This window comes from Protopterus annectens, chromosome 2.part2, assembly GCF_019279795.1.
Source record: "Protopterus annectens isolate FY-2018-M chromosome 2.part2, PAN1.0, whole genome shotgun sequence".
NCBI lineage: Eukaryota > Metazoa > Chordata > Ceratodontiformes > Protopteridae > Protopterus > Protopterus annectens.
The window spans coordinates 544041060-544113148 of record NC_056730.1 but is presented as its reverse complement, the minus strand read 5'-3'; the positions used below and the strand labels follow the sequence as shown (position 1 = coordinate 544113148).

The 72089-nt window shown below is 38.2% G+C and overlaps 1 protein-coding gene across 1 annotated transcript; it reads right to left on the bottom strand.

Moving 5' to 3' along the window:
- Window positions 1-28824: 28824 nt before the first annotated feature.
- LOC122795707 lies at window positions 28825-51494 on the bottom strand. Its single transcript, XM_044064009.1, has 5 exons — window positions 51350-51494; window positions 38787-38839; window positions 33271-33368; window positions 32080-32239; window positions 28825-31506 (listed from the first exon to the last, which is right to left on the bottom strand). Exons 1-5 carry the CDS (start codon window positions 51483-51485, stop codon window positions 29656-29658), a joined length of 2298 nt encoding a protein of 765 aa, XP_043919944.1. The 5' UTR covers window positions 51486-51494; the 3' UTR covers window positions 28825-29655.
- Window positions 51495-72089: the final 20595 nt, after the last annotated feature.

Sequence of the window (72089 nt, the reverse complement as noted above, 5' to 3'; positions counted from 1 at the left end):
TTTGACATCTTACAGTCACCTAGACTTTAGGTGTGGGGTGTGGTAGTTCACACATACTACCTGGACCTCGCCAAGGGTTTTGACACCATTCCCCACTCAGGTATTATTTCTTCACTCACCAGCCAGTACATACACCCATACATCACAGGTTGGTTTGCCAACAGGCTTACACACAGAACCCACATGGTAAGCCTAGCAGCCTCCAGGTCCAGCTCTTGACCAGTCACAACTGGTGTCCCACAGGATTCAGTCCTGGGACCCCTACTGTTTGCCATATACTTCTCAGAGGTATAGGCTAACACAGGTGGACTACAGCAGGCTGTGTTTGGCGATTATTGCAGATAACTGACAGTCCAGCTGTCACAGACATCCTTCAAGGGGCCTCACATAGACCAACACAGGGTGTCAGAGTGATGGCCTCCAGCTAAAGGCCACATACTGCATGGTCATTCCATTTTGGGAAACTATGCACACACATATTAACACGAGTGGCAGACACTATAATTCAGACGACATAATGGGTATGTGGGGACTGCATTACATAATGATCTCTCCTTTGACAGTCATATCTGCAAAGTAGTTAGGACATCCATCTATGTAGGCCATCTGATTACTTAAGGGTTCACATCTAAACAGACTTAGGTTATTGTGCCCTTTTACTCATCACATGTCAATCCCATCATCGAGTATGATAACCCATTTTGGATGTACCTCAGAAGACACATCCGAGAGCTGGAAAGGCCACGAACATATCTTGCAAAGTGGGATAATGTCTTCAGACATGTGTCCTATGCTACCAGACTGCATAAACTCTTGCATTACCCATTGGCATCTTGTTTACTCAGAGATGATATTTGTTGGCCAACAAAGCTGTGTCCAAGTCAGGCTTAATGGATTTGGTCCACCTATGGGAATCCATGTCACAATGAGCCACACACTATAATGAACTACACCTTGTCACAACCATAACTGGAATATGCTGGAGTGACAGATTCCTGTCACGGGTACTCCCCATGATTTAGAACTACATCCCTGATTACATTATACCGAGCCCCTCACTAACACCCCAGGGAATCCTTGCAGAGTGGGTGAGGAACAGTGGATACACCCCAGGGATCCCGCAATTGGCTCTGCTCCACAGGGGGACAGTTAGTTAATTAATGGGGTGTCAACAGCAGACACATTTTGGCTAGGCTTATGAATGGCCTCGGGCAGTTAGGACATGTACATGCCTATGTACCTATGTACCTATACATACAGTATCGACACATGCTGATGGCTTAATTTACTGTTCAGGTATTGACTTACCTTGTGCCAATGGCAGTTGTGTGTACAATAGTTGAGGGCTGCCTATGTAAGATGCACATAGTAGACCAACTATACATGACAATTTACAGGTGGTCATGTGTGTGTGCCATCCATGTTTGCTGTGTGTGCAGGTGGAGAAGGGTGTCAGTCCATAGGTGCCTACACTGTCAGTGTGTGTGCTATACATTCCCTCTTTGCCAAGGCATGGGCAAACTGGGCATGCCTCCGTCTGCATACTGAGGCTAGCACAGGGTGTTCATGGTCTGAGTCCCTCTGTTCCTATGGGGCCCTTGGCAATGGTGGTGGGCTTTGAGGGCCTTCACCATTCTGTCCCTGCTGCAGCTGTTTCCGCAGGATCATATTGTGTAGCATGGCACATACTATGAAGATGTGGGCACGCTTGCCTGGAGAGTACTGCAAGGCTCCACCAGATATGTCCAAGCAATGGAACCATGATTTCAGCATCCCAAACACATGCTCTATGATGATTCTGTTTTTTGCGTGTACCTCATTATGGCATTCTTGCATGGGTGTGTGTGCATTTCTGATGGGAGTCAGCATCCACAGTTCCAGTGCATAGCCAGCATCCCCACCAGGTGGCCATATTGTATGTCCCCCCTGGCAAATACATTATACAGCTGTGAGGCATGCCAGATGTGGGAGTCGTGATAGCTTCCAGGGCTGCCAGCGCACACATCCATGATAATGCCCTGTTCATTGCACATGAACTGGCAGTTGATGGAGGAGCATCCCTTGCGGTTTATGTAGCGCCTTTCCTGCTCACTGGGTGGTGTCTTGATGTGTATGTGCATGCAGTCTATTGCACCCAGTACCTCCGGGTAGTCTGCCACATGGTGAAAGAGATGCATATTGCTGGCTAACTCCTCCTGTGTTCAGGGGAAAGTACATGTGCTCATTGGCATGTGGTAACATGGCATCCAGGAACTAGTGGAGTACCCTGGATGCTGATGCCTGTGAGATCCCCATGATATCCCCAGTTGGCCTTTGAAAGGTACCTGTGGCTAGTATTCTCAATCTTACACATACCTTTGTGTCCATTGGGATGGGTTCCCCTCTGTTATTTCTGGCTCTGAGGCGTGTCTGGCACAGCTCAACAAGTTGCTGTATGGTGTCCCTGTCCACTCTGTAATGCTCTACTATCTCCAGATCATGTAGCCCCTGGCAGGTTACTCTGGGTCTGAACACTCTTCTCTTCCTCTGGTGCCTTAGATGGTTGTCAGCATCATCCTCCACACCACCATCAGTCTCCAACACATGCTGGTGAATCAAAGCTATGGCAGCCCCTAACATGTACATATTAAAAGTTCCACATCTGTATACACCAATGGTGAGGAGTGTCTGGGAATACACAAATGTGTGTGAGGTGCTTTCACATTTTATACTATTGTGCAATGGATGTTGCTGGTGTAATTGGGTGTGTATGTGCAATTCCAGCTGCAGGGTATCTTAATTATGGGTTTTACAGCAGGTACTGCTATTGTGGGACCTTTGGTGTTGAAATACGCTTGGCTGCTGTGATTCATCTATTGCCCTTTATTTCACTTTTTAACCTGATTCCCCTCCCATTGTCAGGCATGCATCCAGCTGCTGGCTTTCTTGGTTTGTACTTTCCCAACCCAGGATTGTGTAGCAAAATGTGTTATGTAGCTGATCTACTACAAGTTTGCTTTGTTCTGTTGTGACAGTTCTCTTTTCTTTGCAGTACGGCACCTCCCCTTTCCTGTTCTGCAGGTAGCTGCTAGCAGCCTTTTTAGGTGTTGTCAATGGCCCACTGTGGGTTCCTAGGTGTTAATTACTCATTGTACTCCAATTACCATCCTGCAGCATTTCCTTATTGTCTTCCCGTATCCTTCTTCTTTCAGCTTTGGGGCAGGCCGCGCACATCCATTTACCAGGTTTCGAACATGTTTTCATCCACGTTCGCATGCACTTTCGGTTACCATGTGTTCACTCAGCTAAGCAAAGCTATGGTTACTTCCACACCTCTATCCTGCAGCTTTGCTTAGCAACACGCAAACCGAATTAGCAATGCTCCAATGTGCTTACAGCTAAGGCGGTGCACCCCTCTCTTGATGTCATCTTTATCTCCAGGCCACACCTCAGTGTTGTACCGCTATGCTGTGAGGTACATCCTTACGCCTGCGGAGATTTTGCAATTCAGTATTACTTGCCTCATTTGCATGGCATTGAGTACTAATTCCTAGTTACTGTGCAGAACACTGTCACAGACCCTTAGCAACCCTTGTGCCATGGTTGTGATGTAGTAGGCACACCATTGACTATTATGGGAATTCATGAAATGTGTTACATTGCAGTTTTATTACATATAAATATATTTTCATTGTAATCCCGTTTGCACACTGATGCACTGAAATTTTACTTTGTGTTGGTGTGGCCATGACATTAAATGTTCTTTTTTATGTATTGTGCATGTTTTTTATGCCAATGGCTATATATTTAGCCATTGGCATATATTAACAGTATAATACGTGAGTTCGGTCCACTGTCATGGCTCCAATTTTATGTTTGAAAAAATGCAACCGTTTTTTCGGTTTACATTTCTACATGCTTACGCTATGCCTGCACCACTTCATGAATCGCTATATACCTTCATTTGCATGCTACACTGCTGCACATGGGGTAATTAGCATACATGCGCCGGGAGCTGCACAGCTGTGGCGTACGCTGGTAGTGCACGTGAAAACAGCTTGTACCTGAATCGCTCTGTGGCCATATTTGGCGTTAGATCGCTGACGCTACGGCTGCACCTGGCGCAAGCTTCATGAATCCCTGGGGGGGGTCTATATTGGATACTCAAACATTTAAAAGTTCGAATCACTAAAGAATGGACTTTAGTGATCGAACTTTTAAATGTTTGAATGCTCGAATATAAATAAAAATTAAAAAAAAAACAGAAGAAAAAATAACAAAACTAAAGGGTGTAAGCAGGGGGGCAAGCCCCCTCCACCCCCACACTCACTGCTACTTAAATATGCCAACTCCAAGATCACCCTACAGTGTAGCAAATGGGAAATTCTCTGTTTCCACACTCTAGCACACTAAACTGCTATCTTGGAGTTCATATATTTAATTAGCGGTGAGTGTGGGGCACAGGGGGACTTGCCCCCCTACTTAAACCCTTTACTTTTTCTTTTTTTTTCCAAATATTGTTTTTATAGATATTTGAACTTTTAAAAGTTCGATCACTAAAGTTCGTTCTTTAGTGATTCGAACTTTTAAACATTCGAATATCTAATATAGTATTATGGCCTCCTGTGAAGATTTGTCACCAACTATGCTGGCTGTAAGACATAATAGTATACCCACAGTGGAGGAATTTGTAGCGCTTTGTGCCATATCTTGATGTGTTTTTTTTCTCTCTATCTACCGATATACAAACACACACACACAGACACACACATGTACGTATATATATATATATATATATATATATATATATATATATATATATATATATATATATATATATATATATATATATATATATATATATATATATATATATATATATATATGTAGAGAGAGCATTGATGATTTACTCAACTGTAGGGAAAAACCAAGTTTATTCAAGAAGATTATCTTTACATTGTCTGTATCTCTGTATGGACTTTCACTGTGTATATTATCGTAACCAGTGACATTATTGGCTTAGACACATTTCAAACACTTCAGTAACACCATCAATACATAGGGCAATTAATTTGTTTCTAATTATTATTTTATGACAGAGGGTGTAGCCATTTATTGTAATTGGACTTGCCATGGTGTGTATATCCCTACCTATCAACATAATGCATGGGACTAATAGTAAGGCAAGAATAGCTTTAGTATGAGAAGACTTTATCTTTTGTACTGCTGGCAATGATGATGATTAATAAGTCAGTACAAGTCTAACTGCCCTGAAGGACCATTTTAAGTCTAGTTAATAACCCTGTGTCACAATCAAACTCTGTACCTTGTGTCTGTAAGGTGAAAACCTTAACCATTATGCATTATTTAATAACCGAATAATGATACTATAGCTAAAGGAAAAAAAGGAAGTAACACATGACAAGTATGGGAGTTTATAAGCAGGTGAGCTGAAGAATACAGTTCCTGATGTTGTCTAGTGGGTAGATGAGATAGTGTCTTCTGTACTCCAAGCAAATATGTAAGGAAGAGTAGTAGCGTGAAGCAATATGCAGCTCCACTGGTTTATGCATGTTGTTTTACAGGTCCTGACACTGTTACACCTTCCCTGGAAGGTAGACTGTCTCCTAGAGGTGCAATCTAGTGGTGACTAAGGAGGATGAGGGAAGAATAACTAGATGTTAGTAGAGATAACCAGAGGCTGAAAATGTGTCCGGATGAAGGATATAAAGAAAGAGATCTGTAATTAAACATTTTATGCCTTATTCAGGGTGATTCACTGCTTGGTAATTATGAGGCTACTGAGGGAGGAACAGATGGGGGTCAGTCACAAGGTCAGTGTTATTATGTATCTGTGTCCCAACCACATTTTCAGTGTTAAATGATTGTTTGGATTATATGAAAATGGTAATCGTTGGCAGAGCCATAACACCCTCCCCAAAAGATAAATATATTCTCAATGATGAGGACAAAAAAAGAAAGATACAGACCACTTGCTACAGATATAATAAGCAGCCTGCAACCTTTAATATATTACCGGCTAAGCAACTCGGTGCTTCAGCCATGACCACAAATGCATCATTGACATTCATTTCTGAATGTTGGCACTGCATTACTGCACCATCATCTGATAATGCTGATTGTGCTCCCTAACACATTGTACCTTCGGCAGCTGCTGCCTTAGCTCCATCCTAGCTATGACTTTGATGGTAGGACAGCAGGCAAGTTGATTGCACTGAATACACATGAATTAGTGTTATTTAAATAAGTGTATGTTTTAGGTTCTTCACATGATTTTTTTTAAATGCATCTTTTTAATAGAAGCTGAATGAGTAGGTAGTGCTCTGTAAAATTATTTGTTATCTTTTTGTCTATTGGTAGTAAAACGTAGAGCAGAAGGAGTAAACTATGGCCTATTTTGCTTCTTAGAGGTCACATAGTAGTTATCTCTGTCAAGTCTATAAGAAATTGTCTTATCCAGTTCTGTCTGAAAGTCTGTGCCTGGAACACACTCTTGAACAAACTGGAATGTCATTAGGGAACTTTATACTAAGCATAAATATGAATAGTAAAAAACTAAAAGTGGCAGATACATTACACAGCATCTTCCAAGAATTATGAAATAAGCTTCCCCATGTTAGTAGGAAAAGACACACGCACATGGATAGCTATAGATAAATGTATCAACACAGGATTACATCTGTCAAGGTTTTTGAAGGACAGAAGACTGTAAGCTTGACAGTCAGTCTTGTGAACCTATTCAATTTTAAGATGATAATGTGGTAATGGGAGATGTATGGATTCAATGAAGTGGGAGAGTGGGGCACATCCTACACTGTGTGAAAAGCAATTAGTTTACATGCATGCACAGCAGTATCCTAGTCTACTGCATAATACTCAGTGGGTATCTATAAGGGAAGATTCTAGAGAAAGTATTGACTATTCCAAGTTGAACTGAACAGTGGCCTGCAACATAAGAACAGAGTTTTTACCAAAGAGGATGACAATGCACTTTTTGGAATTGAGCTTAAGGCCATGCCTCTGACACCAGGCATCTGTCTCAGTGAGGCCCTTCTGTAGGATGTCCACATCATTTGGGGACTCGACATAAACAGAACATTTAGACATAGACAGAAGCATTAGATGCAGGACATCCAGATTCCATAACAGCTTCTTCCCACGTGCTGTCAGACTGCTGAACTACAAACCCATAGCCTAACCTGCTAAATGGGTAAACAAACATTATTTATGTGCAATATGTCATTGTTATCTACATAGCCCATTTTACACTTTATTGTGTTTATTTTTAGTATCTTTTTTATTTCTATTTCAGTATTTTTAAATTATTATTAATCTTCCTTCTGTAAACTATAATTCTTATGGTACGAGCACGAGTATCGAAATTTCATGCAGTGACATGCACTTTTTCTTCTGTGTTGATCTGTATGACAATAAAGTTTACTTTGACTATGTCTCCTAGTTTGCACTCATCTGCAAACTTCATTAGCTGGTGGCCTTCTGTGTTAGCCTGTACTTCAGAGAAGTAGATACGAAACAGAAAAGGTACCAGGACTGAACCCTGTGGTACTCCACTTGTCACTGGTTTGAAGTCAGATTTGTAGTCTGCAACTTTTACAGTGTAGGTTCTATCAGTGAGCCAGATGTCAACCCATCTCATGATGTAGGGAATTATACCTAGTTTAGTGAGTTTAGCTATAATTCCAGAATGGGGGATGGTTTCGAAAGCCTTGGCAAGGTCAAGATAGGCTGTGTGAACCACCTTACCCTCATCTACGGCTTTGGCGACTGCCTCAAAGAAGTTGATCAGGTTCAGACAGCATGATCTGCCTTTCACAAACCTGAACTGGGTCGAGTCCAGAGTTTGGAAGTTACAATTTCTTTGTTTATGAGTTCCATGATGATATGTTTTATGGCCTTGCTGACCAGGCTCGTTAGTCTAATAGGGCGATAGTTCCCAGGATCGGTGGTGGCTCCCCCTTTGTGGAGTGGGATAACTGTTGCTGTGTGCCATTCAGTGGTCACAAAGCCTGAAGTGAGACTATGATTGAACATGGTGCTTAGGTGGGGAGCCAGTTCATTCTGAAGTTCGAGTAAAATGTAGCCTGGGATGTTGTCCAGTCTCATGGATGCTGTGTTTTTGGTTTTAGAGAGTGCAGCTTTTACCTGCATAGACATGATTACAGGGACTCTGAATTCTTCCTGTATAGATATGGGGCCTTTAGGGTGTGAGAGGGGGGTAAAGTTAGCACTGAATCTATCTGCCAGGATGTTGTTAATATCATTTGGTTCTGTAATTTTCGTGCCGTTGTGCTGTAACTCATAGCAGATCTGGGTGTTGCCATTGAGATTCTTGACATAGCTATAGAATGCTTTGTGTTGCCCTTAGAATCAGTGGTGATTTTGTTTTCGTAGCTAGCTTTGGAGGATCTTATAAGGGATCTCAGCTTCTTACTAAGGCTGACCAGGGAGCTCCTCCACTCATGGGATTTTACTCTCTTATGCAACAGTTTCTTAATTCTGGTGTAGAGTTTGTTTATGGCAGGGGACCACCAGATTGGCTTGCTTTTTTAGAGGATAGAGTCTTGGTTCTGTTTGGGATAGCACGATCCATGCACTCGTGTAAGTGCTTATAGAGTGCATTTGTGTAGGACTCAGCAGTCGTAACTGTATTGTCCATCTCCATGGGTGTCATGAAGTTCGCCACTTCTGTCTTAAAAAGCATGAAGTTGGCTTTGGAGAATTTTTTTACTGTGGTTTCCTTATCATGCATACTACTGAGATGTGTTGCTATGACATTAGTAATGAGGCCATCCACATAACACACCACCTGACAATTGAGCAATGACCACCCCTTTCTATCAATGTACTAGTCAGCATCAGGTGCAGCTGAGGTATTAATTGGGATGTGGGTGCAGTCTATTGCACCAAGAACACAAAACCATTGTCTATGGCATAGAAATGTTGCATGGAAGTTTTGTACTCCATGGATGTTCTTAGAAGTGAATATATTCATCCAACTTGGTACATATTGCTGACAGTAATTGTGAGAGGATGGAAGTGGCAGCTGTCTGGGACACTTCTATGGCATATTCCTTACATCACTGAAATATTCCAGAGGCCAGTATACCTAGCCTATACCTAGCCTCAGTACATTTTGTTTTTTGTCAGTACTGGGTTATTCTGGAGACTGAGGGCACACGTGGGGGTGCACATGTCCTGCACATAGCCTGCACCAGCTCTCTGTCTAATCTGTATCTAGATATTATTTCCTGGTCAGGGAGCAGGCTTATCTGTAGCCATACCTCTCAACTATACAGATTTTCACAGAATGCCCAAGTTTTGCCTCCTATATTTTGTCCATTTTTCATAAAATTGTCATTTTCTGGCAAATTAGTGCCAATCATTAAAGGGTAAAGTTAAAAATAATGACTGACATTTGAGTTTCATACTTCATACCCTTTAGAAAATCTATGCTCATGCAAAACTTATTATCCTATCAAATTTCTAAGATTTCTTGTTGTAAGAGGTTGAGAGGCATTTCTGTAGCCTGGTCCAGCCCCCTAGGTGGCTGCCTTCTGGGACACATTTTCAGATTGTCCTCTAGTATGTCCTGCAGCACCCCAGCCTGCTGTAGTGCATTTAATTCCAGTTATATTTTTTTAATGAGGGTGGTGAATTTGGCAGGATTCCCTAGGAATATGTGGACTATATTGGCATTAAGATAAAGCACGTATGGCCTCCGCTGAATGTTTTCAGAAAGTTGTCAGGGAAGTACATTGTTGCATTTAATTTGCATTGGACATGACCATTATGTTTTGGAATCTGGCATGAGATCTGCAGAGTCCATAGTTATCCTACACTGAATAGATAATTACTTGGTCCTGTTATAGTGTACATTATGAAATCATTTCCCTCCTGATGAGCTGATGATATCTTTTGGATTCCTGTGCTTCTTCCTTAAAACTGTACACTGCAAAACCTTAACAATTTTCAAGCTAATGGAATATCTTTTCATAGTCTATGAATGCAAGTCTTTTTCTTTTTCCCGGATAGGGGTTGCCACAGTGGATCACCTGTCCGCTCATGATTGGCAGTGGAGTTTTACAGTGTCGAGCTGCTAGCCCGGCACCCAACCTTCCACAGAAGGCACACACACGCACACATAGGGCAAATTTTAGAGTGTCCAATCCACCTACAGCAAGTCTTTTTCAGATGTGGGTGGAAACTGGAGCACCCGGAGGAAACCCACGCAACCACAGGGAGGACATTCAGATTACACACAGAAGGCACCCCAGGTAAGGACTGAACCAGAGAAGCTCTTGCTGTGAGGCAGCAACGCTAATTGCTGCACCACAGCAGCCACCCTGATGTATGAATGCAAGTACTTAAGGGAAAATGGCTTAACTCAAGGGTTACATAATGCTGCATTTTATATAAACTACATTATTCATTATGATTTGCAGGATTAATTTATGTAATATAATGCATTCACATTTGTCATTTTATCTATGTACTAGTGCCTATAATCACACAAATATCTTCTTTAAACAAGGTTGTCAAAGTGTCATTGCTTATTTTTCTTGAATGTTCAGTATTACTCTTTCAAACAGTATTATTGTTTTATTACAGTGGTACACCACTAGCTCTTATGTAATGTTAATCAAAATAAATAATTATTCATGTCACCAAGATCTTATATAATGTTAATGCATCATTACGTTTTGCCTTTGGCTGGGTTATGGTTGAAAAGGAGTGTGGTGAAAGTCTGCCCACTTGGTTCCAAATAAATAAGTAAAGCTATCTTAATCTACAGTTACATCTTACCTAGAACCTGCCGCCTATCTCCTTAACTAATATTTTAAAATTTAAAGATGTGGTACTTTCCTTGCATGTACTGGAATCTTACTGGTCCTTAACTAGTACTGTTGACCAGGATTTGCTGTAGAGCTGGAAATGAGTCTGGCAAGAACAAACACTTCTAGCATTATGCTGCCATGCAGTGGTTGTGATACTCCTTTAAGCCTTGACTGAAGGAGGCTTCCTACTGGCTGCTATCCTTTCTCATAGGAGAGTACACGGTTTATATTGCAGCCTGCTTACTATTGCTCCATAACATGCTGCCTAAGTTTATCCACTCTGAACATATGTAGCCTCATATTAGGCAGTATTAGGAGAGCACTATTGCTAAAATAACTCCATTTTAATAAAAAGGACTCCATTTTATATTTCATATAGCTACTATAAAGTATATGATTGGCTGATATTAAAGTTTCTTGTTAAAATGCTATGGTAGTAGCAGTCTGCAGCACCATTAGTAGATTTGCTGGCAAGTCTTCACTAAAGAGATGGTATAGCAGAGTCAAACTGGTGCATAAATCTCAAGATCTATGCTATTTGAGGAGGTAAGAAGATAAAATTGTCCATTGTCTCCACTCCTTTTTGTTTTGGGCATCAAACTATTCACTCAAACAATTAGATGGACGTCAGGCATAAGACAAGTCGACATCAAAAAGAGGGAATACAAAACAAATTAGTTCCTAGATGATCTTATAATATTTCTGGTACAAGGTCATTTAGGCTCACAGTAGGAGGTGCTGTAAGCATTTGGCAATGTTTCTGAGTACTCTGTTATGAAGAAAATACAAACACTTCATACATTTGTGCCTATTAGAGAAGATGAAAGGGCAGGTCAGATCTGCTTGGGATAGCACTTTTCCAAGGCACATGGAAGTAAAATTTGCTTAATTTCACTAAGACACTGTCCGTATCAATTTTTTGTATGCTGCAAAATGTGTTGAAAATTGTAGTTGTTAACTCTGGAAAGTAAGAAAGAGTCTGGCAACCAGCATAACTCTTTTCCCAAAGTTAGTATATCTCATCTAGTCCTTGGTCTTAGTGTCTGCCTGCACAATGCTGCAGAAATTGGAGGGAAAATTCTAGATTATGAAGTGGAAACTCGTTAATATTTAGAAATATGCATGGTGACTGGACAGGCCAGCCAGAGTGCCCATGATAACTCAAACATTAAGTATGTGCTTGAAACGTTTCTGAACTGTAAGTTAAAAAGAGGAAGTGAAGTTGGGTGTTTTCACAAATTTGCAGAATATATTTAACATAGCTGTTGCTTGTAAGATGGGAGAGATATAGGTTCATAGGTCCATAGGTAGATACTAGGATATCTGCCCAAAGGCATTTATAAGCCTAGCAAGAATGTGTTGGTTTTCGCCACCCCCTTAGATTACTTCCCTGTGCCTCTGTCCAGCAAAGCCACTGAAGTGATCCCCAGGGTAAACTTTCTGTTTGCCATCCACTCATCTCTTGAAAAATGTTAGTGAGGAGCTCTGCCTAATGTAGATTGGAATCTTGTTCCAAAGCATGGGAAGTCTCTGGGACAGAAATCTATCCCTCCAGCACATCCTATTTATTGTTGTAGTGAGGTTTAGATCCCTAGAGCATGTGGCTCGAGGACATAAGGTTTTCTTTAGGTGGAGCATGTCCATCAATTCTGGGTTGGACATGGCCTTGTATGTCAGGCAGAGATCACCTCTGAGCAGGTGGTATGCAAGCGAGTACAGCTGGAGTTTCTTCAATTGAGCTGCATAGGGCATCTGTTTGAGGCCAGTGATCCTCTTGGTGAGGTACTTCTGTGGTCTTTCCAGCTGTTGCAGCTGTCTTGTAATGTACATCCCAAATGGGGAGTTGTACTCTATGATGGGTCTGATGATTGATGAGTAGAGGGGCACAATGACCTCTTTTGATCTGGATGCAAACTCTTTTGTGATTAGGTGGGCCACATAGAAGGATTTTCTAACCACTTTGGCAAAGTGATTATCAAAGGAGAGATTACTATCTACTTAGTTCCCCAGATTCATTATTACGTTTTCCGTATTTAGGGGACTACCACCTATGTGGTAGTTTGTAGGTACTTTGTTATTTCCAAAGGGAATAACTATGCACTTTTTGGCATTTAGCTTGAGGCCATGACTTTGACACCAGCTATCCATCTCAGTGAGACCCTTTTGAAGGATGTCTCTGTCAGCTGGTGATTCAATTACATACCCTAGTTTGCAGTCGTCTGCGAACTTGGTCAGCCATAGTCCTCCTGTGCTTATCTGTACCTCTGAGAAGTATATGCCAAACAGGAGGGGTCGTAGAACTGAGCCCTGGGGAATGCAACTTGTAACCGGTTTAGAGTCAGACCTAGCTCCCACAACTCTCACCATGTGGGTTCTGTCCGTGAGCCAATTGGCAACCTATCTTGTTACATAGGAGTTTATGTTCAGGCTGGTGAGGTTGTCTATAATACCAGAATGGGGAATGGTGTCGAAGGCTTTTGCAAGGTCTAGGTAGACTGTGTGGACCACTTTTCCCTCATCTATAGCCTTGGTAACTGTCTCAAAGAAGTCCACCAGGTTTAGCAGGCATGATCTGCCCTTAACAAAGCCGAACTGGGTAGGGTCCAGTGTTTGGAGGTTCGCAATGATTCTGTTAATGAGTTCCATGATGATGCACTCCATAGCCTTGCAGACCAAGCTAGTGAGGCTTATAGGGCGATAGTTCCCGGGGTCTGTTGTGTCTTCACCTTTGTGGAGCAGAATAACCATTGCTGTGCACCACTCTATGGGCATGTAGCCTATGGAGAGGCTGAGTTTGAACAGTGTGTTTAGGTGAGGGGTTAGTTCATCTTTGAGCTCATGTAGGACGCAGCCTGGTACACCATTCAGTCCCATTGATGTTGTGTTTTTGGCTTTGGAGTGGGCTATTTTAACCTGAGTGTCTGTGATTTCAGGGGCTCTACATTCTTCTGGTATGGTTATGGGCCCTTTTGGGGGTGAGAGGGGGGTGAAATTTGCACTGAACCTGTCTGCCAGGATGTTGGCAATATCGGTTGGTTCAGTGTATTTTGTGCCATTCTGCACTAAGTCCGAGCAGATCTGAGCATTGCCACTTAGATTCTTGACATAGCTAAAGAATGCCTTGTGGTTATCTTTGGAATCCTTGGCAAGTTTTCTTTCAAAGTTCCCCTTGGATGATTTTACGAGGGATCATAGTTTCTTGCTGATACTGATCAGGGATGGCTTCCCTTCTTGGGATTTTACTCTTTTTTTGTACTAGTTTCCTCCTTCTATTGTATACTTGTTTCTGGCAGGGGTCCACCATACTGGTTTCCTTTTCTTGGAGGAGTGAGTCTTGGTTTTGCTTGGGATAGCACGATCCATGCATTCTTGTAGGTGCCCGTAGAATGCATTAGTAAAGGATTTTGCAGCTTGGCAGCATTATCCTTTCGCACGGGAGCTTTGAAACTTTCCACCTCTGTCTTAAGTAATGTGAAGTTTGCTTTTGAAAAGTTTTTCATGGTGGTTTCCTTGTCCTACGGTGGGGGCGGAATGTGGATATCCAAAGTGATTTGTTTATGGTAAGATCTAACCAGCCAGGGTTTGACCTTCGGTTTGTAACACCGGTCACCCATGTTGGTGATGACCATGTCCAATATGTTGTCACCTCTGGTGGGAGTGTTGACCAGTTGTTCCAGGATGTTTGAGTTTATAAATTCTAGGAAATGTTGTGCAAGGGAGTTAGTACTTGAGTAGTTCTCCCAGTTAATGTTTGGGTAGTTTAAATCATCCAATATTAGGATGTTTGGTAGGACCTTTATGTTACCCAGTGTTTTCTGAAATGCAGAATGGGGGTACTGGGACATGGTGGGTGATCTGTAGCAAGCTACTATTTGAATTGCAGTTTTGCCTATTGTTAGTTGCACGTGGATAATCTCTGAAGCATCGTGCTGTGCCACTAACCTGGAGGTGTGGGTATCCTTGATAAATATGGATACTCCCCCCACCTTTTCTATTTAGGTCTGGGTTCTATAGCATGCATAGTATGAGTTGTAGCCTGGTAGTGCTGGGGTGCTCACTGAAGCCTTAAACCAGGTTTCTGTTACTGCACATATATCAATTTTCTCCATACTTAGGAGTGCCTCGAGTGTGTGCATTTTGAGGTTTAGACTTCTGGCATTGAGTAGTATTACCCTCAGATTTTGGTCACTTGTGCTATTTACGGCGGTGGGTTTGTCTTTTGAGCCTTACCTAAAATAGGCACTATGGGGGTGGCAAGAGCCTTGGCCAGTATTCGAAAGTCTAAGGGTGACAGGTGCAAGCTGTCTCTAGCGAGGCAGTGTAGCTTGTCGAGCATGTCATCCCAGGCAGACAGACACTGGATCCCCTTTGAATGACACCAGAAACTTAGCCAATTGTTGAAATTGATAATTTTGTCTTTATACCGTGGTATAATTCTTGGTGAGGGCAGGATGCTACTCAGGGTCAGGGTCATACCAGCCTGGGCTACGTGATCAGAGAGCTCTTCAATGTCTCTTTTCATGTAGTCCAGGGAGGTACGGCTTAGTTCATTCACACCAACATGGACAATGACAGAGTCATATTTGTACTTGTTCTGGAGTGACCTGAATGCTTGTGTTATGTGGTGGATCCTGGCACCCGACAGGCAGCTAGCAGTAACCTTCTCCTTATTCAGCCTAGTGAGTGGGATGTCAGTGTGTCTGACTATAGAATCACCTATTACAAGTATGTTGGGTATGTTATTTTGCCTTGAGGGCTGTGATTGCGTGGCACACTGGCTTTATGAAGTATGTGTTTCATGGTTTGTGTTTGGGGGTGGAGGTTGCTTGGATGTCTGCTTTGGAGGGCTCTGTTGCTTTTGCAGATTTTTCTTTAGAGCCTCTGAGTATGTTTTTGTGTATTTACGTGTGTTTTTTGCCGGTGCTGGTTTAATGGGTCTATGAGAGACTGGTGGTGTGATGCCAGTATTTCCCTTCTCCTCTTGACTGTCTGATCCAGTCTTGGGCTGAGAGAGCTTAGCTTCCAGTCTGGCTGTATAGTTGCATCTCTCACATGTATTCGTGTTTGGTGGTAGGAGGAGAGGGTTGTCTGTGTACTTGAGGCAGTTGTAATATTGCCTCAAAATGCCCAGATTCACCAGTTGGACTGGAGAGTACACCTGAAACTGCCCTTTGGACATGCCTGGATAGGTACAGTAAACTGTTTTACTGAATGACTGGTAAGGTTGAATAGAAAGCCTTGTCCTTCTGTAGTGCTAGGGTTTATAAGGGCTTGCTATGAGTTTTGAGCAAGTGTCGGGCTGAGAAATGAATGGCTTTAGTGCTTAAGTTGAAAGTTTGTCTAGTTCCAAGAGAAAAATTGAAGAGGAGACTTTGTGGAGCCAGGAATAGTTATACCCTAGTTAATCAGTGCTGCCCGGCGCGCAAAACCATGCAAATGCATTTTTTTTATAGCAGGGAAATGAAAGAGATAGAAATTAGCCCAAAATGGCCAATAAACTACTACTTTCTGGGCTGAAACCACTCCTCCAGGGACAGATAGGCTGCTCAAAGCTCCCCTTTCTCACAGGTGAACAGAGAAACTTCTTTCTTTCCAAGTAAGGTATGGGCAAACACAGAGATTTGTAACACAGCCCTGAATTCAGCACTAACTTGAAAACTGGACTATACTAGCTTAGAAAGGTGGGAAACAAGTATATATATATATATTTTTTTCTTTTTTTTTCAGAAAATAAAGCAGATACAATAAAAAAAAAACACTTTAAATGTGTATAAAAAGATGCTTATTGTTATATATCTCAGATCAGAGTTGTAGTCAATGCCCCTAGTAATAAAGTAGGAAAAAACACAAATACAGTAAAAGCAGATGAATAAAGTGCAAATATATATATATATATATATATATATATATATATATATATATAAAACACAATAGAAAACTAGCAATCTGATTTAAACAAGTTACCCAATTAACCAGAAAAAAACTCAAAACTGAGCCCTGTTCCAGCAGTCTTCAATCAGACAAGTTCTAACTGCAGACTCCCGCTACTAGGGTGCAGGGGAACCTTCTCCAAAAAAGATGGCCTGGATCAGTGCTCATGTTATACAAACAAAGCTAGATTCAGCAGGCCTGAATCTGTTCCTATGCTACAGCAACAAGGCACACCAATTTCAGAAATAAACAGTTCAAATAAGTAGGCACAATAAGCCTGTGACCAGAAATTCCCAGCTCAGAAGGGCAGAATCCAGCCTCTCTTCCCACAACAGTGCAGACCACAAACCTCCTTAATGTAGAATAACTGGCATGAAGCCCAAGTGCTTAAACCATAACTAATACACTTTTAGAATAGCAGACACTGAGCTTTCAATCAGCAATTCCCAGCTTAGAAGGATGTAAGTTACCTGCCCTGCCACAACAGTGCAGACCACAAACCTTCTTAATGTAAAACAATTGGTATGAAGCCCAAGTGCTTAAACCAAAAGGCTTAGAATAACAGTTGCAATTAATCAGACTACTACCAAGGCAATAAGTGCAGCAGAATAAATAAAATTGAGTACTTTTAAGAAGAGGCAAAAGCAAAATAAAGTAGGAGGAAACACAAATACAGTAAAACCAGATGGATTTTTTTTTTTTGGTAGTAAAGTGCAAGGAGAGAAGAAGGAAGAACATACGTGGGTTGGCCTTCTCATATCTTCTCTGTGTATTATGTAGAGTGAACACTGGACTCAGAATATGATTTCACTGTATTTGGTTAAGTGAGCAAATGAGATATATTCAGGAGGAGTGTTCAAATACAGACTTACAGGAGAGGCGGGCAATTCCAGAGCCACCAACACTAACACCAAAACAAGAACAGAGAGGGTGGGTGGGGACAAACAAGAAGAAGAATAATTACAGTTGTACAGATTATTGAGATATTAAATCAAATTGCAGACAAAAAATGAGAATAAACACGTATCTTTTCTCAGTATCACAGCTGGCTGTAGGTCAATTTCTCAGCAGCAGCCTGAGCAACAAGTATAACTGATTTAAAATACAGGACAGAAACCAAAGAATACAGATGCAGGAATACTTTGGCCGGATGAAACTAGTTCTGAAAACTTACTGCCACTAAGAAAACAGACAAGTCCTCCAGACAAAGGATTTCACTACAACTGAGGTCAACACTAAGAGATATACAGCTATAACACACAAGAAGAAAAATAAGTACAGTTGTACAGATTACAGAGGTATTAAATCAAAATGCAGACAAAGAATGAGAATAAACACTTATCTTTTCTCAATATCACAGCTGGCAGTAGGTCAGACAGTAACACATTTCTAGAAGTGATTATACTGGGAGTGAGTTGGAGTCAGACAGGTGATGGAGACAAAAGAACAAGGAAAAGCAGGAGGATAAAGAGAGCAGAAGATGGGGTAATACAATAGCATGTTCAAAAGGGAGTAGGAAACAAATCTTTGTAAGCTGAGAAGAAGCATTGAGAGCATACTTCCATAAGGCTAAACAAGGTTTTTATGAACTACAGCAGACTCCCTCTTATCTGGTCTCCATTTAACTGGCCTCCTCTTTAACCAGCCATCAAATTTCTGCCACAGCCGTAGCAACAGACAACAGAGAAGAACTACACTTCCGCCTCCTCCTGGCAATTTGGAACATCTCAGCTTATCATTTTAATCTTAAAATGTTAAAATATTGAAATAAAACAAACTTGCAGTTTTTACTTTATATATATATTGCAAATTCATTTTTGTTTCGGTATGTTAACAGTTTAAGATTAAAATGATAAGCCAAGACATTCCAAAGTGCAAGGTTAAAGCGACACCAGATATGAATGAATTATCCATACAGTACTCGCATGTGGAATTTAAACAAGCAGTGATAGAGACATTAAATAAGTGTGTGTGTGTGTGTGTGTGTGTGTGTGTGTGTGTGTGTGTGTGTGTGTGTGTGTGTGTGTGTGTGTGTGTGTGTGCGCGCGTGTGTGCATGTGTGTGTGTGTGTGTGTGTGTGTGTGTGTGTGTGTGTGTGTGTGTGTGTGTGTGTGTGTGTATGTGTGTGAGATTTAAACTAGTCATTCTGTTTGTAGTATGAGAGCATTGATGATTTACTCAAATGTAGGATAAAACTAATTTTGTTCAAGAAGATTAGCTTTGCATTGTCTGTAACTCTGTATGGACTGTCACTGTGTAGATTATTGTAACCAGTGACATTATTGGCTTAGACACATTACAAACACTTCAATAACACCATCAATACATAGGGCAATTAATTTGTTTATAATTATTATTTTATGACAGAGGGTGTAGCCATTTATTGTAATTGGACTTCGCATGGTGTGTATATCCCTACCTATTAACAGAATGCATAAGACTAATAGTAAGGGAAGAAGAGCTTTAGCATAAGAAGACTTTATCTTTTGTACTTCTGGCACTTGTTTGTCTTTTGGCTTTTTCCTGGTAAGGGGTCGACACAATGGAACTCCGGTCCGCTAATGATTGGCAGTAGATGTTTTTACGAAATGCCGAGGTGCCAGCTCAACACCCAACCTTCAACGAAGGCATGCCCATTTACGCACGCATGTCTTTTGAACGCTACACAACTGTGGGGAGAACATGCAGACTCCACACAGAAGGCACTCCCAAGCCATGCCGAGAATCGAACGGGAGAACCTCTTGCTGTGTGGTAACAACGCTACCGCCTTCTGGCACTGATGATGGTTAATAAGTCAGTACAAGGCTAACTACCCTGAAGGACCATTTTAAGTTAGTTAATAACCCAGTGTCAAAATCAAACTCTGTACCTTGTGCCTGTAAGGTGCAGACCTTAACCATTATGCCAAATCGAATAACAGAGTAACTTCCTAACTCTTTATAAGACATGGATACTATAGCTGAAAGAAAAAAAAGGAAGTAACACATGACAAGCATGGGAGTTTATAAGCAGGCGAGCTGAAGAATACAGTTCCTGATGTTGTCTAGTGGGTAGATGAGATAGTGTCTTCTGTACTCCAAGCAAATATGTAAGGAAGAGTAGTAGCGTGAAGCAATATGCAGCTACACTGGTTTATGCATGTTGTTTTACAGGTCCTGACACTGTTACACCTTCCCTGGAAGGTAGACTGTCTCCTAGAGGTGCAATCTAGGTGTGACTAAGGAGGATGAGGGAAGAATAACTAGATGTTAGCAGAGATAACTAGACGCTCAAACTGTGTCAGGATGAAGGATATGAAGAAAGAGATCTGTAATTAAACACTTATGCCTTATTCAGGGTGATTCACTGCTTAGTAATTATGAGCCTACTGAGGGAGGAACAGATGGGGGTCAGTCACAAGGTCAGTTTTATTATGTATCTGTGTCCCAACCACATTTTCAGTGTTAAATGATTGTTTGGATTATATGAAAATGGTAATCATTGGCAGAGCCATAACACCCTCCCCAAAAAATAAATGTATTCTCAATGATGAAGACAAAAAAGAAAGATACAGACCACTTGCTACAGATATAATAAGCAGCCTGCAACCTTTAATATATTACTGGCTAAGCAACTCAGTGCTTCGGCCATGACCACAAATGCAGTATTGATGTTCATTTCTGAATGTTGGCACTGCATTACTGCACCATCATCTGATAATGCTGATTGTGCTCCCTAACACATTGCACTTTTGGCAGCTGCTGCCTTAGCTCCGTCCTAGCTATGCCTCTGATGGTAGGACAGCAGGCAAGTTGATTGCACAGAATACACATGAATTAAAGTGTTATTTAAGTAAGTATATTTTTACGTGTTCTTCATATGCTTTTTTTAAATGTTTCTTTTAATAGAAACTGAATGAGTAGGTAGTGGTCTGCAGAATTCTTTGTTATTTGTTTGCCTATTAGTAGTAAAACTTAGAGCAGAAGGAGTAAACTATGGCCTGTTTTGCTTCTTAGAGGTCACTTAAAAGTTGTCTCTGTCAAGTCTATAAAAAATTATCTTATCCAGTTCTGTCTGAAAGTCTGTGCCTGGAACACACTCTCAAACAAACTGGTATGTCATTAGGGAACCTCATACTAAACGTAAATATCAATAATAAAAAATAAATGTGGCAGATACACTACACAGCATCTTCCAAGAATGATGAAATAAGCTTCCCCATGTTAGTAGGAGAAGACACACACACATGGCTAGCTATAGATAAATGTATCAACTCAGGATTACATCTGTCAAGGGCAGAAGACTGTAAGCGTGACAGTGAGTCTTGTGAACCTATTACATTTTAAGATGATAATGTGGTAATGGGAGATGTATGGATTCAATGAAATGGGAGAGTGGGGCACATCCTACACTGTGTGAAAAACATTTAGTTTACATGCATGCACATCCTAGTCTACTGCATGATACTCAGTAGGTATCAATAAGGGAAGATTCTAGAGAAAGTATTGACTATTCCAAGTTGAATTGAACAGTGGCCTGCAGCATACGGCCACAATTTTTACGTAAGTAAACATGGTACATAGTATTCATGGATATGTACATTCAGAATGCTTTCCCTCCTTAATTACAGGACTAAGTACAACAGATTTAGCTAGGCCTTTTACACTATTATTCTCTTTTCAAGCTCAGTAGTCATACAACATTCATGCTTCAGCATTGTACAGAAATTGCAACACATCAATCAGTTATCCAGTCAAATATCTCAAATGAGCGAAAGGGAGGTTGGCTTAATGGTTAAGGTGTTTACCTTACAGACACAACGTGCAGGGTTTGATTCTCACTTGGGGTAATTGGCTAGACTTAAAATGGCCCACAAGGGCAGTTAGTCTAGTATGAATCTATGAACCTATGAAAAGATACTTTGAAACTTGAAGAATGCAAAAAAAAAAAAAAAGAACATAAGCAAACACTCCAATCAAAACAGTACTATATAGAGGGATGCTGTTGGAAAACGAAACTTGGTTAGTCTCTGTAAAATATAGTCACCTAAAGGATGTGTAAAGCATAACATAGTTATGATACAACAGAGAAAAGGGACGGATAATATTTTTTATTACAGGCATAACTAGTGCTGAGTAAGAAGTGATCAATGCATAGGCACATTCAGTAGCTTCCAGAAAATACATAAGATTCTCCACTTGTTGCCTGCCATACCAGAACTTTTGTTTCACCACAGTACAGTGGCAGAAAATGCTGGCAGCCATGCTATTACATGGCATATAACCAGTGAAGGGTCATACAGCTCTCAACTTCTTTGATCCATAATCAAGGACAGAGCCAAAACTAATGGAGGCACAAAAGCTTGAAATAAGGAACATTTATTTACTTGACCAGGAAAACCCAACTGGGAAAGAATAAAACTCCCCTGGACTACAAGCCTAATAACAGCCTATGACTTTAAGTAGGTGAGTTGCTGACTGAGCCTACGTCTGGGAGAGCCATCTAAGTATGTCATGTTTAAATCAGTATTAATGACTTAGTTTTGAAACTTTAAAAGAAAACAGAGTCAGGGCAGGGAGATGAAGGTGCAAGACATACGTTTAAATATAGCATCTGTGACTGATTAATACAATCACAACTGAATGGATATGAAAGATGGATGCCGTTGTTTTCTGCATCGCATGTTGCAGTCATCATTCAGAAGTAGCCAGAGTGCATATTATTAACAGTCAATGAAATGGTTGCAGAATTATAACAACACAATATCATAAATGCTTTTGAAAGCATCAGAACCAGTCACACCACACGGAGCACTTCAGCAACCATTCCTTCTAATTTTAGATAATAGGTTCATAGGTTCATAGGTTGGTACTAGGCTATCGGCCCTAGGGCATATACAAGCCTAGCCATAAGAATTCCCTGGATATTTCTTCCCACAATATTTACTTCTCTGGAGCCCTGTCTAGCAGGGTGACTGACATGATCCCCTGGGTGAATTTCTTATCTCCCATCCAATCATCAAGATTCCTTTTGAAGAGGGCCAATGAGGTGCTCTGCTTGACATGTATGGGCAGTCTATTCCAGAGTATGGGGAGTCTCTGAGTTAGGAACCTATCCCTCCAGCATGTTTTGTTCATTGTGATGACAAGGTTTAGATCCCTGGAGCGTGTGGCTCTGAGGGATTGGGACTTATTTCAGTGGAGCATGTCCAACAGCTCAGGGTTTGACATGGCCTTGTATGTTAATCAGAGATCACCTCTGAGTAGATGATATGCCACAGAGTATAGCTGGAGTTTTTTTAGTCTGTCAACATATGGCATCTGCTTTAGGCCTGTGATTCTTTTAGTGAGGTATTTCTGTGGCCTTTCCAGCTGTTGCAGATGTCTTGTGAGGTACATACCAAATGGGGCATTATACTCTTTAATGGGTCTAATGAGGGATGAGTACAATGGGACTATGATCTCCTTTTTTCTGGATGAAAAGCCCTTAGTGATGAGGTGTGCCACATAGAAGGAATTCCTGACTGTTGTGGCGATGTGGTTATTGAAAGTGAGACCACTGTCCACCTGTGTCCCTAAGTCTCTCATCATACTTTCGATGTTTAGTGTACTGCCACCTATGTGGTAATTCATGGGTACATGTTTTTTTTTCCAAAGGGGATAACTATACATTTCTTGGCATTAAGCTTGAGCCCATGGCTCTGGCACCAGGCATCTGTTTCTGTAAGGCCCTTTTGTAGAATATCTGCATAATTTGGGGATTCAATAATGGCTCCCAGTTTGTAGTCATCTGTGAACTTTGTTAGCCAGAGTCCCTTAGTGTTGGCCTGTACTTCAGAGAAGTAGATGCCAAACAAGAGTGGTCCCAGGACTGAACCCTGAGGTACTCCACTTGTCACTTGTCTGGAGTTGGATTTGGAGTCAGCTACTTTTACAGTCTGGGTTCTGTCAGTAAGCCAGTTGGCAACCCATCGAGTGACGTAGGGATTTATAACCAGCTTAGTAAGTTTATCTATGATTCCAGAGTGAGGAATGGTGTTGAAGGCCTTGGCGAGGTCCAGATAGGCTGTGTGGACCACCTTACCCTTGTCCACAGCTCTGGAGACTGATTCAAAGAAGTCAATCAGATTCAGGAGACATGATCGGCCCTTCACAAATCCAAACTGGGTGGGGTCCAGTGTTTGAAGGTTGCCAATGTCTTTGTTTATAAATTCCATGATAATGCGTTCCATGCCCTTGCAGATCAGGCTTGTCAGACTGATGGGATGGTAGTTCCAGGGATCCAAAGTGGATCCCCCCTTGTGGAGTGGGATAACTGTAGCTGTACGCCACTCAGTGGGCATGAAGCCTGAGACGAGGCTATGATTAAACATGACACTTAGGTGAGGTGTCAGTTCATTTTGTAGTTCATGTAGTACACAGCCTAGGATGTCATCTGGTCCCATGGATGCTGTATTCTTAGCTTTGGAGAGTGCGGTTTCTTCCTGTGTGGCCATGATTACCGGCATTTGGCAATCTTTTGGTATTGAGATGGGCCCTTTAGGGGGTGAGAGGGGGATGAGGTTGGCACTAAATCAATCTGCCAGAATATTGGCAATATCCTTGGGATCAGTATACTTAATGCCATTCTGTTGTAGCTCAGAGCAGATCTGAGCATTGTCATTTAGATTCTTGACATAACTATAGAATGCCTTGGGGTTGTCTTTGGAATCGTTGTCAATTTTATTTTAATAACTAGCTTTTGAAGATTTTATGAGGGATCTCAGCTTCTTACTGAGGCTAGTGAGGGAGTTTTTTGCATCCTGGGATTTTCCTCTTTTCTGCAACAGTTTCTTCCTTCTGTTGCATAGTTTGTTTATAGCAGGGGACCACCAGACTGGCTTCCTTTTTTTGGAGAAGAGCATCTTGGTTCTATTTGGGATGGCACGATTAATTCACGAGTGGATGTGCTCATGCAGTGCCTTAGTGTAGGATTCTGCAGTCGAACATTCAGATCCCCTCTGCATGGGTGTCGTGAAGTTTGTCACTTCTGACTTCAGTAGCATGAAGTTGGCTTTGGAGAAGTTTTTTAAGGAGGTTTCCTTACTGGGGGGGGGGGTAATATCAAAACTTTAGCTATTTAATCTCAACTCTATTAAATTTATACCAGAGGTATTTAAGCATTGATAACTGTTGTAGTCATCCCACTCCACAAGTGCAGAACTGCTATTTACCTTGGGAACTATAAAATTTTAGGCCTCACCATCCTTACCTGTAAAGCAATGGAATGCATCCTTACAGAACTTATTAATAAGGATATAGGCAGTCTCAAGTACTGTGCCCAAGCCAGCTTGAGTTTGTTAATGGCAGATCTTGCCTCCTAAGCTAGGCAAACTTCTTTGAACATGTCACCAATGCATTAGATACAGGCAAAACAGTTCAAACTACCTACCTGACCTGGAAAGGGTCTTTGATACCATTCCACTTTCCAGTATAATCAATAAACTAAGCAAACTATATGTTCCCCACAGAATAGCAAACTGTCTTAACAACAGAACTCAATCGATTAGTGTTACCAGCAGTCTCCCCATAGGATCTACCCTATGACCATTTCTCTTTTGCTCTATGCCTCTGATGTCAAGGTTTACACCAAGGGCCTGTGGCTGACTATGTTCAGGGATGACTGCAAATTCAGAGTAGTCATAAACCCCTCATCTGACTTTCAAATTCTCCAGAAGGTCCTAACACACACATCAACAAAAAGTGCTTGGAGCACAGCTTTACTCTGAATGCCAAGAAATGCAGCATTATGGCTTTTAGCTGTTAGGGCACCAATGTTTCTACTATGTAGGTGACACTCCCTTGAAAGCTGACTCATTTATCAGGGACAATTGGTACTTTCATTAACAATGAACTATCCTTTAATCACAATGAATCCACTGTCATTTAAAAATTCTTTTATTTTGCTAGACTGATTACCAACAGTATATCTTCAGGGTCTGGGGAAGTCATTGTGTCTCTCCCTCTCTCTGTCTCTCTCTCTCTCTCTACTCCTCCATCATTACACATTTACTTGTCTATATGGCTCAGATTAAGCAACCACAAAGTTTCCTTACCAGAACAATCAGAGGTATGTCTTACTTGTGCTACACTAATCAACTAAATATGCTCTCTCTTTTTTCCCTTTCCTAGAGACTCTTAAGAGGGTACCTCTATCTGGCCTATAGAACATCAAAGAATTCAGACCTATGTGAACTTTTGCATATCCGCAGAGCATATAACACCCACCGAAGTTATCTAAATTTCCACTGAAATGCAAATAGGGCCTGCTGGCTGGATAGATATGTCTCATAAAGAATCCTTCATTTATACAAGAGACTTCCTTGGGTTGTAAAACATACCTTCCTGACCCACTTTAAGCATAACTTGGATGGCTTTATGGGCAGTCATAAATACACTCATGGACAGGCTCCTCAAGACCTCATTGATAAGGACTGAGGTTAGGTATTAAATACACCCTGTGTCTGTCTCTCAGACTCTCACTTAGGTGGGTTGTACCTGGATATTAATTATTCCATGTATGTGAGTGTTCACGATTTAGGATCTTGTAACTAAGCTGCAAATGTTCTTCAGGATAAACAGCCTAGCATTAACCCATAAACCTAAGAACCTATGACCTCAGGTTTGCAATGAATATGTCAGACACAGCAAACAGGAGTCATCAGCTATAGCTCTAAGTATGAAACAAATACAAATATCTTTTTTTTTTTTCTTTAATTCAAAGTTAGAATTGTTAATAGGCATCCAATCATATTTTAGTGAAAGTCTGAAGCTGTGATATTTTATTAACGCCAGTACATTAGAACAAGACTAGTTCAGTAATATTTTTTCAAATACATACTTTTAATGCATATTTTAATATTACTGTGTAAGTCTAAGCTGTTGATATTGGTTGTCCTTAATTAATACAAAGCTGATCATCACAAAAGAAACATGGTAACCAGGAATAGGATTGGTTTTCAGTTAGAAATTATCAGGGATGTATACAACTCATACATGTATATATAATCTCTTTAAGAAGCTCTCACAACCATCTCAAACATGGTTACTGGTGAACTGGTACCTTACTCAAACATTAAAAAATACTTACAAATGTTGAAAAAAGTCTTAATGTTAAAATAAATAAATAAATAAAACACAAGTATTCTTTCTGTCAACATCTTCAAACAAAAATGCTTATATCACAGAAGAAATCTCATTCGTAACTTTGCTTTATATGTTTTTGCTCATTACAAAATCCCCTACTGATCATGCCATCTGAAAGGGAGATCAGAGCTGCTTCTTTTGTCCTTTTGTCACAATAATATCCATGAAGTCATTCTAACTATAGTTTTTTATAGTGTGTGCGTGGACATAGAAACAGATATTTTGTGTGTGTGTGTGTGTGTGTGTGTGTGTGTGTGTGTGTGTGTGTGTGTGTGTGTGTGTGTGTGTGTGTGTGTGTGTGTGTGTGTTTATGTGAGTGTGTGTCTATGATCCTGTGGACCAGCCTGTCCTACACATTTGACAATGCTAAATTATTACCCTCTGTTGCACCCATACACATTGCGAAACTCTACTTAATGAAGTATAATACATTTAACCTTAATATTTATTTCAGAAGTATTTAAAATGTACACCAATTATACACAGATCACTGCAAAAGGTATCTACATTAACATTTACAGTATAAGTACAACAATGTGAACCATTAAAAAAGATGAACATTTGCTTACAAAATAAGGTATATACATTATGAAATTTTATAGAAGACACAGGGGAAATGCAGACCAACTCCAGAACTAAGTATGCCAGGGCTTTTGTATGAAAATTCATTTACTCAGGATGAGAAAAGAAGCATTGTTGAAAAATGGAAACCTCCTACATAACTCTGATCCTTTATGCATATTGGACAAGCAGCTTGAGTATGTTCAAATGTAAACTATATATCTTTTAATAACTAGCAAATCAAATCAAATAAATCACTCAGCAGTTAAAGGATGTAGACAGAATTATATATTGCTTTAACTTTCTGCACTTGTGAAATACTGCAGCCTAGCTTAGTCCTATAGTAAAGCTAGTTTTCCAAATCACCAGACGTGATTCCAATATATTGGCACAGGAAAGAGCATCTGTCTATGCTGTCAGAACCTCATCGTGAAATAGAACCCCCACTGCCAGAAAACTAGCTATGGACAGAGGGTGATGAATGAAATAAATGCCCATTCACATTATCCTGAGCAAGGAGAGGATATTGACCCTTAAAGGAACATTTTTGTCATTAAAACTCCTCAGCAGAAACTAAAGACTTGAGAGAGGCATCTACCTGCACTGTACAGTCCCTGGTAGAGAGCGCTTTAAAAAGTGAGACTGCGCTAAACACAGACACCACTGCATGGTTAACCTGACTGAGTGCTTTCAGGAGACATGGAAATTAAGCTATCATACAAAACCCTTTTTCCGCAGTATGACATCAGCTGATTGCTGCTCCTGACAATTTCCTAACTTTAAGAATTAATGGAGAGGGGCTATGATTGTGATAGCAGTCAGCAGAATAAGACCTAGAAAGGTCTTTAGAAAGACTGGATGTCACAATAATTTGTCTTATGATAAGGCAATGTTCTGCTCCTTAAATCCAGTTGCTTTCAAAACTTACTTCTCATTATTAGTAAACAGAAACCTACCTAGTGAGCTCAAATTTTCTTTCCGATCCCTTGCTGTTGTTGTATGACCCAAGATGACTGCTTCTTCTATTTCAAACACATTTACTAAATAATGTCTGTCCAAATTCAAGTTAACTCTCTGAACAGACACCAGAGTTTGCAAAGCTCTTGCATTTATTACTGTCTTATTCTTTATCTATCTTATTCTCTTTCTCTCTTCCCCCTCTGCTTATTACTTCACCATCCCTTTTCACTGTCTAGCTACATCTCCTTTCTTCCAGTTTTATCTTCTGTTCTTACAATGCCCATTTGTCACTACATACTCAGCTGCAGTCAGTCTTCCTGGTGGTCTTTTTTCTGCATACCTTGACCTTTTAACATATTTGCATTACAAAGTATCTAATTTATTTCCTGAAGCCTGCCTCACTTCATCTCTGCATCTGATGTAATCATGCCCTTTTCTTTCATTTGTTCTATTTGCCTCATTATTGGTGTTTATAAGTGAAATCATTGGACAAAAGTACTTGCATTAAAGTATATTCTTAGTGTCAATATTTATTTGGTCTAAGGTTTTTTGGACAGCTCTAACCTTCAAAGTTTGCATCACATGATTAAACCGTAACAAGCAGATAATATAACTATTTATTAATCTCTGTTCCAGAAGTTTGGAATGACTGAAGCTTCAGAGTTAATGTAGTTCCCAAAATAAAATGTATTGTATTGCTAAATTATAAAAATATCATCACAATTATGTACCTCTAAAAGTTAATAGCTGACTGAATCTACTTCTGTACTCTAGCCATTTGATATACAAAATATACTGAGAGATCAGGTCACAGAACAAACTTTCACCATCCATTTTACCCATGCATAATTGCATTAACTATATTTAGCAGTGTAAAATAAATGGCTACCCAGTATTTTCACATTTTCTGCACAATTGCTGTTTGTATATGGAAGCCATGACTGATGTTAACTGAAGGCTTGGAGCTAATATACTAGGGATGCTTGTTCCTAACAGGATGTAGAGTGACTTCACTTCCTCATTTGTAACAGTGACTTTCTTTGATGTATTTTGCTAAACAAGTTCATACAAATATGTCAAATGAATGAGAAATCCCCATTTTGGAAAACCATAAAAGACCATGCTGTCCTCTCTAGGACAAATGTGTAATGTCTGGCTCATCTGCAGGATTATTTAGAGGTAGTTATAACTTTGCAGTCTGCTGTGAAAAATTATAGGAGGAGTCTACAGGCAGACTAGCTATGAGTCTCTGTAGTTTCACAAGCTCATCCTGAGGCAGAGAGAGAAGAAAGGATGGATTCAGCATGCTTTGAAGCTGACTTGAGCACTTGTGGTTGATATGTGGAGGTATATGATTTATCTGTTGTCTGCTTATAGGCAGTTCAGCTGTCCTATGTGCGGAGTGACTTTCCCTGGGAATGTGCTTCAGAGAAAAATTTGTCGGATACAACATTTCTTTAGATGACTCATTTGTCTCCTGAACATGAGACAGCTGCCGCATCACCAAGGGGCAGAATTCTTCTGAACAACAGCCTGATTCCAGCTCTGTTCTGTACTTCTGTTGGAAAGTATTTTTTGGGATTTCCTGGGCAAGGTAAACACTTTGGGAAGTAGATGAAGCAAATAGTTCCTTCATGCTATGTGTGGCAATTCTTGCATTTAGTAGCTGATTCTGTTCACTTCTACAATTCTCAGTAAATTGAATCCCTTCTGCCTGTAAAGAACTGGGAGAGATATTGGGCTGCTGATGCACATTTGATCCAAAGGACACCAGATCCCTTTTTCCAATGACAGCACCTTGATGACTGTTGCAGGTGAAATGAGTCAATGGTTTGCTTCGGAATGGAAACTCTGGGGTAGGCTTTATTGGATAAATTGTTTTGCTTGTCTCATCTGAATGACCTCTTGGGCCCTGTGAGTTTACAGCATATAGGTTTGGTTCACATTTACTGATGTCAGCTGACTTTCTGAGATCATTGACTTCATCTGTGGATAGGATATGTCCATTCCTCCTATGCCAAAGTTCCTTGTTTTGTGTGACATGCTCATTAGATTCCTGTTCCCTTTCGTTAGGCATGAGGGGACCTATAGGAGTATTTAAATTGTAGTACTTTTTTTTGAACTGGTACCAGTCCTCTAAAGCAGAATAACTTATGTTTGGGTCTCCAGAATGAATTATTTTGATATTATTATATTTTTTACTTAGGTCAACAGGATGTGATGGTTTTTCAGTTGATGAGCTGAGAGGGCTCTGTAGATTATCATCTGCAGTCTTGACTGCAGTACTACAGCAAGAGTTGTCATTTTGATCCTCTAAAGACTGAGTTCTTGAGCAAGAGCAAGAAGTTGTTAGCTGGACTTGCTCTTCATCCATAACGCTGTTCTGACATGACACTATTAACTTGTTTACATGTTTGTTGACAGGTGGGCTACTAGCTGTTTCTTTCACAGAGCAACTTGGCATGAAATAATCTGCAGTGAATGTCATTAACGGATGTTGAACCCCTGCAGTTTGCACTTCCTTCGTATTTTTCATTAGCTCAATTTTTTCTAAGGAAATGTTCGTTTTTACTTTGTTAGATAAGTTCATCAAACCCTTGGGGGCATAAAGAGGTGAAACCTGATTTAAAAACTTAGGGGCTTTTGTACACTGTGCATTGGCAGAGTCACTGACAGAATCTTGGACTGCTGTTGGTGGGGAGCATTTTTCTTTGACGCTGAGATTTAATGGCTCATCCTGCCTTGCAGACGAGGAGTACTCTCTCGCCAGATGTCTCAGCAGCTCCAACTCCTGCAGGGGCCTGCTGTCCTGCATGTCCTTTGGATACACTACTGCAAATTGTGATGAGGTACTCTGCTTTAATCTGGATGTGTCCCACATGGCTGAAGCATTTGATATAAGGGAGTTAGGCCTTACAGAAGTTGCTATCTTATCTTGCCATCTTTGGTAATCAGTGAGCCGAAGGATGTGATTTTCAGTGTCTGTGTTGTTTGCATACCGCTGCTGACTGTTTGCTGCTGATTCTAGACTCACCTAGAAGAAAAAAACAATAAATACATATATAATAAATAATATGTAATAGTATATATTTGTGCATTTTCCTTTTTTTACTGATCCATGATGGTTCCTAACAACAACTTTCAGAAACAGGATATATGACTTACAAGCTGAAGACAATTTCTTGCATCATTAATTAATCCTAAGGCCTTCTCAATTACTATGATGTCAGTGTTTTTATTTATTGGCTGACAGAGAAGCAATAATATATTTAAAAAAGAAACCACATAGGAAGAAGCCTACGCAAAAACTTACAGAAAGGTGCTTGTGTTTATCTAGACATATTTTAGCAAATGTAATTCTAAGGAAATATATTCTAGCAACTCCAAAGAGAAGGAACGGAAGGTTTAAAATACCATGCTTTAAGTTCTTTTTATTCAAGAGAAATAGTTCGGTGCTGAAGTTCGGTAAAATCATAGCCCACCAACACACATCATCAGATTTGTTTTTCATCTATACTTGTTCTGAATCAGCATGTTCTTACCACATTTTCTATATTCAGTCAGCTGTGAACTAATAGCATATATCAGTATTCTTATGCTGTTTTACCTTATGAGAAATCTCCTCTGTTCTGGTTTTCTTCATATCAGAAGGTATGTTGGCAATATTTTCATTATAAAGACCTCTTTTTGGACGTTTAGGAAGTTTTGTAAGAACTAATGGCTTATCTGCTTTGCCATGTACATGGCACTCATAAGGTAAAAGTAACCTACAGAAATAAAATTAAAAGAAGTTATTTGGTACAGTATAATACACATAGCACATAGAGTAATTTTTGCAATGCATTTAACAATGTTTGTAAATTACGTCTGCTTTTTTCCATATCTTACCTGTGCACTAACCCTTTAAATTGGATACTATGTTTATGAATTCCACCCAAAGAACGCTAGCTATATAAGCAAGGTAGTCAAACTTCTGTATACAGTCTGTGATACAGGGAAAACTCTATGTTATTTGTAAGGCACACAAAATTATAATACAATGGTCTCTGCCCTGAAAGTCCATTAAATAGAGGGAATGTAGTACCAAAATGAACTATTAACCAAGAAAAGGCACCACAAAGACCACCGAGTCTGCTCTGCAAATACTATTTACAGTCCTTCACATAATTTTGTATGTAAATATGTCTGTCCATAGGTCATATAGTTGAAGGTAATCAGAGCATTGTAAACACATGGATTCTGCTAAAAAGTATATCTGCTCAAGTTAAGAACAGTTATATAATATTGAAATGAAGATCAGCTCAGCGAAGCCATCCACATAACAAGGAACTAAGTCAAAGATATCATTTAACTCAGAGAAATGAGTATTTAAATGAAACACTCATCTTCATTTTTTGGATATGTCTTTGATCTCTGTTCTGATCTACATGGGGTGGGTCCCTGATATAATCATATTTGGCTTTGCTCCATCATGGATACTACTGGAAATTCAAAGTTGCAGCAGGTTTTAGTGAATCATTACAATAGTCTGAAATCATTAGTTTCCAGACACAAACATTCATTCACTCACCAAAGACTGCTGCATTATTTACAAACTTGACACTCATTTTCCTTCCATCTATGTGCCTTTCATTAAAATCTCAATGAGTGCTGTTTTTAGAACTGCCTCAACTCTCTGGGCTCATATTTTGCTTTACTTGGTTGCATTTGCTCTGACAATGCACTTTAACACTGACTGTATACAAACTTTGTAGTTTATTTTATAGTTGTTTTATTGTTTTCAGATTTAGACACTAACTTTTCATAATGTCTTCTGGTGCAGGTAGCAGCACTGGTGCTCCGGGGGTTTCCTCCAAGTTTATTGTACACGAGTTTCCAAAGTTGTTTGGCAGTGACCTGAAGAAATCAGAAGAGAATGGGTCAATGTTTTTTACTTCCAGTCTTGAGAAAAACATAACTGAGAGGAACAGCACTATATGGAGCATGTCAAAAGCTTGATCTCATACAACTCTGTTTCAAACTTTCAAAACTGACTTAAACTTGATTACAGGCAGACGCACACACATGCACATACACACGCCCGCACACACACCTGTCTATCTGTCTGTCTATCTATTCTTAGATGTGTGTGTGTATAAAATGGTTGAAATTGTTGATTAAATAACAGTAGCTGTAGATATTTACCACTTCATGGTTATTAATGTTTGGGAAGATAAACATCAGTAAACTTTTAAAAAGCATGTTTGGCAAGATAAATTGCAGTAAACTTTTAAAATACATGTCTGTTTTGAATAATGGACCTGTTAGTATTTACGACTGATATACAAAGTGAAAGGGAACTACAGGTGATAAAAAAGAGAATTTCTGTCATTTGCAAAAAAAAAAAATGATTTCCAGCTTCTAGTCTAAGTCTAAATTTCAGACTAGCACTGTCTTAGGAAGCCCTTATTCATGGACAGTGTAGAGTATTAGTGAAATATGTAGTTGGAGGAGATTATTTGTGGCATTAGACTCACATAAGGGTAGTTTACTTAGTAACACTAAGCAAAGATTGTACCGGAAAAGAAAGTCTGAAGCAAAAACAGTCTCGCATATGTTACACAGTCACAACTTAACATAATTAAAATTGTGGAGTACAGATAATTAATGAGTCATTAGGCATTTTCTTCTGCAGACATTGTCTATTTTTTAAGTTTCCATGTAATTAATTTCTAAGACTGGAATAAGAAAAGGATCTGACTGCTAGTTTGGCTGTTCATAAGAAATATTGTGAATCCAAATGTAGAAAAACAGCAGACATAAACTATTAATGTTGTTTTTGTTGTTTGTCTTTCGGCTTTTCCTGGTTAGGGGTCGCCACAGCCGAACTCCGGTCTGCTAATGATTGGTAGTAGATTTTCACAAAGTCGAGGTGCCAGCTCAACGTCCAACCTTCAACAAAGGCACGCCCATTTACGCATGTCTTTTGAACGCCCACCCAACCATGGGGAGGGCATGCAGACTCCACACAGAAGGCACTCCCCGCACTCCAGCCGAGAATCGAATGGGAGAACCTCTTGCTGTGAGGCAACAATGCTACCACTGCACCACCGCGGATAGACATAAACTATTAATACATATCAAAAATTAGATAGTGAGCAGTCTTGAATATGCTTAGAATGTCATATGTAATCATAAAAGTATCTTATTTATGGTTGGTCATTTTGATATAAGGAACTTAACATGACATGCTAATCTAAGGAACTTAACATGACATGCTAATCTTCAGGGCCGGCAACTTGGCATGTAAAAATATCTACTGCCAATCATTAGCGGACCGGAGTTCCGCTGTGGCGACCCCTAACCAGGAAAAGCCGAAAGACACAACAACAACATGACATGCTAATCTCAAAGCTCTTTGGATGCTTAAAGTTGTTCATACATGTTAGAAATTGAATACATTTGCCTTGTACTAATGCTAAGTATTTAAATTGGAGGAAGTGTAATTCAAAACTCTGAAACTTTAGTACTAAGCCCAGTACCTGAAATTACTTATCAGCAATCATTTACTGTGTCAGAGGTGCTTTACATTGCACAATGTCTCTGAGCTTTGCCTGTTTTAACACTACTTACCTCAAGTTTCTACATCTTAGGATATGAATAATTATCTTACCCCAATGTTAAAGCAGGTTTAAAACTGACATTTTCCAAATAAACTTCATATACCACTGTATTCCCCGAAATATATATACTCTCTTTACCCTGGACACACAGGCATGTAAATACTCCAGTGTACCAGTCTTGTACTGCTTTTTCCTAATAGTTAGCATCTGAGGTCTGAAAATGAAGATGTCTTTCTTTGCATGACTCTGAAGCTTAGATTTTGCGAGTTACACACATATGTTCAGCATAAACATGACATCTTCCCCAGCTCACTTCACCTATCCACTGTGATGTATTCTTCTGTGGAAAATATCTTAACACCTTTTGGTAAATACTTGTTATTTATGTGTTGATTTGCATATACAACAGCACAATACTTCATAGCAGCTGGACATATACATGAAAGCTGCTCACAAGTAAGTGCTTCACAGCTCTGTACTCTTTCTGAAATATTGTCAGTTTGAGATATAGTTCATGCTGGATAAATACTGACTACCTGCTGGTGTTAGAAAGACACTGTTTTCAGCATTAAACAAATGCAAGGTTTCCAATTTACACTTTCATTTTATTCTAGAAGATACTGGTTCTGTCAGTCAATTAATTCTAGTTAATGTACTTCAAAAAACTGAAATAACATGGGTTCATAAGTAGGTACTAGGCTATCGGCCCTATACAAGCCTAGCCAAAATAGTACCCTGACTTTCGCCACCCAAGAAAATGATTTTCCTGTGCCCCTGTCGAGCAGTGCCACAGAGGTGATCCCCGGGGTGAATTTCCTATTTCCGATCCATTAATCAAGATTTTTCTTGAAGAGTGCTAATGAGGAGCTTTGTTTGATATAGATAGGTAGTTTGTTCCAGAGTATGGGAAGTCTCTCGGACAGGAATCTATCCCTCCAGCATGTTCTGTTTATTGTGGTGACAAGGTTTAGGTCCCTAGAGCATGTAGCTCAGAGGGATTGGGATTTCTTTAAGTGGAGCATGTCCAACAGCTCTGGGTTTGACATAGCGTTGTATGTTAGGCAGAGATCGCCTCTGAGTAGGCGATATGTGACGGAGTAAAGCTGGAGTTTTTTGAGACAGTCTGCAGAGGGCATCTGTTTGAGAGTGGTAATCCTCTTTATTAGGTATTTCTGTGGCTTTTCCAGTTGTTATAGATGTCTTGTGAGGTACATACCAAAAAGAGTGCTGTACTCTATAATGGGTCTAATGAGTGATGATTAGAGGGGAACAATGACGTCTTTTTTCCTGGATGAAAAACCTTTTGTGATGAGGTGTGCCATGTGGAAGGATTTCCTGACTACTGTAGTGATGTGATTATCAAAGGAGAGACTACTGTCCACCTGTGTCCCAAGGTCTCTTATAACACTTTAAGTGTTAAGTAGACTACCACCTATGTGATAGCTCATGGGTACAGAGCTTTTACCAAAGTGGATGGAAATGCACTTTCTGGCATTGAGCTTCAGGCCATGGCTTTGACACCAGGCATCTGTCTCAGTGAGGCCCTTTTGTGGGATGTCCACATCGTTAGGAGTTTCAATTATGGCTCCTAGTTTTTAGTCATCTGCATACTTCATTAGCACTTGTCACTGGTCTGAATTCAGATTTGGAGTCTACTACTTTCACAGTGTGAGTTCAGACAGTGAGCCATTTGGCAACCCATCTTATGACTCAGGGATTTATATCTAGTTTAGTGAGTTTATCTATAATTCCAGAGTGAGGGATGGTGTCAAAAGCCTTGGCGAGATCTAGATAGGCTGTGTGAATCACCATACCCTCGTCTACAGCTTTGCTGACTGCTTCAAAGAAGTCTATCAGGTTTAGGTGACATGATCTGCCTTTTACAAACCTGAACTGGGTGGGGTCCAGAGTTTGGAGATTATCAATGTCTTTGTTTATAAGTTCCATGATGACCAGGCTCGTTAGGCTAATGGGGCAGTAGTTCCTGGGGTCCATGGTGGCTCCCCTTTTGTGGAGTGGGATAACTGCCACTATGCACCATTGAGTGGGCACAAAGCCTGAGGTGAGGCTATGATTGAACATGGTGCTTAGGTGGGTTGCCAGTTGATTCTGTAGTTCATGTAGAATGCATCCTGGTATGTTGTCAAGTCCCATGGATGCTGTGTTCTTGGCTTTGGAGAGTGTGTTTTTTTACCTGTGCAGCTGTGATTACAGGAACTTTGCATTCTTCTGGTATAGAGATGGGCCCTTTAGGGGTGAGAGGGGGGTAAATTTAGCACTGAACCTATCTTCCAGGATGTTGGCAATATCAGTTGGTTCTGTATATTTAGTGCCATTGTGCTATAACTCAGAGCAGATCTGAGTGTTGCCATTGATATTCTTGACATAGCTATAGAATACTTTGTGGTTGTCGTTAGAATCAGTGGCAGTTTTGTTTTTGTAACTAGCTTTGGAGGATTTTATGAGGGATCTCAGCTTCTTACTGAGGCTGACCAGGAAGTTCCTCCAATCATGGGATTTTACTCTTTTTTGCAACAGTTTCTTTCTTCTGTTGTAGAGTTTGTTTATGGCAGGGTACCACCAGATTGGCTTTCTTTTTTTGGAGGATAGCATCTTGGTTCTTTTAGGGATAGCACAATCCATGCACTTGTGTAAGTGCTTATAAAGTGCATTTGTGCAGGATTCAGCAGTCGTACCTCTATTGTCCGTCTGCATGGGTGTCATGAAGTTTGCAAATTCTGTCCTAAGAAGAGTGAATTTGGTTTTGGAGAAATTTCTTACGGTGGTTTCCCTAATAGGGGGTGGTGGCGGGATGTGGATGTCTAGGCTGCTTAGCTTGTGGTCGGATCTGACCAACAAGGAATTGACCTCTGGTGTGGAACAGCATCACCCAGTGCAATGAAATGCTCCTTCTTAATCAGAATTAGTGCATTAATATCAAAAAACATTTTTCCGCACACTCATACAATACTAAAGCATATTTACTTAGTCGATTACAAATTCAGAGCAACAGCAAAACTACGTGACAGGTAAATATATATCAGATCATTTACTTCTCTCCTGCTTAAGCACTGCATAATTTTACTTTATCCAAGCTGACTGAATTATTCATTAAGGAACTACTCAAAGAATGCACTTCAAAATAAAACATGACATAGTGCTTTCTCACTCATCTCTTCCAAATCAAGAATTTCATGAAATTATTTCCAAAAATAAAATCTTTTTAAAGGATGTAGGCTGCATGAATTTGACTATTTGTTCTTTTATTGTTCTCTTCATTCACTGATAATGGATATATTTTTCCTAAACATTATTCCCTTTAGAATGATCCTACTGCCCAATTTATTATAACGTAGCTAATTAAAAACACACTAGACAGAAATCTTTAAATGCCGTGTCTGGCATTGTAAGATTAATCTATATTGCATTCTTTCACATGAAAATAAGTGATATTACTCACCATGAAATGAACTATGGCATATAGTTAATGGTACTATCTTGCCCACCTCTGATTTTGCTCATGAATGAGCTTGTAGTATGATAGACTTAAATTACATAAAGTAGCATTACTTAACATATGTAAAATAATCTGATCTTTAACACAATGTAATAAATAGTGTAATATGCAGAGTATGAGTTTTGTTCAAATATAATGTAATGGCATTTAAAACTTTACTTTGTAGTTACTCATAAAACACAGAAATAGTCTCACCTCTTCATAGCCTCCCAAGTCTTGTACAGTCTGATAGAGAAGCCAGAGGTCAACTGAAACAAACAAAGAAACAAAAAAAAGTATGAAATTATTTGAAGCAGAATCATTATGGATGTGAACATTGTGAATTATATAAATATATGCCTGTTAATTACCAATGGATTATTTCTCTAGCCATCTGATTAATTACCACTGAAACATTTATTTAGCCATCTGCCAGTACTCCATCACAAATAATTAAGAAGTTATATAGCATTTTGATTAATTTGTTTTGGAGCCTAGAAGAAGACCAGAATTATTTTCCTCTAGCCCTACTCTGAACATTGTGTTTCCCTTTGACCATTCTATTGACCTGCTCATTCTGTCTGGATGAGAACTCCATATCACGTTCTTTCCCTTGAGGTTAGGGTCAAGTGGTTCACTTGTGAGAAAGACAGAACTCTTCTCTTTAAGGATATTCTTTCCTGACAATACCTACTGGCATCTAAGTGGGCATTCACAATGCAGAGTCATGCCTCCATGTAATGTGATCATCTGGTCCTGTCACCTCCATTGTAAGCAGCCATCCTTGTGTTGTCCCAGTCTTCCCAGACAGTGTGTATATGCTCCTTCCCTCACTGCTTAGACTGGGTCATGATCCTCCTCTTTCATGCCAACCACAACTGCCCAAACCAGTAGCTCAGCTTGAATCATGTATCTCTATGTCTTGTTTACTGTTTTACCCTAGTTAATGCAGTAAATTGTAATAACTGATTGTTCCTGTTTATACCACCTATGGTCTTAGTGAGCCTTCCTAGCAAATACAAGAAAAATGAACAGCCAGGAAATTTCATTAATGCAGTATATGGTGAATTAGATGAAATGGCTCTTCCTAAAAAACATAGAAGATTGGCAAGGTCGTAATATAACAGGTTTCTAAGATATTTGCAAAACTATATCTGATGCAAGTAATTGGATGTATATTCTCAAATTAACCCATTAAAGTAATGTCATTAACTTAAAATCAGTTGCTGCCTGATACATCACATCTTCACCAGTCATCCCTTCCATGTCTAGACAATCCGACGATTACCAGTTAAAAAAAATGGATGATGTTAGACTGTTGGTAACATGACTATCATACCAGATGGAAACACTCGGATAAAAGCAATTTGTTTATGTTAATGTAACTTTCTACAGAAAACTCAGGGTACTGGATGACCCAGAAGTAATGCATGAGTACATGATTTGCTTAGGGTCACATATTATGGAAATGGAGACAGGGAGAATCAAATTTTGCACAAAACTTTAAAGACTATTAGTTGTTCATATTGTTTATCTCAGCTGTTCCTCATTTTGCTTGGTATTCCTGATATTCAATCATATTTCTGCCCTGTCCCTCATATTTTTTTTAAAATTTTCTCATAAATCACTGAGGATGACAGTTAGTCAAGAAAGCCAGGCATTACAGTTTTATACTATTTATTGTTCAGAAATGAATGTTGATGAAAAATTGGTTGCTTCTTTAACTTTTTAAGTGAATCAGAGTAATATTTTAAAAACATCCCTGATTTTGGACCTTTGTTCCCCATTATTTTTGACTTTGTCCAAAAGAAGTTGAGCTCTATGCTTCTACATGTGTAGTACAATCTTTTAGCAGTTCTCTCTTTTAACAGTAAAATACGATTTTTGTCATTTTCCAACAAGTAAGAAGAAAGTATCTTGATACTTGCTTTGAAAGTTTCACTAATTCTTCAGACCTAATATTCAACTTTTACCTCCCGAGTTAGAGACAAAGCAAAATATAATTAGAGAAAAGACCCCAAGTTAGGGAGACTTTGAAATGCTGGAACTATTAAAAAAAACTTCTCAAAATAAGTTCTAGTTTTGAAAGGGATGGAGAAAAGCTTTTGTAAAAAATAAAAAAAAGGGGGCCATCCCTCCAAAATCTGGACAGTTGATATGCATGCTTTCAGCTAACCTTCTAGCTACTGGGTGCCTTGGTGTATTAGTGTAATGAATTATGCCATTCTGTTTAACAAAACAATAAAATCCTTCTACTATAAGCTGGGTGTCATTCACATTAACAACATACTTAGCTAAACTGTGATAAGCAAAAAGTTCTGAAATAATTACTGATAGCTCAGGATGTTATTTTACATATGTAAAATTCTTCCAACCATTCTAAGTAGGCATCCACTGCAGACATTAAAATATTATTATAAATGTTGTTGTTAAACCAGAGTGCAGTCTTTCAATATTTACTTTGAAATTGACACTGTAACTTGTTTCAGTTTTCTTGGGTCAAGCATTCAACTACCACATAAAATGTTTCTTTTTCTAATGAAAGTTTGAATTGTCTTTGATAAAAGTATTCTTCTAATAAAAGTTTGAACTGTCTTTGATAAACATGTTTTTTTTTTCTAATGAAAGTTTTAATTGTCTTTGTTAAAAGTTTTCAAACTCTAATCAAAGTTTGTTGTTTTTATTTAGCCTTCCAGTTCCTGGTCAGCCCTACTCATGTATGCAATTAAATCTACTTTAACACAAGTATTCCATATTCTGTGATTCCTGATGCAGCTTTCTGGGAAATTTCAGGTAACATACATAGAGTTCACTGGTAGTGTCACAAGTCTTGGAAACTCTGTGCATTATTTGGTAGTCATAGACAGACCAAGTTATCGCCTGTCTCTGAATTCTCATAACATCATTACAGGTAAATTTCTTTTTAACAAGCAGTGTTAAGCAAAATGCATAATTGGTAACTAACTAATGATTTTTTTTATTCAAGATGAATCAATGAAATGTCATTACTCCAAAAATGAAAGCAAGCACATTATTATTTTTTACATGAAAATGTCTTCTCTATTCAAGAAAAAGTATTATTGATTTCAGATTCTCTTGCTCTTTTATTCCCATAAAGGCATGACATTTTTATTTTTTTTTCATCTGTGCAGCAGTCTAATACATTAAGTGATAATGGTAACTCCTTATTATAGTGTACCAACAACATATCACAAGTGAGCATTCCTTTATATTATCTGAAGTGCAATTTTCAAGTCATGTCCCTTTCCATCACACATTGTCTTTTATCAGTCTATACAGCAGTGCTTTTAATGAGCTGCTTTGTATGGTCCAGTGGTTCAAGGTTGGATTCCCTCAGCTTCCATTGTTTAACTGTGTGACTCTAAGGAAGTCGCTTAACCAGGCACTGTTCCCGGGCTGAGAAAGAAAAAAGGTCCATGGAGATCAGTGCTCTACCCCGGAAAACAAATACAAATAAATAAATAAGATACTACTATGCTTAAACATGAAGTTTCCATAATAAAGAATCAAGCCAAGAAATCTGTAAGTTTTTCATACTTCTGTTTGTGTCAGGGAGTGGTCTCGCACAAAAGTCTTTCAATGTGTCTACATTTCTCTACCAGGAAAGTAAAGGCAAAGCACATGTCTTAGAACTCACATACCCAAGCCTCCTCCTCTAAAAAAGATAACCTCATCATTCCTTACCCATCCCTGTCATCTCCTCCAGGATCTGGACCACCATTAAAAGCTGGGAGATGTAAGCTTTAATTTTCTATAAACAGTTATTATAATACAATGTGATGAACATTTATTTACATATAATAGACACTGTTGCATCCATACCTGTCCTCATTTTCACTCTTTCATCATTTAAAATAAAGTCGATATAACAGCTTTCCCTTTTCCAGGACTTACTGAAATCATTGTTAATACAGTGCTTTAAACATACTGTTCCATCTTTGCAAATACATATATTCATTCAAAGTCAAACCAAAATAATAATTGACAGCACAGTTTCTTCAGCGGAATACAGCATATTATGGATTCATTGGACGTCTGATTGCACCATTTAAAGAAGAAGCCTTCTGTAATTATACTTGGGTAATTATTTTCCTCTAGCCCTACTCTGAACATTGTGTTTCCCTTTGACCATTCTATTGACCTGCTCATTCTGTCTGGATGAGAACTCCATATCACATTCTTTCCCTTGAGGTTAGGGTCAAGTGGTTCACTTGTGAGAAAGACAGAACTCTTCTCTTTAAGGATATTCTTTCCTGACAATACCTACTGGCATCTAAGTGGGCATTCACAATGCAGAGTCATGCCTCCATGTAATGTGATCATCTGGTCCTGTCACCTCCATTGTAAGCAGCCATCCTTGTGTTGTCCCAGTCTTCCCAGACAGTGTGTATATGCTCCTTCCCTCACTGCTTAGACTGGGTCATGATCCTCCTCTTTCATGCCAACCACAACTGCCCAAACCAGTAGCTCAGCTTGAATCATGTATCTCTATGTCTTGTTTACTGTTTTACCCTAGTTAATGCAGTAAATTGTAATAACTGATTGTTCCTGTTTATACCACCTATGGTCTTAGTGAGCCTTCCTAGCAAATACAAGAAAAATGAACATCCAGGAAATTTCATTAATGCAGTATATGGTGCATTAGATGAAATGGCTCTTCCTAAAAAACATAGAAGATTGGCAAGGTCGTAATATAACAGGTTTCTAAGATATTTGCAAAACTATATCTGATGCAAGTAATTGGATGTATATTCTCAAATTAACCCATTAAAGTAATGTCATTAACTTAAAATCAGTTGCTGCCTGATACATCACATCTTCACCAGTCATCCCTTCCATGTCTAGACAATCCGACGATTACCAGTTAAAAAAAATGGATGATGTTAGACTGTTGGTAACATGACTATCATACCAGATGGAAACACTCGGATAAAAGCAATTTATTTATGTTAATGTAACTTTCTACAGAAAACTCAGGGTACTGGATGACCCAGAAGTAATGCATGAGTACATGATTTGCTTAGGGTCACATATTATGGAAATGGAGACAGGGAGAATCAAATTTTGTACAAAACTTTAAAGACTATTAGTTGTTCATATTGTTTATCTCAGCTGTTCCTCATTTTGCTTGGTATTCCTGATATTCAATCATATTTCTGCCCTGTCCCTCATATTTTTTAAAATTTTCTCATAAATCACTGAGGATGACAGTTAGTCAAGAAAGCCAGGCATTACAGTTTTATACTATTTATTGTTCAGAAATGAATGTTGATGAAAAATTGGTTGCTTCTTTAACTTTTTAAGTGAATCAGAGTAATATTTTAAAAACATCCCTGATTTTGGACCTTTGTTCCCCATTATTTTTGATTTTGTCCAAAAGAAGTTGAGCTCTATGCTTCTACATGTGTAGTACAATCTTTTAGCAGTTCTCTCTTTTAACAGTAAAATACGATTTTTGTCATTTTCCAACAAGTAAGAAGAAAGTATCTTGATACTTGCTTTGAAAGTTTCACTAATTCTTCAGACCTAATATTCAACTTTTACCTCCCGAGTTAGAGACAAAGCAAAATATAATTAGAGAAAAGACCCCAAGTTAGGGAGACTTTGAAATGCTGGAACTATTAAAAAAAACTTCTCAAAATAAGTTCTAGTTTTGAAAGGGATGGAGAAAAGCTTTTGTAAAAAATAAAAAAAAAGGGGGCCATCCCTCCAAAATCTGGACAGTTGATATGCATGCTTTCAGCTAACCTTCTAGCTACTGGGTGCCTTGGTGTATTAGTGTAATGAATTATGCCATTCTGTTTAACAAAACAATAAAATCCTTCTACTATAAGCTGGGTGTCATTCACATTAACAACATACTTAGCTAAACTGTGATAAGCAAAAAGTTCTGAAATAATTACTGATAGCTCAGGATGTTATTTTACATATGTAAAATTCTTCCAACCATTCTAAGTAGGCATCCACTGCAGACATTAAAATATTATTATACATGTTGTTGTTAAACCAGAGTGCAGTCTTTCAATATTTACTTTGAAATTGACACTGTAACTTGTTTCAGTTTTCTTGGGTCAAGCATTCAACTACCACATAAAATGTTTCTTTTTCTAATGAAAGTTTGAATTGTCTTTGATAAAAGTATTCTTCTAATAAAAGTTTGAACTGTCTTTGATAAACATGTTTTTTTTTCTAATGAAAGTTTTAATTGTCTTTGTTAAAAGTTTTCAAACTCTAATCAAAGTTTGTTGTTTTTATTTAGCCTTCCAGTTCCTGGTCAGCCCTACTCATGTATGCAATTAAATCTACTTTAACACAAGTATTCCATATTCTGTGATTCCTGATGCAGCTTTCTGGGAAATTTCAGGTAACAAACATAGAGTTCACTGGTAGTGTCACAAGTCTTGGAAACTCTGTGCATTATTTGGTAGTCATAGACAGACCAAGTTATCGCCTGTCTCTGAATTCTCATAACATCATTACAGGTAAATTTCTTTTTAACAAGCAGTGTTAAGCAAAATGCATAATTGGTAACTAACTGATGATTTTTTTTATTCAAGATGAATCAATGAAATGTCATTACTCCAAAAATGAAAGCAAGCACATTATTATTTTTTACATGAAAATGTCTTCTCTATTCAAGAAAAAGTATTATTGATTTCAGATTCTCTTGCTCTTTTATTCCCATAAAGGCATGACATTTTTAATTTTTTTCATCTGTGCAGCAGTCTAATACATTAAGTGATAATGGTAACTCCTTATTATAGTGTACCAACAACATATCACAAGTGAGCATTCCTTTATATTATCTGAAGTGCAATTTTCAAGTCATGTCCCTTTCCATCACACATTGTCTTTTGTCAGTCTATACAGCAGTGCTTTTAATGAGCTGCTTTGTATGGTCCAGTGGTTCAAGGTTGGATTCCCTCAGCTTCCATTGTTTAACTGTGTGACTCTAAGGAAGTCGCTTAACCAGGCACTGTTCCCGGGCTGAGAAAGAAAAAAGGTCCATGGAGATCAGTGCTCTACCCCGGAAAACAAATACAAATAAATAAATAAGATACTACTATGCTTAAACATGAAGTTTCCATAATAAAGAATCAAGCCAAGAAATCTGTAAGTTTTTCATACTTCTGTTTGTGTCAGGGAGTGGTCTCGCACAAAAGTCTTTCAATGTGTCTACATTTCTCTACCAGGAAAGTAAAGGCAAAGCACATGTCTTAGAACTCACATACCCAAGCCTCCTCCTCTAAAAAAGATAACCTCATCATTCCTTACCCATCCCTGTCATCTCCTCCAGGATCTGGACCACCATTAAAAGCTGGGAGATGTAAGCCTTAATTTTCTATAAACAGTTATTATAATACAATGTGATGAACATTTATTTACATATAATAGACACTGTTGCATCCATACCTGTCCTCATTTTCACTCTTTCATCATTTAAAATAAAGTAGATATAACAGCTTTCCCTTTTCCAGGACTTACTGAAATCATTGTTAATACAGTGCTTTAAACATACTGTTCCATCTTTGCAAATACATATATTCATTCAAAGTCAAACCAAAAATAATAATTGACAGCACAGTTTCTTCAGCGGAATACAGCATATTATGGATTCATTGGACGTCTGATTGCACCATTTAAAGAAGAAGCCTTCTGTAATTATACTTGGGTAATTATAATTATATTTAGGTAAATAGGATGTAAAGAATGTTAATATCATCTTAATGGAGTTAGTGCTCTTACATAGCCAGGTGACCTGAAGACTGGTAAAATTAATTAAAAAACTTTTAAAACACAATGTTGTGGTAGGTTTAAAATTATTATTCTTGTGGCTAAATCAGTTTCTGAAATAATTTTTAATGCACACTTAAAATTAAGTAATATTTCCACATGTCACTCCTGAGGAGATTTTTTCATACATATAAATATATGTATAGCTGTCTCTCTCTTTTTGTGTGTGTGTGTGTGTGTGTGTGTGTGTGTGTGTGTGTGTGTGTGTGTGTGTGTGTGTGTGTGTGTTCGTGTGTCTATATATCTAGAAATATGTATATAAACACACACACACATGCACACCATTGTGAGTGAATTCTGATTCTTCTAAACTTAGCCGTCATAAATCTCATCATCAGTTTTTATTCTCTGTATGTTACATGCTTTAAACATGAAGATAAAGGACTGAACTTGAACCTGTTGTATTGTCACATGTAGATAGAATGAACACAGACTTGGCACAGACTGAGCTCTATACATATGCGCACTCACATTATTTAGGGATGTTTTGGTTTAAGTTCCCTTTCATTGCACTACATTCACTATAGAAAACACCACAATATATATATATTTTTTTTCTGTAAAATCTGTTTAAAATGCACTTTGTTCATTGACATCTTCATGAACTATCAGTTGAATCCCTGATCTGGAGTATACCACAAATGGTATTACAGGACAACACCAACACCTGTAAAACAGGCAGTTCTAGTGCCACTCAACCAATTGTAATGCTTTTTCATGTGAACAAAAGATTTGTGGTGTTGTCAGTAGTAACACAGAATAATGAAACATGACAGCAACCAGGAATTAGGTGGTTGACCAACCTTCACAATAAATTCAATTATCATTACTCTTTTGTCTTAATTAGTTAAATTGAAACTGTTATAGGTATCGGCAGATGTTTAGGGTTATTTACATATTATTCATAAAACTCTTCCTCAGCTTCATAGTTCTGTGTCTGATTGTAGCATTTTTGAAACATGCTCCTTATCTTGATAATAAAACACATATTTACATCAGATATTTCTTTATTCTGTACAGGTATTATAACATTTTCCTTGACACGTTTATTACACTTCTTATTTTTATTCATGTTTCACGTGACTATAATAAACATGAATGTATTTTCAGCAACATCTTAAACAGGTTTCACAAATAATGATGCTTCTAGAGAACAGGAAGGGTATAATTAATAACATAAAGCATGTAAAGGGTTTACTAACTATGAGACAATTTGCATACTGAGCTCATAATACAACAATATTGTTATTTTTTAATCTGAAAAATATTTACAGTAATAATTAATTCCTGTAAGAGAATTATAGATTCAGTTTGAAAATATTTGGGGGTTATCACAATGGTTAAAGTCTTTACATCAGAGACAAGAAGTACAGGGTTTGATTCTCACAACAGACATTGACCAAACTTAAAATGATCCATGAGACCAGCTAGCCCAGTAGGTACCTATACTTAATTACAACCAAAGAGCCAAAACAGTTAATCAAATAGCAAAAAAAAAAAAAAAACATATCTTGGAATTGGCAGAACAGAAGGACTGTTTCAAATCCTTTGCTGCCATAATTAATGGTGTATTGAAGTTGTCAAATGACTATAAATAAGAATGTGACTTCTGATACTAATTCACATTATTGTTCTCTAAGTTCTTAGATTCTGAGGTTATAGCCACAGAGACAATTCATAAGCTCACTCACATCTCCCTATACTGTAAGGAGTCAATCAGTGTACCCTGTTAAGCTGATATTCCTCACATACAACAATTGAAAAATTGTGATCAGCCATCCCTTCATTCATACTGGGTTTAAAGGTTGCTAGGGAAGTGCTCGGCTTCATATATAAGGGAAGACCTATTTACTTCTGCTTGCTTACCAGGATAGGGTGCTGATAAATGAAAACTGTTGTGCCTAGCCTGGGTTATGTCATGCAACAAATAAGACAATGGGATGCAAAAGTAAGCCATCAATTAGGATAGAACAAGTAAAGCATAATTTACAAGGTGAACACAATTCGTAATAATTGTGGTTATTTATATAATAATGTGTTTAAAGAAAATGGGTGGAGGGAAGGGATAAATAAAAGATGGAATTATAAACAGGTTAAAAGATAAAATAATAGGAAAAGGAATCAGGGAAGAAAAGGACTATTACAAAAATGTGGCATATATTGACTTAGGTGCTTGTAATACCATCTTGTATTGCTAATGTTGTAGAGGTCTGCATCTCCAGAGTAAGTGTTTGCTTTACCACTAGATCTATTTGGATGAAGGAGTTTATAGGGTTCTGGGTGATTCTTATCATGAAAGGTTAAGCCGAGATCACTGCTCCGTGGTCTGCATGACATTGAGCAGAGGGCAGGGAATCTGTCTATCAAAGTAACATAAGGTAATGAGGCCTGACATCTGTCTCCTGAGTGCATATTGGTTTAGCTGCTTATTCACAATCTGTTTGTAGTTTTATTATTAGTTTTTATAGCTGAACTATGTTGTGAAGTAATATTTTAAAGGCCATATTAGCTCAATTAATATCTCCACATTGTTCTCCAGTTCACTTAAAATGCTATACCACTAAGTTATATCCCCATTTCACAACTGCCATTTATTTAAAAAACTGTTAAGTTTATTGTATATGGACAAACCATGTCTTCAATGTGAATATAAAGTCTTTTGATTTCTATTTATTTGTTTGTTTGTTTGTTTGTTTGTTTGTTTGTTTGTTGCATTTGTTGACTGGGAATGTTCATGTGGGCACAGAATCCACTTTTCAGTGGAAGCCCATAGAAAAAAGCTTCAAATAATACACATTAGATAAAGATTGATGCATGGCATAGAAAAAAAAAACATTTTTCAAGTGTATACATGATTTGGTGAATAAAGAAATTCTGTAAGTTTGTAATGGTATAGAAAAGTCATTCAATAGTAATTTAAAAAGTCTTTTTAGTAATGTAGTCATTATAGATAGTACAGTAAGGCACAGATACATATTATTGTTTTGAGTATAAAAAGATGATGAGCATAATTCATCATATAAAGAAAAATTTCAGTGGGCCAACAGACATAAATTTCAGTGGACTAGTAGCATTGTATACCTAAGTAAGCAGTTTCATAATAAAGTCTTAAAATAGACATAAAGTTGCAGAAAAGCTATATTGCAATGAATACAGCACCAATTCAGAAATAACTGTTTAAGTAATTTAGTAGCATAGCATTTCCTTATAATCCTACAGTTCTCTGCTGGAGCTCTGGAACTCTTTTTTTTTTTTTTTTTTTTTGAAAGATTTTCTGGAAAACTTTTTTTTTGAATTTTGTAATTGGCAGGTCCTATTTAAAAAAAAGTGTATAATAACTTACAGCTTATTGATGAAATAGAACTAAATAATTTGCATAACCTTCAAAAATTCTGAATGAAATTGCAAAAAAAGTATTATATGTTGTCACAAAGCTTTGACTCTTCCAGATGTACAGATATAAAAGACCAGGCACCCCAAAATGCACTGTTGACAGCTGCACAGTAGTGCAGAATGATTACAATTAATACATTTCCAGCAGAAATCTGACATATTTGTACACTATTAAAAACCTGATCATCCATATAAATAGTCACATTTATAAAATTAACCAATGAAAGATTCCTATTGATGCATATTTTTCTTTATATAACAATAGGAAGTGAACCTGCTTTAGCAGAACCACTAAAATGCTGTTATTAATCTGTCTTAAAGTTTAGGAGTTTAACTTTCAAAAGGTACATTCAGAAGGTAATTATTATTATGAGCAGGGTATGTGGAATGAATGATATCTTCAGTTACCTTTGATGTTGTATAAATGTTGGAATCTGAAATGCACTTCTCTGGAATGCTCATTAAAGCTTCCAGTATTTTGAGCATGATATCTGAAATGTCTACTTCTACCACACAAGGATTACTAAAATACTATATTTTATATTAGTATTTAACCACATGAATTATTATTTGTTTTAAATAAAAGCTCTGGCATGTGTATGTATATGTGCATATACACATTAATCTATTTATCAATAATTTTATACCACATGCGCACACACACACACACACACACACACACACACACACACACACACACACACACACACACACACGTGCACACACACACACATATATATATATATATATATATATATATATATATATATATATATATATATATATATATATATATATATATATATATATATATATATATATATATATATATATATATATATATAGGTGAGGTGTATATGTCTATATAAACAAAAACATAAACCTAAACACTTAGTAGTTTGTGACATTTCCTGTTGCAATTTGTCTTTTGTTTTGTTTTATCTCCATCTGTGTGTGCTTTCCTGTCTGGAACTAGTAAGCATACAACTACATTTACAATAAATTTGCTACTACTGTTCTATATAAAACACTACATAAAAACACCTTTTGTAAGTTTTTATAATATTAGCATGTATATCATGGCCTCTTACATGTCTCGTATAGGGCCAGCAACTAACACAACAGCAGAATGATTGATAAGAATCCCAAATCTAGCTTGTATAAACATTACAGCTTCTGTGGTAGCTTCTACATAATGTAATCTTGTGTTAACATGAGTCAGCTTCTCACTGTCCACAATTGGTGCTTAACAAGACATATTTCAGACTTGTCTTGCAAAAGAAAATATATTCTTCCTATTAAAGACCTTAGTATGACTATCCACATGTTGCAAATAAACTGCAAAATCTGAATGAATTCCTTATATAGTAAGAAATGCACCCTGTAACTTAATTATCTTGTAAGATGACTCTATTGGATTATCTTTAGAGAGCGGTCTTTCATGCTAAGTGAAGCTATGCACAGCTTAGGCTATCTAACTGAACAAAAATGTTTGTCTAGGATAAAAAAAAATAAAAAAAAAACAATTTAACAGTCAGTTTTTCAGCTGCATATTTTGTTCTGTAACTCACTCTGTTTAAATCCAAGATGTGGGATCTTCTCAATGGGAGTGGCCCTCTCCCTCATGAACTGGTAAAGATCCAACAGGAATGACTTTACCTCCTGGCTCTGTCTCCCCTTCAGTTCGTCTTCAGTTTCTGATAACATGCTTCCAACGAGAACAGTGACTGTAATGATTTTACATTCTGTGAAGCTGACAGGTTTCTTACTTCTCAGAAGAAACCTGAAATTCTTCTTCAGACCACACCTGCTAATTTAACCTTTTGTCTACAGTAGAATATTGCATATATGCCCCAGGCTAGATTTGAAAAATAGGGTGTAACTGTATAATAACATTTGCAGACTACTCTCTTCTTTAATTGTTTGGTATTGCCTCTTCAATTATTCTTTCTGTAAAGGCCCTTGCCCTTTAATGTCACATACGCTCATAAGTAGAGGATTTGTTTGTTACAATGTTATAATTTGCATTTCATTATACCTCAAACACTGCCAAATCTAAAGGGTAAGTGAAATTTCAGCTCCTGGAACTATAATGATAAAACAAATTTGGTTCTTGCTCTTATTACTTAAGGAGGATTGCAAAGCATTTAGAAGATAACTTTTTCTTACATGCAGTTTATTTGCAAATGATCAATATATTTATTTGCATTTATTGACAGGGATAGTTTAAATAGGATGTCTTCTTTTCAGTAAACTCTTGTGGAGCTAGTCTCCAAATATATTTACACAATACAATATATCTACATATATACAATACAGTCTAAACTAAGCAGTGAAACAAAAAAGACAACATGGATTAATGAAATATTTATAACACAGAAACTACAAACTGAAACCAATATGGTACAGATAAAACACCATTCATAAAACTGTACAAGGCATGACATCAGTTATAAGGCAATATGACTCAAATATGACAAGAAACTGATAATGAAAAAATAAGGAGGATTCAGAATATTATACTGCATTTCAAGTGTATTAAATTATATGCAATGGAATGTATTGGGCAACGCAGTACAGTGCTTAGTGTTGTCACCTCAAAGCAAGAGATTCGATTTTTAACTGGGGTGCTTACTGTGTGGAGTCTGCATGTCCTCCCTGTGTTTTCATGGGTTTCATTTAGGTGCTCTGGTTTCCTCCCACATGCCAAACACGTGTCTGGAGTGTGTCTCCCCAGACTTCTGCTGAAAATGGGCTCTATCCCAGTCGGTCATTCCTGCTAAACAAATAAATGTAATAACACCATGTCATGACCTGATCTCAAAAGAATTAATGCAGAATAAAATGTGAATGTATTAAGATGGATTGGATTGTGGGCTAGCCAGTGTAACTCCATATTAATTAGAAACTTTGATGGATGCACCTGTCAAAGCTTCTATGAAACTTTGTACAAACATGGTGTTAATTTCAGTGTACTTTTTTAAATTCATTTAATTTCACTGCACTATTCAAATTCCTGTGTGGTTTGATGTGTAGAACACAACTAAGGATTTTATTATTAGACGCTGATAGCTGACAAATGTATTCCTACGTCACAAGCATTTCCCATACTAGAATAAAATTCACTCTGCTAATCATTTTGTTTCTTTTCCACACTGATGAATATACAGTTAAATAAATATTGTCAGATTCTGGATGTCTTTAGAAAAAGGATCAGATTTAAACTAATCTAAGGTTACAGATGTTGTGTTTTCATTTATATTCCATTTTCAAATTATTTGCCACTGAAGCTTAATATGCTAAAATATTTATCCACGATGAGTTTGTTTGTGTTCCCTCTCCGTACCTAAGGTAATAATGAATGAATCAAAACACTGTAATTATACTCATCGCAAAAGAATGTTATATTACAACAAGTATTATAATGTAGGTACCCAACTAGAGAGGCAAACTGAGTCAGTAGGAATATTATTGCCAAAATATTTATGTCTGTGAAAACGTAAAGTATTGTACTTCAAATTGTGATATATGGAAGTTAAGATTACAAAAAGTGCAATATTTGGAATTTGGGGTCACTGGGATAAATTTTAAAGTGTGTTGTATCAAAAATGCAGAAGGTTACTGTATCAAACTGTTATGTTTTTCACAGTTTCTTTTTTTCTTTTTCTCAGCAGTTTTCTGAATACCACAGTGGAAATCTTCATCCCTTTTGATTGTCTTTGACTTCATGAATACATCCATAATGACATAACGTGCAGATGCAGTATGCACATGGAATGTACACAATCATGAAATGAAAAAACATTAGAAAATAGATATAATATGGGATCTGAAACCATGCAGTGTGATGTGAGAGTGTCTATAAACCAGGTATAACACACTGAGTGACATATACATTGTGAATCTGCGTGTGTGTGTGTGTGTGTGTGTGTGTGTGTGTGTGTGTGTGTGTGTGTGTGTGTGTGTGTGTGTGTGTGTGGGTATAGATAGATAGATAGATAGATATAGATATAAATATAGATAGATATTTATATGTGTGTGTGTATATACATATACACACACACACACATACACACACACACACACACACACACATATATATATATATATATATATATATATATATATATATATATATATATATATATATATATATATATATATAAATCCAGACTTCGGTCTACTTGAACACAATGTCAAGGCTCAGTAAATTAATCGTACCCTGCAAATAGCAATCTGGCTTTGACTACCCCTTGGGAAATAATTGCATTAAGACCTACAACATGGCTTACAACCACAAAACCATACTGGTACTCACAGAGAATTAGAAAAATGAGATTAATTAAGGAGCTGTTATATGAGAGGATGACAGCTATTTGGCTGCTGATCATTTGACATATAAAACACTTCATTGGGGCATATCAGTGCCATATGGCCTGGCTGTAAAACTTGGTGCTTTGGTTCATCCCCTGATCAGTGGTTGTTTCAGATAGACTGTAAAAAAAAAAAAAAAAAAAAAAGAGGTATCTAATTTGTTCTCCCCTTTAGTGTACATTAATATTTGTAAGTGTGCCACAAGAAAATTGTGTTCTTTTTCTAGTTTTCATCATCCCCACCTGCAAAATGTTTCTGTATTAATACGTCTGTTTTTAGAGCATTCAGCAACAAAATTGCATGTCTCCTTAAATCCAATTTTGAACAGCTGACAGACATTTTCTACATATCTACCACCAAAATCTGATCATATGGCTTTGGAGACAGTGGATTTGTTAATGTGATGAAAGATTTGTGTGTGTGTGTGTGTGTGTGTGTGTGTGTGTGTGTGTGTGTGTGTGTGTGTGTGTGTGTGTGTGTGTGTGTGTAGCATTTTGTAATCATTGATGTGGCAAGGTCATGTCTAAAATGTGTTGCAATTATCCGCCCATATCCAAACTACAATGAAAGTTGGTGGTGACTATCATGTCAGAATTATCTGAAGAATGTTAATATGCAAGAGATTATTTCACTCAGGTAAGTGTGACCTATCTGGCTAGGTGTGCTTCCTGTTTATCTGACTTAATTATGTTCTATGCTGTATTGCTCTATGTGATTCGGTATGAGTATTTGATAGTTTCAACCCATTGAACTGATTTACGTCCAGTGCAATCAGTCATCCTACAGATTTTTGTAAAGGCTGCATTAGAACTTGCTGTTAAAGAAACACTGCTACACCACTCTGGTATTTTGCCAGCTGCCCTTTTTCTAACCTTTGTCTTATAAATATCAATCGATATTTTAAAAAGTCAGCTAAGTAGAAGTTAATATTCTGAGTTCCTGCCCCTGTGATATCCCGAGATGCAAGTCTTTGAATCAGATCTACCATATCCTAATTCTTTGAAAGCATGTCTTTGAATCTTCATAATGTCTAAATACACGTACTCAGATAGGAATTGATGTTTGAGGCCTTGCACCAACCATAAAGTAAAATATGCCCCTGCAGAAAGATTAAATCCCTTCCCTTGCCCCTCTCTATCCCTTTGCTTTATTATTGTTATAGTAAGGCTGCTTCTAGTTGAATAACATGTGTATCCTACAACAATAAATAAAAGTGTCTGACACATTCTTTAAGATGGTGCAACATATGGGAATGTGTTACATATGGCAGTAACAAAAAAGCATCACTATAACTAATAGCAATCAAACACAAATATGTTGGTACACATTTGAGCATTAATGTTCATGCTAACAAAACCCAAGCAAGGAGTCCTTAAGGAGTTAAAAAGGAAACCTCTGGGTCCCATTGCAGGTGTTACAATAGTGATATAAGTACAAGAATGCTGGTAACAATGGACTTCTCTTCAGGTAAACTGACAATGACAAAGGCTGATACCTTGGAAAGGGCAAATTGCAATGCAAGTATACAGGTGCTGAGGAAATAGCATAGCTGTTGCAGAACTCAGGGGCTCTGCATATATATTTAGACTGTGGAGAGCCACTAGTTATGCATAAAGCAAGGATCTTTGCACATGGGCAACAGAAGGCAAAAGCCAGTGAGGGTGGGTGGGGAGACAAGACCTCTAAGAGAGAATGAGACACTCGCATAAATGTACAAAATGTAGAATGCTGGCTGAGTTATAAACAGGGAGGGGATGGAAGGGCAATATGCTCAGACAGGGAGGGGAGGGAGGGGCAATATGCTCAGATTGGGAGGGGATGGAAGGCAATATGGTCAGAGAGTACAGATGTTGGGAAACCAGCACCATAATATGCAAGCAGAAGAGGTAAGTATGGAGTGCAGAAGAAAAACATGGGAAGTTAGTACATTTATACAAAGAAACAGAAACATGTCCTGCTGTACAGCTAATGGATGAGGACCCCTACCTGAACAGTGGAGTGAAACCACAAGAACAGACCAAAAGGTAGAGATTTGGTGCAGATATAATCAAGATGGAACTCTTTTATTTGTACTAATGTGCACATTTTAGAAAATAAGACAATTAGTACTGATTGCAGAAAATAAATAAATAAATGTAGAAATAAATGAAGTGTAGCCATTATTACTATAAAATTACAGCTATATCTGTATTACATAAATAAGTCAAGGTTGGGCTGTTGGCACCAAATTATAAGCAGTGGGTATGCCAACAGAAAACAACTGAGGTATAATTTATCAGCAAAAGTATGTAATGACAGAGACAATTTATTTATTTATTATTTTATTTATTTTATATTTGTTAACCGGGCTAGTCTAGCTGGATACATATCCTTTTTCAGTAGAGGCCCGAGGAGAAAAGCTCCAACATAAATGGTAAATCACAAGATGAAAAAAACAAGTTATAAAAAAATACAGGTTATAAAAAATACAAGTTATAAAAAAGTATAAAAAAGTTGACGTTACATTTACAAGATTAGTAAAAAAATACATTTTTTATAGAAGTACTATGAGACAAAGATAGATCGGCTGGTAATACATATCAGAGATATGTTATATACTAATAGTATATATACGAATTCCAGTGTCACCCGCTTACATTTGGGGTAAAGAGGATTTCAAGATCAGTAAATGGGAACAAGAATTAAGGGGATAGTGGTCTGGATGGATTTGATAAGAAAGTTAGATATGTTAGGTTAGTCAGGTTCAGGACATGGGCATAGCCATTGTGTCTTGAGATATTCTTTCAGGTTGCTTTTGAACTGGTTGTGAGAGGTAGTATTTCTAAGGTAGTTTGGGAGGGAGTTCCATGGTTTGCCAATGGAGTTGGCAAAGAGGGCATCACCGCCAGAATTGTTAGCTTTAATGGTTAGGATCTGGGTGCTGTTGGATGATCGGAGACTATTTAGGTTAGTGTATGGGATCAGTATGCTAGACAGAGATGGGGTTCTATCTGGTTGATTAATTATTTTACATGCTTCAGTGAGTTGGTTGAGTTTGAGAAGGTTGGGCAGTTCCAACCAGCCAAGTTGCCTCAGGTTATGACAGTGGTGGGTGCGATATGGAGAACCTGTTATGAATCTAGCAATGTGGTTATAGGCCAGAGAGAGCATGTTTAGTTCACGTTTATTGAGGAAAGAAAGGACTGGGGAGGCATAGAGGAGGGTAGAGAGGAGATGTGTGTGGGCAATGGTTAGTCTGGCAGTAGGAGTTAAAAAGTTTTTTATTCTGTACATGGATCCAAGTTTTTTGTTAACAGATTTTACGGTTTGAGTAATGTGTATGTCAAATTTGAGCTTATGATCAATAGTTACTCCTAGTAATTTGGTACTGGTTACAGGGGTTATGATAGTCCCATTATTGGATTTAACATGGAAGGTAGTATTATCAGTATTTGGGAGTTCTTTTCCTAGGGTAGAGAAGACGTTGGGGAAAAATAGTAGTAATTTGGTTTTGGTTGGGTTGAGTAGGAGTTTGAGGTCGGTGAACCATTTTCCTACAAGAGAAAAACAGAGTTGAGTGGTGGTTTGGAGGTTGAGGAGGGAGAGATCTGAGCAGATTAAGGTGGAGTCATCAGCGTATTGGATGCAGGTGGATTGAGGGATAACTGATTGAAGGTCATTAATGAAGATGGAAAATAGAAGTGGACCCAATATTGAGCCCTGAGGGACACCTATGGTATTGGGAAGCAGGCCTGATAGTCTATTTTGCCACAGGACAGCCTGTTGCCTACCAGTTAGGTAAGCTTTGAACCAGGTTAGTGCTGGGTTGTCCAGATGTAGTGTTTCAAGGGTGGACAGAAGGAGCTGGTGATTGACCATATCGAAAGCTTTTGACAGGTCAAGAAAGAGGGCGAAGGATATAAGTTTGCTATTGCGATTATTATTAATGGAGTCGACAAAGGAAAGGAAGGCAGTGGTTGTACTGTGGTGGGGGTGAAAGCCGTGCTGGGTGTTGGATAGGAGATGATTGCAAGTTAGGTAGTGAAGAAGTTGTTTGTGGATACATCTTTCCATAATTTTCGCTATTGGGGACAGTATAGCTATTGGTCTATAGTTTGATATTTCCGTGGAGGTGCCTCCTTTGTGAAGCGGGATGATGTAGGAAATCTTCCAAATAGTGGGGATAGTAGCTTCAGTAATGGTTCTATTGATAAGGATGGATATAGGGTATGCAATAACATCAGACGCAATTTGTAAGAATTCTGCTGGGAGGTGATCAGCTGCTAGGGTGGTTGGTTTTAGCTTTTTTAAGAGAGTACTTATGTATGATGTGGAGACCGGCTTAAAAGTGAAAGGGGTAGGGGCCTCAACATGGGGTTGTGTGGCAGGTGGGGGAGAGGAGGTTAGTTGACTGGCAAGGGTTTGGATTGTCTCGGTGAAGAAAGAGTTAAAGGAATTGGCTATTTCTTCCTGCCCTTTCTCAATGAGTTTCTCAGGGGTTGGGGTAGTAGTTTTACCTGGGTGCTGGAGGTTGTTAAAACATGCCCAGAATTTCTTTGGGTTGTTCTGGTGTTTCTGCTGGAGGTGGCAGAAGTATTGCTTTTTGTCTAGGGTAATGGCTGTTTTAGTAGTATTTCTTAGATGTTGAAACTTAGTTCGATCTTGGGGGTTTTTGTTGCTCTCCATTTGTCCCAGGCTTGGTCACGGAGTTTAATTTTAGTTTTTGTTTCTCTAGTAAGCCAGGGAGCTATACGTATTTTAGATCTAATTTGTCTATGTGGGGCATGGGAGTCAAGTATCTTAAGGAATGTGTTGTTAAAGTAGGTCACACTCTCCTGGAGGGGTAGAGTTCTTAATATGGTCCAGTTACAGCATTTTAGTTCAGCAAGAAATTGTTGTGGGATAAATTTCTTTTTGTTTCTAATTAGTCTATATACCGGAGGGTTGGAAGTAGGGCATTTGTGTTTAATAATATAAGTTATAAGGTGGTCACTGAGGTCATTGGGAAGGGTGCCTGTAGTATAGTTGTTTGAGTCTCTATTGGTAAGGATCCAGTCAATGGTACTTTCTTTTTGGAGAGAATTGCCTAATCTGGTAGGGGATAGGATATGTTGGGAAAAACCATATAAGTTAATGGGTTGTGGGGTTGTGTGGGTGGAGCAGAGAGACCAGTCAATATTAACGTCCCCAAGTACTATGGTTTCTTGTGGGTAGTTGGTGGTTAACCAGCACAAGGTTTGCTCTAAAATTTCTGTGTTCTTCCCCGGTGGGATATAGGTAACTATGAGGTTGAGACATTTTTGAGTGTTAAGGCAAATTTTTAGGGCAATTAGTTCTAAGTTAGAGATTATTGGTGGTTGTACTGGATTCCTGTGTATATTTAGGGTATTTTTAAACATAACAGCTATTCCTCCACCTTTTTTCTTTACACGATCAGCCCTGAAGATATTATATCCGGGTGGAAGGATCTCTTGATCCTTAGTGGAGGGTTTTAGCCAGGTTTCAGTTAGACACATAATGTCAGGGGAGTGAGTAGCTATCATTGCATGTAGGGTGTGAATTTTGTTATTAATGCTTCTAAGGTTAAGATGTAGTATTAGAAGGGAGTCAGTAGATTTACGGGTTAAGTTAGAGGGGTTAGAGTTTGGCACTGTAGGGGGGCCTGGGTTAGGATGGATGTCACCATCAATGATTATTCTAGTTTTCAGGTAAACTAAAAATCTTTGAAGTTTAAATAGTAATTTGAGGTAGGTTTTGTTAGTTGGAGTTTTGGGGTGGTGGAGTGTGAGATGGACTCTTTTGGGGGATATTGTTTTGTCTTGGTAGAGTGGAGGTGCAATAGGAACAACATAGAGATAGGATTGGGAGTTAGTAAGGCCATTATGGAAGGGGATTCCTACCAAAGATTGATTTTCATACTTAGTTAAGAAATAGATGGTGATAAGTAGTATTGTTGTGAGAGGGGTGATGAAATGGATGAATTTGGCCATGATGGGGATAGGGAGAGGATATAGGAAGGGGGAGGAGGTTTGGTGTAAGATTTGGTAAGGTGGGTGGGCCTTGAGGTGGGAGGAGTAGTAGGGTGAGTCATGGGAGGTTTGGATTTGTAAGGGGGGAAAGTGGGAGGGTCTGGCTATACCTATAAATGTAGGGATAGTGGGGGCGGGTGGGATATGGGGGCAGGGAGGGGAGCGGAGCGGAGCCCGAGCGAAGCGAGGGCGAAGCGGAGCGGGGCATCCACCGCCAGGAGTAACTTAAACAGCAGTTTTCCACTGCCAGGAGTAACTTAAACAGCAGTTTTCCACTGCCAGGAGTAACTTAAACAGCAGTTTTTGGCTATGCAGTCAAGAAGCAGACCTCAGGTACTTGTAGCTAGGGCTATAATTCTTTTAGCGGCACTGGCAGGTACCAGAGACTAGCACACAACTAATTACTGTTTAGCAGAGAAGAATGCTCAAATTTTACCCAGTAACAAAGTAGTGGTTGGGATGGCTGTCTATTTTAATCCTTATTCAGGTCCGGGTATTCACTGAGGTGAGCGTTTTGGGAAGCCGCGAATAGTTTGGGTGAGGGACTACCTGTGAATATAATGGAAGGAGAGAAGGAAGTTAGAATAACTAGGCTATTTAGGAAACACAGATTAATACAGTGAAGTGGTGAGATTAAGATGTAGTCAGGACAAGAGTAAATCAAAACAGTTTGAAATACATTGTGTGTCATGGACAGTATCACATAAGTTAGACAAAAGACAAAATAAACACAACTACAAACAAACAAATAAATAAATAATATTATGGTAAAAATATTGAGTACTTAGCAAATGCATCTAGGAAACATATTTTAGCTGTTTTTTTTTTCAGTTGTGGTCACGCAAATGCAGAGAGGAAATAAGAAAATAATTATTCATTTGTCAGGTAACTTCCTGATATTTTCTCTTTCCCTACTGCTGTGTTATTTATCCACCTTTAGTACATCTCAGTGAATTTGTGTTCCATGTATTATTTCTTTTGGGGGGAGGGTTAATACAGAGTACATTTAGATTAGATATGCCTGTCCAAAGGGCCTTTACTCATCATAGAAGGCAGAAGGCTGGCTTGTGTGCAGTCAGAATTACTAACAGCAGCACAATTCGGTAAAAATGTATAAATCCACAAATGTTTAAATTCACCACTTGTTTTTGACTTCAGTCCAAAATGGCTTTGCATTGGAAACATGCCCCAGTCTTAACAAGGTAGGTTGCTGAAGGTCTTCAGTCTTCACTCTTCACTAGATCAGCACTCATTTCACTATCACTCATGCAGAAGGATGAGTATCATCAAATTTTTCTCCTTCATCTAGACAGACAGAAAGTAACAGACATAGCTGCCATTAAACAAAAACACTGTTTCTTTTTTTTTTTTTTTAGGCAGCTAAGGAGCTACGGTAGTAAACAGAATTATGACTTCATATGTGTGTGTGTGTGTGTGTGGAGGGGGGTAGCGGCCAGCTTATTTAGGTGTACTGTCCCTGGCAAGAACTTCTCTTTATTTCTCAGCAAAAGTATTCAGCTGTCATTTTGTCTGCCATTTTGGAGGAAATGGACTAAAGCCATATACGTTTTTTAGCGAAACATTTCAAAAGAACATACAGTGAATTATTGGCTTTCATTTAACACAGCAATATTTAGCTCAATAATGCTGTTTAACAGCCTTACAAAAAATGCTACAACATCAGCATAATTAGTTACACGTAATTCACCTACTCATTCTGAATCATTTCGCTGATGATTACACCAAATATAGAGTAAGTTGCATCCATGTCTAAAGTCATAAATAATCAGCAACAAGCCTGCAAGCACAAATAAGTTCTCCATGGTTTATGATGTCACATACTTTTACAACAAACTAAGGTAATGCTATCCAAAATTAGAAAGTAAAGTAGATGATTGATAGGGTGGATCAAAAAAAAATCACCTTTTGCTTGGGTTGGGCCATTAATATGAATGTAACATATTTGTTTATGTCATTAAACCATTATGTGGCATGCTCTTGAACATTTAGTCATAAATCCAGTGTAGGAAAGTCTCTTAGCACCAAAATATGATACACCTTACTAATGTTAGAAAAAAAAGGTGTCCTTTAGTTTGGTAACAACCTGGACTTCATTAATAATCTCTGTTATTAGGAGTTTTACTTATACAAAACTGAATGGAATATGTGGAATACAATACAACCATCTAAAGATAATGGACACGTATAATGACCTGATTCTCTTCACTGTAATCAAAAAATGATGGCATACCTTTGAAAGAAGGGATTTGGCATTATTTTTATTAAGACCGTCAATGTTACTAACTGAGAAACTGTTAATGGGCCAAATGCCCCTTCGCAAAAGAGACCAGAGGAGAATAACTGCATACATGATTCAAAAACAGTTATTTCACAGAGACTACATAACTTTTTCTTTATTAAGCATTTTTTCATTGAAAATTTTAGCATGAAACAAGAAAAAGTCTAACTCTAAAGAACAAAATATAGCAATCATAAAAAAAACAAAACACTTAAACTAAAGATCAGGTTGGCTTTAGATGATGATGCTTAGATGATCTGAATGCTTTATAACTTTTAACAATAAAGAAATGTAGTATGCAAGTAATACAGTTGCAGTTGTAACATATAACAGCAGTATATCAGTTATAAATAGCTGTATCAGTAGATCTGCAATTGGTAATACATTTAAATCAATTGTCATACACTAACACTTCATATGTAGTGAATATATGAAAGGTATTTGCTTATATAAGTGAATACTTGGTTAAATTTCCTGAAGGGCCATTTTAAGACTAGTCAATAATCTCAAGTGAGACTCAAACCCTATACTTTGCATTTCTAAAGTAAAGACTCTGACCATTATGCCAAACTTGCCTCCCCTAAAAGCTGCTTTTCTTTCCAACAAACTTATTTCAAATAACTACTGTCACGGGTAAGTACTAGGCTAGCTAATTTTGTCAACCATTTTAAGCCTAGCGAATTTCAAAGGTGAGAATCAAACTATGTAACTTGTGATTATGAGGTAAACACCTTAACCATTATGCCAATCCCCAAAATAGTGCAATCTTCACTAAGCAGTGAAATTTCACCATAGAACATGCCACAAAGTGCTGTTACAGTATAGTTAAATAAGGATGCTTCAAAACTGTAGCCATTTCAGTAAGTTATCTCCTCAGGCCTAATATACAATATGAATATGCTGAGTTTACTATAAAACTCACAGTCATACCGTATGCATAACATTATTCCTTCTTACCAAACTTGTAGTTGTCCTTTCCTTTGGAATTTGTCCTTGATTAACGAGTAAAAACCGGTTATATCAGAGAGCAGTTTGACCTAGGAAGTGCATTCCAGTGCTCACACATTGTATTAACTCACATAAAGCAGGCATTGTCATGTCTGCACATCTAATTACATTTGGCAGCCTGGAGATATTATCTTGCCTATCTATGTCAATATACTTACAGTACAGTCTCATGACAATGTTTTTTCATCCAGTATTTTACTAAGACACAGAAATTTTAATTATAGTGCAAAGGCCCAGAAGCTTCTAATTTTCCTTTGCTCATATTGTAACTACCAGACACACAAACTGCTGAGTGGCATGCTATGGCAAAGGAGGTGTTCTTGCAAGATCCATCTTAGGCATGTCAATTTTCCTAAATTATGCTGTGATGACTGCATGTGATAGGTGCAGTAGTACTCTACAAAAAGCTTGATAGGCCTGCTTTTTGAAATGTGCTTTAGGGTGCAACAAAAAACAGCATTTTAGTTATGCAAATCTGTTTGCCAACTGTGTGAAACCTCTGATGACAATGAGCAAATGCATATTTATTTTTTTTTATTCAATTATTAATCTGATAAATGCATTAAGCACAGGCCTTTTTTCAAGGGGTGGCCAAGTTACACTGCTTGCTCAGAGTCACACAGTAAGCAAATGGAGGCTGAGGGAATGAAACCCAAGTTTTCAAAATAAAGCTTATGAGCAAAGATTTAAAGCCATGAGCTGTTAACAAGCTGCTATTGGTGGTACAGCATTCACTTCCTTCAGCCTCCATTTGCACTCTATATGAACTTGAACAAGGCATTTAACCAGTTAGTGCTTTGTGAAAACAATAGAAAACTGGGCTTGGATCCTCAATGGTATCCTACACTGCATTTCTAGCAACTGCCTATGAACCTAAAGACCTATGAATTCATAGCTTTAATCCTTAGCACTAAACTGGCAGACACGAAAATGCCAAATCTTTGCTAAATTCTCATATGATGGGAACCACTGACTGATGTCTAGGGGAAAAAGGTAGAAATCAAGCAGCCTGGCTTTATTCATTTCTTTATTTCTTTATTTAATTAATTAATTACTTTCTTAATTTGCATTTGTTTACCCGGGTAGTCTTACTGGGCCAAGGCCCCTTTTCAGCATAAGCCCAGGAAAAATGCTCCACCTAAACACATACATTAATTTTACAAAGAAACAGGAATACAAGTCTAATAGAAACAATACAAATAACTGTCAGTAAATGGTTAGCAGACAAAAATGCATATTATACCAATGAGTCTTAATTATTAAACTAAGATAGAAAAATAAATAAAATACCTTGAACATTAAGAACAGTTGTGTAGAACTATTGCAGTATATAGACATGATATTTGCATGGTATATTTTACATAAAGGACTATAGGCCTAACCTAATCAGCAACAAGTGTGAAATATAGTGGGATATGTGTGAGAAACCAACATAATAAACACATTGACTACAGTACAGTGTACATTATTAACAATGACTTCTAGGTTTAGGCTTATATATTATAATTTGGTCTATATTATAAGCGCGAACGCTTAGGTTGTCGAATACACCATGATCGACACCTATTAAGCGAATGCACAATTCACTGAAACCTCAAAACGTGGAAATACACGTCACCGAATTGTTTTGCTTGGCCAACACCATTCCACCCAGTGATGAAAATAAAACATACTTCCCAATACACCGCTCGCTACATACTACCCACCCAAACAAAATAAATAAACCACATACATACACTAACTTAAACCTTACTTCTAACCCTACACTAACCCTTACATACATTACTATTGATGCACTTACATTAACCTGCACCCTAACCCTAAGGCCCATAACTATCGCACACTTACCTTACAGAGCTATACCGCAGAAGGGCTAACTATGCCGAATCGGGATTTTGAATTTCGCAATTTCCGGAGTTCGGTTTACTAGCAATTTGCTTAATAGGTGACGATCATGCCGTATTTGTCAACCTAAGCATTCACGCTTACAGTGTTGACCCTTATAATTTAGATTCAGCTGCTATAAGTGTGGCAAGAGGGATGCAAGGAATAGTTTAAAGGTACAGGAGAACATAAGTAGTAGTTTGTGATGGGAAGTAGAATGGCAGGAAACAGATACAGATATAGAGTTGAAAATAGAAAAATCGACATCCAAGATGTCAGGGGATGCTACATCATCATTTATTTTATTTTTTAAATATCTTTGCTAGAAATGCAACTGTAATTGGTACAAGTGACTCTTTTTAATTAATTACTTACCCATGAGCTTTGATTGATTAGGTTATTTCATAGGTTCATAGATTCATACTAAGCTAATTGCCCTTGCAAGTCATTTTAAGCCTAGCCAATTATCCTTTGTCAGACGCAAACCATGCACCTTATGTTTGCAAGGCAAATACCTTAACCATTAGGCCACCCTCCCAACCCTACCACAGTCATATGACTGACTGATGGAAACAGTCCCAGTGCAATGTCATGAAGCACATTAGCATGGATTCATCACACAATGGTATGTCTTGAGAGCCTGTAGACAAAAACTGAAAGGACTTATATGCATACCTCTCAACCTGGAAACATCAAATATCTGGTCAAGGCCCATGAAAAATAGGTACAAATCTGTACGCTGATTAACATAAAATTTGTATACATCATTATGTAACCACAACCACTCCGATGGAATTGTGGAATACCAACTTTCAAATGCAAACTGAAGAACAGTCAACCAAAATATGGCACCAGAGTCCTTCTGCAGCCTGCAGCCATTCCAATGTTCCATTGCCTGGCTATTTCGCTCCATTTACCATACACACTAATGTGTGCATACTGCTTTACTTCAGTGATTATTTGGATTTTATTTTTACATTTTATAGTACAATGCACAAGCACTAATAGACATCTACTAAACAAAGTAAGCAATACTGTCTCACAGTAAAATAGACTTAACATTAAAACATCTCTGCCCTTGAAACTCACATTCATTGAAAAAGCATTGAAACTCACACCACATCCAAAGAAAATGCATCTCACCAGTGGTGGATAAATATTACCTTTGGGCTGTTTTCAAACCATAGGCCCCTTGCACACAAAACAACAAACATACATGTGTTTTGATACATCTTCTTGACTTTACTAAATTATTTTCCTTGTATAATACAGCACACTTGTTAGACTTAGAGTGCATTTTAAATTTATTGGTTGAAACATTTTTCCAGTAGGCAATGAAACAATGCATAAACCAGTAATGACAAAACTGCCCAGTTCAGAACATTTCCATCATAAAAGTCTACTTCCACAAACACACTATATATAGAATGACATTAGTGTAAGCCATAGGCATCTTGCACAGCTTCTCGCACTTATTTTCAATTTCAGTTTTTTTTTTTTTTGGGGGGGGGGGCAAAAACCAGGGACACATTTTAAACTTTGCTTGTATAATTTTGGAAAGTTGCTAGAATAAAATGTTATGTTACCACCATCCATTTCACTGCCAAGACTTGAACCCAGGACCTGTGCACTACAGTCAGAGCAACATACCACTATGCCAAATCAGCAGTTCTCTGAAAGATAGGAAGACTGAAACTTAAACGGCTATCATTTAGTGAATTCAGTTCTCACTTATCATTTAGTGAATTCAGTTCTCACTTCTCACCATACCTCTCAACCTTTTAGTATAAAAAAACTGGACAAAGTCAATAATGGGGGAAACAGAATTCAGTTCTCACTTCTCACCATAGTGCTCAATGTCTTAGCAAAAAAAAAAAACATGGAGAAAGCCGATAATGGGGGAATACAGCCCCAAAATAGGAACAAATCTCAAATACTGATCTTATAAACTTAGAAAAGTGGTAGAATAAAAGGCTTTGTGTTACCATTTATTTTCTGAAGAATATGAAGTCTGAAATTCAAATGCCTGTCATTAGTGAATTCAATCCTTCACTGATTTGCCACAAAAGTACTGAAACCACACATTTTATGAGGAACAGAACAATAATATGAGGCATAAATTCACATGTAGTGGTGGCTAGGGACTTTAGGCTCTTTTTACCTGTAAGCAAGGTACAGGGTTTGAGCCAGAGTACCTGTAACTACCAGGTGTATTCACCAGGGGCATTTACATACACACACACACACACACACACACACACACACACACACACACACACACACACACACACACATGCACCTAAAATGTTCAAGAGAATAAAATACCTTAAAAACAGCACAATATCTCAATTTAAAGCAGTCCAGAATGCTCGCTCAAGAAGCTCTGCAGTACTTCCAGCCAGCATTCATTTCCCGGTAGCTCAGCAGCACTTCCAGCCAGCATTCAATTCCTGCTCACACTCACAGAAGTAAACAGTCCTTTCTGGGCAGTTCAGTTCATCTGTACTCACAGAAGTAAACAGTCCTTCCTGTTCAGTTGCTCGAGCTTGCAGATCCAAGTATTCAATTCCCACTTGCACTCGCAGAAAATTCAAAGTCGAGTAGTTCGGTATGGTTGGGAGGTATGAAAATGGATAGCTGGCAAATTTTATTAAATGATATCACTATGATGATGTGGTATTCCCTAATGTTGAGGCATTGTGACCAAAAACTTGAATTTGTTAAGGAAGGGTTGGAGGAGGAAAGCATCTCACCTTGGAGTGTTGAGGGAATTTGCACCATAACAAAAAGATAACTTAAATCATTTTGTGAATATCCTTCAGAAAGTTTTATTTTTGTTTAAATGGTAGGTAGAGAGACATAAATGATAGCTAGATCAATAGATGAAAAACAGGTAAATGAATAGGAAGATAGGCAGATGAAATGTGAGCTGACCTGTAGCTCTATCTTTCTCGAGTCTCTGACATAGAGAGCACGGCCTACACATGAAGGTGACACCTCCTTGAACTTACTGATTGCAAACAGGGAGCTCAACTGAGGACAGAGCATGCACCTGCCCTATTACCAAGTTACTTTTATACATTTTTAAAAGTTACTGGTATAAGTGATGTGGCTTTTCTGGTGTTATTCAAGGTAACCATTCTGGCAGTAAATTTTGATAGCAGTCTGTCTTATATGCATTTGAGGAACTTACCATGAATATGCACCTAAACTGCGGTGGTGGTGTTGCGGTAGCGTTGTCACCTCACAGTTAGATGTTGCTCATTCGATTCTCAGTTAGAGCGTCTTCTGTGTGGTGACATGCGTGAATGGGCATTCCTTCATTGAAGGTTGTGCGTTTGGCCCGGCAAGCCAGCACGTAAAACTCTACTGCCAATCGTTAGCAGACCGGAGTTCCGCTGTGGCGACCCCTAGCTGGGAAAAGCCGAAAGACACAAACAAACCATGAATATGCACCTAAACTTTTTCACAGACTTGGAATTAATGATAATTGCCACAATTAGGTGTTGCTTGGACTATTGCAGTTCCTTTTATTTGTAGCTTTAGAGAGTAGACCTTGGCCACTTACAGCTGGAAAATAACTCAGAATTGAAGTAGTTCCATTTGAGAACATATATGTCTTTATCAGCAAGAGCTGAAATAGCTGATGATCACTTGGAAGGGTCACAAAATATATATGTTTTCTTATCTGAAAGCAGTGCATGTCTTGAGCCAAGAATATTTGGCCAATATATAGACTCCCAACTTTTTTAAGCAGACCCTTCACTGCTCAGTTGAGGCTTTGTTACTGAATCCACTCATGTTGCTCAAAACTGGTAGCTATAAGGCATTTATATTTTTGGCTTCTACTTTTGTGGGTGTGTGATAGAAGTTTAGTATCTATTTTTAAAAGAAAATTAAAAATGTTTTTTAAATATGCTTGGCTTAACTGCTGAATAGTTACCCTATGTATCCTTCAACTTGCTCTGTCTTTATAATGCTTACTTGTCTTGTCATATTTTTACCTATCTTGCTGCTTTTTATTTATGATATGTAACAAATCTCGAGAAAAACTAGATGAACATAGAATTTATAATCCATTACTTTAATTTTAATGTATTGCCAGACAATTGCGAGACAACTTGGTCATGAAAAAGGGACACAGATAGCCAGCCACATGAAAACAAAAACAGAAGCTCCAAAAGCCACGAGTATAGAACTGAAACGACTTTAATTCACAATTCCAGAAAAAGGCGTTTTCGCTCCTGTAACAACAGGAGCTTCTTCAGCATATGCAAAACACCTATTCAAATGATTTAAAAACCTTCATTAGTGACAAGATGTTAATGTCACTTCCTGTAAATGCATGCAGAATGCACTTAACTAACATGAAGTACATAGTTTAAAATAGTAAGATCAAAATCAAATGTGTGTGAAATGTTACTTATAAGTGTAAAAAAGGCAAGTAATCAACACACATATTCACAACAACCCTCCTCATATAAAAACAAAAATAAATAGCCAGTGTCGAAGGTCGAAACAATGGTAAAGGTCTGTATTACCAATAACATAACCTCCTTAAGTAAAATAGACCGGGATAACTTTACAGCAAAAATAAAAATAAAAATCAAGAAACCCTTTAAGAAGGGAGTACAAAAAGTTCTATAAGAACTATTATAATCCTGCCTCCCTAATTTTTCAAAAGGAACAAACGTGAATAGAATAAAAAGGAATGACATAAAATAACATAAAATGAAATGAAATAAAATTAGCCGGTCTGATTACCTGAGGTAACTTCTATACTTCAACATGCATGCAATGTTACAATTATCGTTTAGCCCTGGGTAAGCAAATGCATCTAGTTGAAGTTGCCACTCTAACTCACGGGTTTCTAAAATTAAGGTTTGTGGGCCCCCCCTAATACCACACTTGATAGTATCTATGCCCATAAATTGAAAACTGTGGCCACTGTTGTTTAAGATGTGTTTCGAGAGGGCGTTGTCGCTCCTCTTATTCTTAATCGCATATATGTGTTGGTAAATACGGTCGCGAAAACGCCTATCCATTTTACCTACATAAAATGCGTTACAGCAGTCACATAGGGCTAGGTAAACTAGTGATCTAGTATTACAATTGATCTTGTGATTGATGTGGTATTTCTTCATGCCAACAGTAAAAGAGTTACCCACCCGAAGGTACCCACACCATTTACCCACACCATTTACAACACCCACACCTATGTGTGCCTTTTTGTCTCACCATAAAGTCTATTCCTTTATTCCTCTGTAGTAGTTCTTTAAGATTGTTACCTCTTTTAAAGGTAAATAAAGGGGTTACTCCTAGCCTCTCGTGTAACCCAGAATTGGTTATAAAATACCAATTCTTACGAATAATTGAGCACAGGAGTCCAGAATTGATGTTAAATGAGGAGGTAAAACTAACAGAGAAATTAAAATTGTTAGAACTTCTGGGGGTTAAGCCAGAATTATCTGTAGTCAAGGATGGCGTAGTCCCAGCAATAGCTGGCATAGACCCTGTTCCTACAAGGGGTGCTTTTACTTTATGTAGGAGCAGTGGAGAATAAGTGCCATTGAGACGTTTCAATAGAACTTCGTCAACTAGGCCACAAATGAGAATGTCAGGGTACCCACGATTCAAAAACAGATCTTTAAGAAAAGAGCACTCTTTATCAAAAGCCTCATCAGTGCTGCACATCCGGGCAGCCCTAACCAGTTGCCCTTTGACAATAGAATGCTTCTGCTTCCAGGGATGGCAACTAGAAAAGTGCAAAAACGAGTTGCAGTAGGTGGCCTTCCTGAAAACAGATGAGCTGAATCTATTGTTAGTGCTATCTTTAACTAGCCGGACATCTAAATAGTCAATCTCTGAGGTGGAAAAGTGATGTGTGAATTTTAAAAATTCAGTTGAGGCGTTCATATGTGCAAGAAGAGTCAAGACAACATCCTCGCCCCCTTTGATTAGCATAAACACATCATCAAGAAACCTGGTGTAAACTTTGGCACTCTCCATGAATATTGGGTGGTTAAATAGGTACTTCTTTTCCCAATAGGCGACAAATAAATTTGCCACACTACTCCCACATGGAGAGCCCATTGCTATGCCTTTCTTTTGAAGATAATAATGGTCTTCAAAAATGAAGAAATTAGAGGAAAGGACAATGTCCAGTAAGGTAGTGACTAAGGTGATGTCATTTTTGGGGGCTCCAATTTCCAAGAGCATGAGTTCAATCCATTCGACAGCCTCCTCATGTGGAATTGATGTGTATAAATCAACCACATCGATGGTCAAAAAGTTGAGATCGCTGTCGAATTGGATGTCATTAATCGTGCTCAAGAAGGACCATGAATCCTTACAAATTTGTGGTATAGTTTTCAAGTGTTTACCAATAATGCTGTCAATAAGACGGGCACAAGGGTGTGTGATGGAACATCTACCGTCCACAAGGGCACGCATAGGTGGGTCGGACAAACTCTTATGCATCTTAGGGATCCCAAACATAGTTGGGATCCTGGGGAAAGATATATCAATAAAGTTGTAAGTATCGATGTTAATCCTCCCCTCAAGGTATAAGTCCCTAAAGTACCCTTTGATTTTATTATGGGTACCTCTTAGTTCATTTAAAGAGGAACTTTCATATGCCGGGGACTCTAACACTTGTAGCATTCTAGCAGTGTATTGTGCCTTGTCAAAAAGGACTAAACCCCCTCCCTTATCTGGTTTGATTACTCTGACAGCCAT

Excerpts from the sequence above, each read along its gene's own strand:
- LOC122795707 (XM_044064009.1), bottom strand. The coding sequence starts at position 51,485 with ATGTTATCAGAAACTGAAGACGAACTGAAGGGGAGACAGAGCCAGGAG. Across the intron at positions 38,840-51,349 it reads ACATCTTGGATTTAAACAGA|TTGACCTCTGGCTTCTCTAT; the intron begins GTGAGTTACAGA and ends TGTTTGTTTCAG. Across the intron at positions 31,507-32,079 it reads CAGAGGAGATTTCTCATAAG|GTGAGTCTAGAATCAGCAGC; the intron begins GTAAAACAGCAT and ends TTTTTCTTCTAG.